The sequence below is a fragment of the Pleurodeles waltl genome, chromosome 9 (genome assembly GCF_031143425.1).
Source record: "Pleurodeles waltl isolate 20211129_DDA chromosome 9, aPleWal1.hap1.20221129, whole genome shotgun sequence".
Lineage (NCBI taxonomy): Eukaryota > Metazoa > Chordata > Amphibia > Caudata > Salamandridae > Pleurodeles > Pleurodeles waltl.
This window is the reverse complement of record NC_090448.1, coordinates 679,267,707-679,339,795: the sequence shown is the minus strand read 5'-3', so window position 1 is coordinate 679,339,795 and position 72,089 is coordinate 679,267,707.

Here is a 72,089-nt window from a genome sequence, read left to right as displayed (position 1 = left end):
TAAAAATATATGTCCTACCTTTTACATACCCAACTCCCTACCCATAGGGCTATCTAGGGCCTACCTTAGGGGTGCCTTATTTGTAGTAAAAAGAGAGTTCAGCCCCTGACAAGTAGTTTAACTTGCCAAGTCAATATGGCAGTAAACTGGCATGCAGACGCTGCAGTCGAGGGCCAGTGACAAGTTTGAAAGGCTACTTCTGTGGGTGGCATAATCAACACTGTAGGCCCACTAGTAGTATTTAATTTACAGGCCCTGGGTATATGGTATACCACTTTACAAGGGACTTCCAGGAAAATTAAATAAGCCAAATAGGTGTAATCAAATGATACCAAGTTTTAGAGGAGAGAGCACAAGCACTATAGCACTGATTAGCAGTGGTAAAGTGGCAAGAGTCCTAAAGCCAACAAAAAAGGGTCCGAAAAATAGGAGGAAAAAGGCAAAAAGTTTGGGGATACAGAAAGGGCCATTTCTAACAGTACCAAATCTAGATACACCCATTTCAAAGGATAAGTTTATGAATTTACCCATTACAGAGTGGAACTGAAGAGATTCTGCTGCTTACAACCTCATCCAGATCTGTTTTCATCCAGATGGAAAATTTCCCTAGCACAAATCATTTCTGTGCAACATAACTCGTGAGTGGCCATGCTTGACTTGGAAATTGTGGCAAAAATTGTGGAACAAGGCATGAATTTTATTACTCTATTTTTTTTTACATTTTGCACTTGCTGAAAAAGTAGTAGGAACTAACACTAACCGTGAGAAAGCATTATAATTAGCACTCATGCTAAAATGGCCACAGCTGGTACTTCAACCATTTTACTACCCAGATCAAGGTCTAAAGGGAGTTTGAAACTCCAAGCATGTGCACATTCTTTTAGCAAGATATGAAATGTGACTAAAAGAGATAAATCCACCATCTTGAGAAACGTCCATTGAATCACTATAGATCTCTATCACATGGCTATGGCCTACGACCAGTACTGCATGCTCTGAACTCAACATAGAAATCACAGAGAGAAGGAGACATTGCTCAGGACTGCAAAAAATGTACCTGAGAAATAGGTAGACAGTACTGGGGATTATAGACCTACTAGGGGATACACTGAGCAGTACAGGTCCTTAGGGTGACTCACCTGTGGCAATTCGGATACACCTTTGACAACACAAAGCTTGGTTATAAACACACTTGTAACAATACAGAACTTACTAGGAGAAACACCTGGGGTAATACAATGACAATACAAAATCTATTCTATGATACCTCTCGAGCAACACAGGTGTCAAGCATGCATTGTTCAGCCAGTGACCAAGATGGCAGCTGCAACATTGTGAGCACTGTGCTGGCCCCATCTACATTCAACACCATCCACATCTCTAAGCCTGCCCAAATGTTATCAGGGGAAGAGGGTGCTCCCTTCAGCCCTTAGCCTTGGTGATCGCCATTCCCAGACCCCCTGATGGCATAATGCAGTTGTGCGGTATGCGAGGAGTGAAGTGGTGCCTAAGGGGAAAGTCAAGAGGCAGAGGCTATGGCAGTGGTTGCTGCCTCTGCCGTACACCGGAGGAGGCTCCTGGTGTGAATGTAAGCAGGGGGGTCGCTGGGACTTGGAGAAAGCCCCCCCCACTCTACAGTGGTGGCAATCTTCAGTGGCGCATGAGCCTGTGGATGGGTGCTGACAGGGCTGGGCCAGGCAGCGGCCATGGTGGGATACTTCTGCCCTTGTCACCTGGCAGGATCCTTTGTCCTTTCCTCTAGCCCAGTGCTGATTACTGAGAGGGATCGGGGCAGGCGGTGGGAGCTAGTGCCATGCTCAACCTCTGAGACTGTACAAATATAGAACCCTGCCCTGTGTTGAGGGCAGGCCGGAGGCTGAGTTAGGAGCCTACCCAGGAAAAGGACTATACACATGGAATGTTATCGCCTGGGCTCTGGGGCTAATATTGCTGACAAGGGCACCAGTACCCCTGCAACAACTGGCCCCTTCATTACATAGGCCCAGATCTGGAAAAGGGGCACCAGCCAGCGAAGCCTTGAGAGGGCCCATCTACACAAGGGACCCCCTGTTGAGTATCTGGCCCCTCAGGGCCAGACGTTAGACCCCTTGTGCCTGTAGCCCGCTGCTTTGTGAGCCAAAATGAGCTCTGGCAATGGCCTGGCTGGGCTACTGCAGGGAACTAAGGAATTGAGAGATGGGTGTCCCTGTCAGTGTAGGTGTTCTTCCATTCCCTCCCAGTGGTCCAGTAGGGGAGGCAAGTGGTGTTGGTGAGTGGCATACGACCCAGAGGTTTGATCAGTCCAATCATACAATGATAAAAGACAAGGCCATACCACTGGCCTGGGGGAAATAGTCAAATTCACTTGTCCAGCAGACAAAAAGGAGGGTGACACAGATGGACCACAACAACCTGATACCGCTGTCAACTCTACATTGTCCATACTCCAAGCCATTCATGAGCCCGATGATCACTTCAGGGCAAAATATGAGAACTCAGCCAGGACTTGTCCCTACTGTGCCAGAACCTTTGCCACACAGTCAAAAGGGTCACAGAGATGGAAGTGAGGCTAGCAGCAGTGAAAGACAAGACACAGACCTCACAAGATGCAGTGGGTGGCCCTCCAGTGTTGAGTGAGCCTACTGAAGGCCCAAACCAAAGATGCTGAGAGGACATCCAGAAGAAATAATACCCACTTCGTGGAGGTTCTGGAGGGCACCAAGGGGCACCAGCTCATTGGCTCCATTCTGGGGTTCCTTGTGACACCCTGTCCCCCAGCTTTGTGGTGGAGTGGGCGCACCGATTCCTCACAGCCAATCCGCACCCAGAGGCACCACCGAGGCCAATGATTGCGAGATTTTCGAACTTTGTTGATAGGGATGCCATTTCTTTAAGATGCCTTCTCGACTGGCGAATTGAAGTGTGATGATGCCAGAGTCATGCATGTCATGACTACACTTTAAAAGTATAACAGCAGCTCCACACGTTTGAGGCGGTCAAGGAAAAGCTCAGAGCCAGGCAGGTCAATGTGATGCTATTAATTGTGTTTGATCAATGACTTTGTGTTTCACCACTGCGCATATTAGTTGCTCTTTGTTCACCAGTAGCCCATTATATGTTTTGTTCAGTTTAGCTGCCTATTGGCTTTAACATGGAGTTAGCCATTACTTTTGATATTCAGTTTAGCTGCCTATTGGCTTTGATATGGCATTAGCCATTACATTTTGTATTCAGCTTAGCTGCCTATTGGCTTTGACATGGCATTAGACATTACATTCTGTGTTCAGCTCAGCTGCCTATTGGCTTTGACACGGCATTAGCCATTACATTCTGTATTCAGTTTAGCTGCCTATTGGCTTTAATGTGGGGTTAGACATTGCAGTTGAGACATTACAGATGTCTGTGTTTTTCCAAGCTATGTTTTTCCACAAGATGAACCAAGCTGTTTTCTTCACACCAGACCTTAGCTGATAAGAGCACGTAGATTTTGTGTTTACCTCGCAATCCAGACTGAGAGCGGAATTGCTCAGGAGAACTGGCCACTCCCCAAGGTTGTTCAGATCTCACACTGAGTTTGCTTTTAAGGATGACTCTGGGCTACAGTGAGTTAGATTTGAATCTGCTTGACTTCAGGCTGGAGCTAGACGTCAGTTGCCAGTCTCCCGTTTGGGTAGAAAATCTCTTTCTCGCAGTTGACCGGAGTCATCAACTTGCAGACCCCAGAAAGATGAAGCTGAATATAGGCCCTACTTGCCCATACGGTGATGAATTTTGACTTTTATGCTTTGATTTGTAGTTATGTTATATATTTGCTGTGTACATTGCAACTGAGAAGTACTGTGATATATTTTGCTTTCATTGCTGTGACTACTTTTGAATGTGTGCTTCCAATCTACTAATTTCGTCTCTCAGGAACTTGTGGGTGGGGAATTAATAACAATAAATGTCTTCTTTGAACTCAAAAGTGCATTCCAGAGAGCTTCTGTAAGCTCCAATAGGAGATAAGTGGGAAAGCAGAACATTCAAATATATGCTTCCCGGCCCACCTCACAGTCATCTATAACTAACGCACCTTCGTCTTTGACACCTCTGAAAATGCCTTAGCCTGGGCGGGGGAACGCCCGAAACTCCATCCAAGGGTGGCAGAGTCACAAGTTACCCCTGGGCTTGGGATACCCCCCTCATACTGGCAGCAGCTGCCATGCCGCAACAGAAAGTATAGGCAACAACATCGATCAGAGGAAGCCAACCCATATCTCCCCAAAGAGAAAAGACCGACTTTGACGATAGTTCCCCTAACCGAAAAGGAGACAAGGAGGTGCCACAGCTGCTGCTAGAGCCACTTTTGCCTGTTGTAACCGCTCTGTTTCCCTGTTTTTCTTTTTCAAGCAAGCTTAGCGAATGCTTCTTAGTAGCAGTTGACTGGGGCTTTGGGAGGACCTCCCCAAGACACTGTTTGTACTGTTAGGTAGTTATGGCCCGGCCACAGTTGAGGGACAGATGCTTCAAGGGGGTAAGTGTAGGGTGGGTTTGGGGTGTTGTTTCTGTCAGCTGCGGACCCTTCAAGATGTTTTTGCTCAGTTAGAGTTGACACTACTATGCAGCGAGGCTTTTCCCAGATCTGTTTTGGTTGCCTTTTGATATTCAGTATCCATGGCACAGGAATGCAGCAGTTGCCCCATTCGGGGAACACACAATAATTACCTGGAACGTGAATGGGCTTAATGATAAGATCAAGCAGGGTGTGGTCTTGGCATATGCCGAGAGGCACCAAATGGCAGCACTCCTGTTCCAGGAGACTCATCTGCTCGGCAGCAATTGTTCCTTTCTGGGGCTGCAGTGCTACTCTAGAGTTTATCATGCAGGCTACACAAGGGGCTCTAAGGGAGAAGCGATCTTCTTGAGGAAGCTAGGGGTGGGTCACACAGTTTGCCCGAGAGACTTGGTTGACGCGCTCAGTTTAGTGGATGTATGAAAGTGGCAGCATGGCACCGAACAACAGTATACGTTCTATTAGTCCTCTCATGGCATCTTCTCCTGCCTGGACTGTTTACTGGTCTCCTTCTCTGAGGGGAACTGCATCGCATGGACTCAGGTTCTTCCTAGGGGCCTTTCAAACCATCCCCTGGTTCTTTTGATGGTGGGGAGCCAGAATGGCGAGCAAGGGTTGGGGAGAGTGAATGACTGGTGGCTCCTAAACGGTGACTTTGCAGAACACATCCAGGAAACAATTGTAGAATATTTTGAGGTAAACAAGAGCACCGTCTTCTCCCCTACTAGGCACTGGGAGGCCTTCAAGACAGTTTTACGAGGAATGACCTTTGCACCCATTAGCAGTAGCAATAGACGTAGGCAGGGGGAGGTGTTGGGACTTGAGAGGACTATTGCTGGGCTTGAGCAAGTGGCCACGGTATACCCATCTCCAGCAGTGCAATTCAATCTTGTGCAGGCCTGCATATCCCTGATGCAAAAGCTTTTAGACACAGACAAATTGTGCTAGCACCACTCGCAGAGGTAGGAATATGAAATGGGGGACTAGGCAGGCAAATTTCTGTACTTGCTGACGGCGGCCGTGAGACCGTATTGTTTAGTGACTGAGTTACAGTCCACAGAGGGTGACATCTTGAGAAAGGTGGATCTCCTAACAAGAGAATTTGCTCTCCATTTTTGCACCCTCTTTGCCCGCTGGGTACCCCTTGACTCGGAGGGTGATAGTCCCATCATACACGACCTGCCTACCCATAGATTCAGTGCAGAGGAGAGTGCTGATCTGGATCAGCCACTCACCTCTGAAGAGATTCAACAAGCAATATCATCCATACCCTTGGGCAAGACCCCTGCCCCCAATGGGTCCCCAATAGAACAATACAAATGTTACTCCTCCTTGTTTACCTCTCATCTCGAGCTGTATATGAGGATACATACGAGTGAAGGGAGTTCCTGCAGGTTATTCAGGAAGCTATCAATATAATGATTCAGAAACCTGGAAGGCCCATCTTCCTTATTACCCTTGAGGTGAAAATCCTTGCCAAGGTCTTAGCCAAACGGTTGGTGGCAGTATTCTGCCCCGCATTCCACCCTGACTAGAATGGCTTCATGTCGGGACGGAGCACTAGACATTGCCTTCAGCAGTTGCACATGGCCCTAGCCCACCTGGAGGAACTCCAGGAGGACATGGCGCTATTACTAGTAGACATAGAATGGGCTTTCGACTGTGCATTGGGCCTTCTTACAGGCATTCCTCCAAAAGATGCACTTTGGCTCAAGGTTTAGGGAAAGGGAATCACTTTTGTATACTGATCTGCAGGCCTGAGTCAGAGTAAATGGAGCTCTATCACAAAAATTCCACAAAGAACAGGTAACAAACAAGGGTGCCCATTTTCTCCTCTGCTGTTCGCTTTTATGATGGATTCCATCATGCAGCTTATTAGGGTAGGTTCCTGATTAAATGGTCCACTGTGGAGGAAAGGAAAGGAGGATCACATCTCCCTAAATGCTGAAGAAATGCTCCTTTTCCTGCGGCGGCCTAGGGAGATGATTCCACAGCATATGAACATTTTAGCAGTCTACGAAGATGGCTCAGGGTGAACTGGTGAAAATCAGCTTTAGTAGCCCTACGAGGGGGCTCAGTACAGCAGGTGGGTGGACCCACCACCTCCATGTTGCCACAGTGTCAGGGCTCAGTTGTTGCTATCAACCCTGGGTTATATGTTTGCCATCATTTAATATAAAGCAAGATCCAGTGAACTATTATCAGGCAACATTTGCAGTACCAAGCTTCTAAAATGAATAAGAATACATTAAAAACATATATACTGTGATTCCTTCGTTTTGTGCTTCTAAACAGTCATATATTCTTAAATACATTGTATATTTATTCAATGCGCAGTAGTGTAGTAACTTGCGCTTTATTTTTCCCTAACTGGGTCCTGTTTTAGTTTTAGTGAAGCACGAGGGACGCAACGAAGTCATTGTTCGCCAGGCCTGCTGGCTATAAAAAGGACCACGCCCCAATGCCTTGTTGGGATTATTCCTGTTTCGCGCAAAGGCCCTTCTGTCACTGGCAACCTTTACTGGAGTCAGGTGGTAGATCACGTATTGGATTCTGCGAACAGGTAGGAGATCCTCGCTTGTAGTTTTAAGCGGTTTTGGTGCAATACTAATGTTTTCCAGTTGCACGTTGGATGAGCTTACAAGTGTTTGGATGCGGGAATTGAAACTCTATCACGTTCAAATTGCCCATTGAATGCGTTTCATGTTTTTGACATTGAAATGGCAATTGGATGTTTCGCATGACTAAAGTAACCATAAAATGCGGTGCTTTAAATAGGCCGGTACTGAGTACCGGCACTTTTTTATTTTGAGGGAGAGAGAGTCTTCACTTCCAAAGAAAAACGCAATACTTATCATTAGAGAGTACGGGCACTTCTCAGAAACAAGCAGTACCTGCACTTCTGTTTTTCCATTTCAAGCACTGATAATGTGAACCGATGCTAGCCCGATTCAGTTAAATAAATACAAGTGAAAAAGTTTGATACAAGCAATTTCAGAGAGAGCATGGATGACTTTTGAAACCTTTGGACTTGAGACCATGGTTCACAGGAAGAATTTTTTTGATTATAACTTCTGATATTCTCAGTTGGCATACTTCTGTAAAGAAATTAAGCTGCAAAGACTTGAGGCTGCTTGAATACCGAAAATAGAACTAGTTCGACACATTGGAACACTATTAGAGACTATTAGAAACATCGCAGATGAATTATCTAAAGACTCTATTTTGCTAATAACTTGAAAAAAGAGGAGAACATTTCATACACGGTCCCATTGAGAATTTTGAATCCAAATCCTTGATTTCTGCTTTTCAGGTAAATTATTCTGAAATCTGATCATATACTTAGCGTTAAGTGATTTATTGGTGATGTGCTGATCAAGGAATAATATTATTGGATCGTCTGATCCAGCCCTACCTACCCGCAGTACTCTCCCTAAATGCCTTCCCATCATCTGGCCACTCTGATCCTTTGTTACAACCAATTCAGAGTCTGAGCTGCCGGAAGGTGGGCCTCTTGAGGGTGCTGCTCACGAGTAACATAGCTGACCCATGACACACAGACAGCTTCTACTACCTAGGCATGACAGTGGCCTTTTCGGATAAGTGCTACTGGGAATTGAAAGCTGCTCCGTTATTGGCCGGTACGAAGAGGGACATGAGCGAGAGGTTGAGATTACCTCTTTCAGTCACAGGCAAAGGTGCCCTTATCAAGATGGTGGCTTTCCCTCATTTCCTGTATGACCTGCAGCACTACCCAAACCCTCTGCCATCCAATTTCTTCACAGACCTGCAGTCGCAGATTACTAACTTCTTGTGGGCTGGCAAAGCTCCCAGAGTCTCCTTTGTCAAATGCAGGTCTTCTCCATATGAGGCGGGCCTGGGGTGGGCGGATGTCCGTCTGTACTATTGGGTGTCTCCGCTCATTGTCATCAATGACTGGTTCCGTGCAGACAAAAATGACTCAGTACACAGGCTAGAATTGGAGCTCCTGGGCCCCACAGTCCCACAGTATACTTGAGATGCTAAATAGCAAAAGGCCTCACTCACTGCCACGTATTTCCCGGGTTCTATTCAGTGCTGGTACTTGGCCCTTCGCCACATGAAATAGTATGGTACACCTACCAGAGCAACCTCTTCTGGCACGGTACGTGACTGTCCAAGCCTGCTAGGCTGGCCGGATTTTGCTGCTGGGACCTCATAGACATAGGGATCATAAAAGAGCCCCTGACAGTATGAATGAAGAGAGGCAGACGCAGAGGAAAAACACCAAGAGCAAAAAGGGAACAACCTGCCAACTCTGTTATTCATCAGTGGTATAACTCATCAATATCCATTCTTCAATTATCTCATTGGAGCTACCACATTTATTTATCATTTATATTTATAAATACATCTTTTTTTCTAAAAAAAGTTATTCGGTTTGATGGGTTATTTAATGTGGTGGTGAGATCATAGAGCTTGAGTCAGGTATTTTCATAGGATTTACTGCTGCCCAGAGAGACTCTTGCACGTGGGGTGTGCCCTAGGACCGGAGTACCTCCACTGCCATTGCTTCCTGCGCTCTCTATACCATGTCATATGGGAATGTCCGGTGATGCAGATCTACTGGCGGAAAGTCAACAATAGATTGTTCATTTAGTCAGCTGTAGCCTAGCGCTAGGTCTCAAAATCATGTCACTGGGGATTATGGATATGCTTGGGGAGACCTGGGCCACACGTGCCCTTATTGCCACTGCCTATTTGGTAGCTAAGAGAGACCTGGCTAAACACTAGAGTGACAAACATGCCCCACCACTGCACAAACAGATAAACGGTATGGATTACTGCGCCACAATGTAAAAACTGATATACAAGGCCAGGGGGGATCTCCCATAAATATGACCACATATCGACTCCCTGGAAACGCAGCGTAGAGCCCCCATGTTGAGCTTTATTACAAAGCGGGGCATGTGCTGGCGGTCCTTCATGGCCCAGCGGGGCTTGTGCTGGCGGTCCTTCATGGCACTGCGGTGCTTGTGCTGGCGGTCCTTCATGGCCCAGCGGGGCTTGTGCTGGCGATCTTTCATGGCCCAGCGGGGCTTGTGCTGGTAGTCCTTCATGGCCCAGCGGTGCTTGTGCTGGCGGTCCTTCATGGCCCAGCGGGGCTTGTCCTGGCGGTGGCCTCCTGGGCAGCTGGGCTGGGGCTGGCGGGGCCCTCCTGGGCAGCTGGGCTGGGGCTGGCGGTGCCCTCCTGGGCAGCTGGGCTGGGGCTGGTGGGGCCCTCCTGGGCAGCTGGGCTGGGGCTGGCGGGGCCCTCCTGGGCAGCTGGGCTGGGGCTGGCAGGGCCCTCCTAGGCAGTGGGACTTGTGCTGGCGGTGGCCTCCTGGGCAGCTGGGCTGGGGCTGGCGCGGCCCTCCTGGGCAGCTGGGCTGGGGCTGGCGGGGCCCTCCTGGGCAGCTGGGCTGGGGGGGCCCTCCTGGGCAGCTGGTCTGGGGCTGGCGGTGGCCTCCTGGGCAGCTGGGCTGGGGCTGGGGCTGGCGGGGCCCTCCTGGGCAGCTGGGCTGGGGCTGGTGGAGCGCTCCTGGGCAGCTGGGCTGGGGCTGGCGGTGGCCTTCTGGCCAGTGGGGATGATGGCGTCTTCTCCGCCGTGCAGCTCTTCCCAGACTTGCCGGGTTTCTTGTGGCCCTTCCCCACCTTGGGAGGTGTAACAGCTGACTCCACACTCCCACCGGGACCCCTGGGAGCAGCTTTGGTGGCTGGAGTCTTTTCCCTCTCCCGCCAGGCACTGGCCAACTTCTGATGCTTCACGGGGGGGACTGGCTCTGCTGTGGCTCCGTGCCACACAGGATGTCCTGGTGGCCGGTGCACTCCACATACCTGTGACTACAGGAACCACTGATCCCGGAGATGTTGTGGCTGAGGTGCTTCTTTGGGACCTATGAGATGGACGAGGTGGGGAAGGTGTGGGAAAAAGGTCAAGGCTGGACAGGAAAATTCTTTTGGACACACTGGGATGGGTAGCTGGAGGGGGTTTGGGAGTGGAGGAAGAGGTGGTGGTAGTAGGAGGTGTACGTTTGGTGACTTTTGGTGCAGGTGCATGCGCTGGAAGCTGTCGTGAGGTGGATGGCTGTTGGGTGGGTGTGTGCCTGCGATTGTGTATCTTCGGAGGGGGCGTCATAGACACACTGGGAGAGGACACAGGGGATGTGTGAATGGTAGTGGGGGTGGTGACTGCACGTGAGCGGGGTGTGCTGGTGGGTGTGCTGGTGAGGGACGTAGTGGCTGTAGAGGTAGTGCATGCAGGTGAGTGTAGACGAGACTGGGAGAGAGGAGGGAGACGACGAGGATGGGGACACAGTGGCGGCAGTGGATGTTGGTGTGTCTGCATGTGTGTGTTGCTTGCGTGAGTGCCTGTGGGATGTGTGGTGCTTATGTTTGCCTGAGCTTCCCTTGTGTGGTGAGGTGTGTGCAGGCTGGTCTAATGGTGTGCTTGGGATAGGCAGAGGTACAGGGGATTGGGTCTGGGTGGAGGAAGTTGGAGGGGGAGGCTAGAGACGGGGACAATGGCTGCCATCAGTGCTGAGGCCAGAGTTTGAAAAGCTCGGTGAAGGGCCACCTGAGCAGAATGAATGCCCTCCAGGAATGCATTAGTTTGTTGCAACTGCCTTTCTACACCCTGGATGGCATTCAAAATGGTAGACTGACCAACAGTGAGTGACCTGACGAGGTCAATGGCCTCCTCACTGAGGACAGAAGGGGTGACTGGGGCAGGGCCTGAGGTGCCTGGGGCGAAGGTGATGCCCACCCTCCTGGGTGAGCGGGCACGGGGCGAAGGCTGAGGGGCTGCTGGGAGGGCGGTGCTGGTAGGGGGGGTGGCGGCTGTACCTGTAGATGCGGGGGGCACAGATGTTGCCGCCACCACAAGGGAGCTCCCATTAGAGGGCGAGTCCGTGTCGCTGGTCTCAGCTCCTGTCCCTGCCGTAGAGCTCCCCTCGCCCTCCATCCCACTGGTGAATTCCGAGTCCGTAGTCTCGCCCTCCAGGGCCATGTGGGATGCAATTCCCTCGTGCTCCGGTGCCACTGCTCCTCCGCCTGATGATGCTAATGCACACAAGAACAGGAAGACCACAGAAAGGGGGGGAGACAGAAGAAAGACATGTTGAGTGCATGGATTACCTCTACCGTTGGCGGACAAGACAGACACAGAGGCCACCTGCACTACGCCGCGCTCTTGGGCTCCACAGTTCAATTCCTGGGAAATGGCCTACAAGGCTATGGACGACATCTGCACACATAGATGACACAGGGGCATGAATAGCTGTACTTGGCACTCTACAGAGGTGGGGTGCCACAGGGCCATGCCTTCCGGAGGGGCCTAGCCTACGGAACTCGCCCTGGCCTAGGGAAACCCACAGCCCTCCTCCCCTACCCAGACAACTCCACTGCGCACAAAGTTAGCTGAATGAGGGTGTACTCACCCCCTTGTGTCTGCTGTGAAGACCTTAAGCGCCCATCCAACTCCGGGTAGGCCACCGCCAGGATCCTGAACATCATGGGGGTCATGGTTCGACGGGCACCCCTCCCACGTTGGGAGGCCATCCCCAGCTGAGCCTCCGCCGTCTTCTTGCTCCAGCGGCGAATGTCCTCCCATCTTTTCCGGCAGTGGGTGCTCCGTCTGTGGTAGACCCCCAGGGTCCGGACGTCCTTGGCGATGGCACGCCAAATATCTTTCTTCTGGTGGGCGCTGACCTACATGAAATGAACAGGGGAAGAAGAGAAGTCATTACCACCTGCACCATCAAAGTGAGTGGCCCCCATCCCTACCCTTGCCATGTGGCACAGGCACTCACCGTCTTTCATGCATGCAGCACTCTGCCCCCTTCCTTCTTACATCCAGCCCTCTCCACACAGGCATAGCCCATACAACATGCTCCCTGTGTACTTACCTGTTTGTCTGGAGGACCGTAGAGTAGCATGTACTGGGGGAGGACCCCATCAACGAGCTTCTCCAACTCCTCCGATGTGAGGGCAGGGGCCCTTTCCCCAGACGCACGAGCCATTGTCTCTTCCAGACTGAGGTCACAGCAGCACTTGCAGTGTAGGTCCTCTCCTGTCGAAGATCAGGTATCAAGTGATTGAAGTGATAGAAAATGGCGGTCACGTCCGCGGCGGTGCGTACCGTCACCGCCAGCGTACATCGTCATTGGCTCCTAGGACCCATAGGGTCCAATGTTAACCAATGCAGCTTTGCGCCGCAATCTTCGACCGCCTACCGCGACGGTGTACAACGCCAGCGCAGTTACCTCACATCCCATTGTCCCACTTCAGAGGTCAGGCAGCCGCCATTTCCGGGGCCCACATGGCTTCATTTTCAACTGCGTCACACATACCTAGGCCTAGACTCAACACACATACAGGCCACCTTTTGTGCATGATTGGTGTTCTGGGTAAACTGTGGGGACGTACCTCTGAGTTGTTTGACTCTGTGCTTGCTGTTGTCCTTCATAGGCACCGTCCGCTGGGACATGTGAGGAGATGGCGGCATCCTCCGGTGTACCGACCATTGGTGGACCTGTCGACAATGGAGGAGCAACATTTGATAATCACCTACAGGCTTGACCATGCCACAATCCAGGAACTGTGTACCCAGTTGGAGCCAGACCTGATGTCAGCAATCCGCCATCCCACAGGAATCCCCCCTCAAGTGCAGGTGCTGTCAGTGCTCCATTTCCTTGCAAGTGGCTCTTTGCAAACAACTGTGGCCATGGTATCAGTGATGTCCCAGCCTATGTTTTCCAACGTATTGTCAAGAGTGTTGTCTGCCCTACTGAAACACATGCGGAGCTACATCGTTTTCCCTCAGGTGGAGGATTTGCCTACAGTGAAAGGTGATTTCTATGCCCTGGGACATATCCCCAACATCATAGGTGCCATAGATGGGACCCATGTGGCTTTGGTCCCCCCCCCACAGGAGTGAACCGGTGTACAGAAACTGGAAGAGTTATCATTCTATGAATGTACAGATGGTATGTTTGACAGACCAGTACCTCTCCCATGTGAATGCCATGTTCCCTGGCTCAGTGCATGATGCCTACATCCTGCGGAATAGCAGCATCCCTTATGTGATGGGTCAACTCCAGAGGCACCGTGTGTGGCTATTAGGTGAGCACCTGGAAACAAGTCAGTGGGAATGGGTGTCTGGGTCTGGGGTTACCCCTCCAGGTTAGTGTGTGTCCAACAGTTGCCCTCACCATTTGCAGGTGACTCTGGTTACCCCAACCTGTCATGGCTACTGACCTTATTGAGGAATCCCAGGACAAGGGTAGAAGAACGCTGCAATGAGGCCCCTGGGCGAACTAGGAGGGTGATTGAGCGGACCTTCGGCCTCCTGAAGGCCAGGTTCAGGTGCCTCCATATGACAGGTGGATCCCTATTCTACTCACCAAAGAAGGTGTGCCAGATCATCGTGGCCTGCTGTATGCTTCGCAACTTGGCTTTGCGACGACAGGTGCCTTTTCTGCAGGCGGATGGTCCAGATAGAGGTGTTATTGCAGCTGTGGAGCCTGTGGACAGTGATGAGGAGGAAGCAGAGGAAGAAGACATGCACAACAGGGACTCAGTGATCCTGCAATATTTCCAGGGAGACAGAGGTAAGAATACAATCCTGCCTACTACAAGTACTTTAACATTACTACCTCTCTACTGTCTGCCGTTTTCACCCAGTGTATGGTCACTGAGTTGTCACTTTCCCTTACGGTTTCACAGATTTGGGTCCCACTATGTGACATCTGCTTAGATTCCTCATGGACTAGAGCTGTGTGACATAGGTATGTTGACATAACTATTTAAAAAAACATTTTGTCACTGTAATTGCTAATACACTATTTCGAAATCACAGACAGACTCCAGATCTTTCTGTGCTTTAGGTGTGTTTATTTAAATGCTCAAAATTGGAGGGGGTAGTGAAATGGTAAGGGGTGATGGCAGAGGAGTGTCCATGGCAGAGTCCAGTTTATTAGTCTCACAGGTGCATTGCACATATGGGCATCGAAAGTGGAGCTGGGGCAGTTTAATTATGGACAGGGTGACAAGGTGGGACAGTAGGATGACAATCAGGGTGGTCTCATTTCTTGGCGGGGATCTTGGCATTGTGCTCTGTCTTGTTCCTGGATCTCAGGGACCGTTTGCGGGGTGGTTCTCCCTCTGCAGGGGGTGGGGTGCTGGTGTGGTGGTCCTGTGGTGGGGCGTCCTGTCCACTAGCGCCGGTGGAGGTGGTGGGCAGTTCATCGTCCATACTAGTGTCAGGGGCCCCTTGTAGTGCCACAGTGTCCCTCCTGGTGTTGAGTATTTCCTTCAGCACCTCTACAATGGTGCCCAGGGTGGAGCTGATGGTTCTGAGTTCCTCCTTGAAGCCCACATACTGTTCCTCCTGCATGCGCTGGGTCTCCTGAAACTTGGCCAGTACCATTGCCATTGTCTCCTGGGAGTGGTGGTAGGCTCCCATGATGGAGGAGAGGGCCTCGTGGAGAGTGGGTTCCCTTGGCCTGTCCGCCCCCTGTCGCACGGCAGCCCTCCCAGTTCCCCTGTGTTCCAGTGCCTCCGTCCCCTGGACCGTGTGCCCACTACCACTGCCCCCAGGTCCCTGTTGTTTAGGTGGTGGGTTATCTTGGGTTCCCTGTAGTGGTGGACACACAGCTGATTGACGTGTCCTGGGGACGGAGGTATGGGCCTGCTGGGTGGGTACTGTGCTGGTGTTTCCAGAGGGGGGAAGGTCTGTGGTGGCCTGTGCCTGTGTGAGGGGAACCGACTGTCCAGAGGTCCCCGATGGTCCGGGCTGGTCATCTAGATCCAGATGGACAGAGGTGCTGTCATCACTGTGGGCCTCTTCTGTTGGGGGTGTGGACATGTGTGGACCCTCCTCTCCGGTGACGTTGGGTAGGGGTCCTGCAGGGGTATAAAAGGATGTTTATTAAATCTGTGTGTGTAATGGTGTGCAATGGGTGGGTGACCGTGTACCCCAGTGCTAGCATTCCTGTGTGGGAGCTTGTGTGATGATGGTTTAGGGGGGTGTATGGGTATGTGCAGTGGGCATGCTTTGGTGATGTGTATCCATGCTTTGTTGCTGCATGCAGGGCTTGGTGTTGGGATGGGTGGTTTGTGATGTTGGGACATTTGTGAGGAGTAGGAGTGCTGGGGGTGAGGGTGAGGGTGGGGTATGTGCTGGCATGCAGGTAGGGTGGGGGATGTAATAGTAAAGCTTTGTCTTACCAGAGTCCATTCCTCCACCTACTCCTGCGAGGCCCTCAGGATGCAGAATCGCCAGGACCTGCTCCTCCCATGTTGTTAGTTGTGGGTGAGGAGGTGGGGGTCCACCCCCAGTCCGCTGAACCGCCTGGTGGTATCTTGAGACCACGGGACGCACCTTCCCCCGTAGGTCGTTCCATCTCTTCCTGATGTCTTCCCCATTTCTTGGGTGCTGTCCCGCTGCGTTGACCCTGTCCACTATTCTTCGCCATAGCTCCATCTTCCTTGCAATGGAGGTGTGCTGCACCTGTGATCCGAATAGCTGTGGCTCTACCCGGACGATTTCCTCCACCATGACCCTGAGTTCCACCTCCGAGAACCTGGGGTGTCTTTGCCGTGCCATGGGGTGGTGTAGGTTATGTGTGGGGTGGATTGTGTGGTGATAAGTGTGGTGATATGTAGTGGTGTGTTGTGTGAGGTGCATGGAAGTTGTGTGGGTGATGGTGTTGTGTGCCTGTGGATGCTGTTGTTCTTGCTGGTGGTGTTTCTCTCTGGCCTTCTCTCTGTAAATTTGTCGTAAGTGGTTTGGGGGTGATGTGGGTGTGTGTTTTATATTGTAATGGGTGTGTGGGAGTGGTGTGTGTATGTGTAGCAGGTGTGTGTATTTCGAATTGTCCAATGTGGTGGTGTTTTGGAGATGTGTGTGTATTTTGAGCGCGGCGGTGTGTACCTCCAATGGAATACCGCGGTTGAAAGACCGCCGTGTGGATTTGTGTGTCGTGATAGTGTGGGCGTATTTCTGTTGGCGTGACGGTGGGGGTTTTGTTTTCGCCAGTTTATCACTGACCTTTGGTGTGGCGGACTTGTGTGGGTGTCTGAATTTTGGCATATTCCGAGATGTGAGTCATAATAGCTGTGGCGGAATTCCGCGGCCGCGGCGGTGTGTTGGCGGTCTTCTGCACGGCGGTAAGCTGCTTTTACCGCCAATGTTGTAATGAGGGCCATAGTGTCATAATCAGAGCCCTGCAACCCCTGCCATACCTGGGACTCTGGAAAAAGTTCCCACATTGACAAAAATCCTGGCTTAAAGTCTTGCAAACCATCTGCAGACACTAGTGATAAAAATAATACCCCCATGACCAATCTTTCTTCATGCCCGCATGTGCTCTAGGCACAACCTCATAGGCCTATTTGTGTGAAATAAGCAATTAGGCTTATAGAGCCAACACCAATTCTGTCACTCAATGCAGCTAAAGCCTTTGATTAAGTTGAAAGGCCATATACAATAGCTGTCCTTTGAGAACTAGGCTTTGGCCATCAAACCTATTCTGGATCAGACCTTCTATAGTACCTTCAAGGTGAGTGCAACTGAATGGGCTCCTGATGGACGCATTCACCCCGGAAATGGAGACAATTCAAATATGCCTTCTCTCACCATTGCTCTTAGGGTTTGGTGTGATCGTGTAATCCTGAATTCCACAAGATAACACAGAATTATGCTAGATGCATCTCGTGCCTGTGCGTCAGAAAAATTACACTGGTGACACTGCTCGTGCTAAAACACTGCGCCTCCAGAAATGGGAAGCAATTGAGGTGGAGTACCGCTGCCTGGTGGTGCTCAAGGAGGGGCAGGAGGAGGTAGCAGATGCTGCCTTGGGCCACCAGCTGTAGGGACACCACCAATGCCATCACCACTACCACAGGCGGCTAAAGTCCCCAGCCTGCCAAGCCACCACCCCCAACCACCACAATCAACTCTGGCATTGTTGACTGGATTGTTAAGGACATGGTTGAACTAAAGTGAGGCCAGCAGGAAATGTAGCACCAGGTGGAGGCTACTCAGACCATATTGTGGCCTATTTGGTGTTTGAGTGGTGGGCCTTGATGTGGAAGGGGAGGGTGGGAATGAAAGCTGGGATATGTTGGGTTCCGGTGAGCGGGTGGGCCTGTTGTGGGAGGAGAGGGTGGGAAGGACAGTTGGCAACAAGGCTTTTTTTAGGGTTTGTTTTGTTGGGTTTGGGTAAGGGGGTGAGGCTGTTGTGGGAGGTGAATTTGGGACTTTTATACATTTAATTTTTGTTGATTTAATTAAATCATTGTTTTTTTTTTACCATGACAATGTCTTTTCATTAGTTAGAGTAGTCCCACACACAGTTAAAGAGGAAGCACTACCAACACAGCGACAACAGAGGCAGTTCTTCTCCGCACCTATCCCCTTGAAAACCAATTGTCCCACTGCGCCCATCGCCTTCCTCTCAGGTTTTTAATATTTCACTATCTGATCTCTCTTTTCATGTGCTGTTAACTACTCTACTTACCTTTCCTTATCCAGTCCGGAACCAACCCCTGCAAGCAGTGCTGTAAAACAGAATGAGTGACCTGACCATACACAACCTTCCCACCCTTGCATGATAAGACTAAACAGCACTCAGCCTCCAGTGTTGGTAGTAACTATTACTTCCCTTGCCCTAGCTTCTGTAACTACAGGTGTCCGATTGGGCCAGTGAACAAAAACAACGATAACTCCTTCCTCAGATATTCTTTTCTTATTTGAGTAGATAAAGCAATGTCTGCAACCTCTCCTATAATCAGTCCAAACCTTAGTGCAGGATTTTCCAAAGGGCTTTCTTAACCCGTTTAGGGAGTCAGACGGCTGGGAGCGGTCCGACGCCACGGTGGGGTTTGCATAGAATGGCTCCCAGATCTTCCGCTTCCACCCCCGACCTCACTCATCAGCAATCTGGCGATGTTGGTGCACACAGCATGCTGACATCATCTAATCTCGTTGGGACCATGCTGGAAGCCATTTGGAGGAGCGGTAGGTGTTTTTCCTCCAGGAGGACTTGGTGGGCAGCCAGAGTGGCTTTGGGGTTAAGGAAAGGGTTTTCTCTTTAGAGTGCATTCCTGCTGCACGATCGCACATGTGGCCAGGATCGTGCAAGGGTTGCTCCACTTTTGGGTGGGTGAATATTTTGGCCCTTTTTGTCCCTCTCTGGGGATATATTATCAGACCCATCCACCTCCTAGGAAGGCAGAAGCCACTAGACAACAGGGATTTTTCAGAAAGCCATTGTTTATTTTGGGGAGCGGCCCCTTGGGCAAGGTTCACTCTCCTTTTGGGGGTCAATATTTTGACTGTTTCTGCCCCCTTTGGGTGCAGAATGGTCATATATTATTAGGCCCATCTGCCCCAGGGGTGGCAGAAGCCACTAGACACCAGGTTTTTTCATGAAGAAAGTTTATTGTTTTTGGGAGTGGACCCTTGGGGAAGGGTCGCTCCCCTTCTGAGGGTGTATGTTTTGGCCATTACTACCCCTCTAGGGGGAGGATTGGCTATATGTTTAGGCTCATCTTTCCCTAGGGATTGTTTCTGTGTGTGTGTGAACTGGAGTTAGGATGACAGTCTGCATGTACTGGAGTTTTGCTTGCTGTGTGTGTACTGGCATTTGGATGGCGGTGTGAGTGGACTAGTGCATGGCTGGCGGTGTGTGTGGACTTGCGCTTGGCTGGCAGTGTGTGTAGGCTGGCGCATCATTTGCATTTGTGATCATAATGTTTTATTTCTCCTTTTTATTCTAGTGCAAAGCTTTTGATTTCCTTTGCTGTGAGTCCTGTTTGCGGTTTCGGCACTGATAGATCTGCAGTTTGTGTTGTTGCATGTGTTTGGTAATAAAATGGTTTTTGTACTGTTTACTCCAAATTAGTATCATTACCATGCTTGAATGAGTTTTTTGTAAATGGTGTAATAGCAGCATATTTCACCTCTGTGTTTTTTGTGTGTGACATCCTCCTTGGATTTGTGCACAATGTGTATTGTGTTGTCTTGTAGTGTAATTTTCTTTTGTTTTTCTTTTCTAGTGGGATACTGTTGTTGCTTGCTGTGTCTGCAGAGTTGGTGCAAGTGATCCTGAGTCTAGCTGTCTGTGGCAAGGGAGTGGTATTGTATTTGAGTATATACGTTTTGGTGCTTTGTGCTGATTGACTTTTCCTTCCAGGTTACTATATGCCAGTAGTTTTACTTTCTGTTTGATAAAGTTAAACTTTGTTTATTACTACTTTTTCACAGTGTTGGTTATTGTTGACTTGTTTGTCAAGTTACTTTTATTAGTAAGAATTATGGCTAGCTGCAGGATTACTGCTCAGCAGGTTGTTGGTATGTTTTTCGAATCTTACTCTGACCATGATTATGAGACTGATCCTGCATCTGAGGCAAAAGAGGAAGTGCAAGATTCTGGCAGTGAATGTTCAGTTGAAGAGGAATCATTTAATGATGAAGCCACTTTCTGTGTGGAGAAGTTCCTCTTTTAGAGGATACTGATGTGCTGATAATGCAGCAAGAGGCATCTGAATTGCAGCCTGGGGCTGAAAGGCTCCCACTGGAAGAGCTGAACTCTTGGTTGCCCTAAACATGGTGCAGCCAGCGTTGCTTGCCTATACAGGTGATGCAAGGTGTAGATTGAACACTGAAAACGTTTTGCCTACAACGGGAACAGATCAAACTAACATCAATGAGAGTCCACTCAAAGGGAACCTCCTTGACCTTGGTTTGATTTGTTCTGGTGCAGGCACTAGGACCAGCCACACAAGTGAGGTACAATTTTTTTCTCTGTGGGAGCATAGAATAGTAGAACATTTGCAGGGCTCCAAAAATCTACTCAATCACTCCTGTTTCATTTTATTAGGTCCAGCTATTTTTAGATTCCACTGGACCCTGGTGGACAAAGAAGAGGTGTTCTGTTCAGTCAGAAACTGAATTAGCAATTAAGATGCCTTTAAATCTTATTCTTGTCACATTTGCTCCGTGTTCAGAGACAGAGGTCAAAAGTCAGTTTGTCTTCTTTCAATGCAAATACTTTGTCTTGTGACTACAGAGTTCCAGGATTTTGTAAGGTGAACTGTAAGACCTATGTGAAATGAAAGGCTGTTGGTGTCAAGTTTTTCCTAACACACAACATTTATATAACTAAGTCAACTTTACAAACATTTCAAAATATATTTCAGTAGCTGTGAAAGACCATTTTTTGTACTTCTGTGTGATGAATTTTTTTTTTTAATAGGATGAAAAAAAAGTCAGAACACTTTACTTGGTGATGTACAAATTATAAATGTTTTCTGTAACCCAATTTTCACAGATTATTGTTAACACACTACATAGTTTTATCAGTAAAGCTGCAAGTTAGTGGGAAGGTTTATGGACATTTCTTGGAAAGTTACTGTCTATAAATGACAGTGCGCTACCAAATCATGCTTTAGTAATATATTTATTTAAAGTGAATGTTTAAACATAAACTGAGAATCACTCCTGCCCTGATGACAAAGCTATTAGTAAACTAAGAGGCAGGTCATGCATGGATCATGTGTACCCTATATGTGGGCTATATTTATTACACATGGAGCAAATGTTTAGTGTATTTAATCAAACAAAACAGGACTTTTTACAGAAGAAATGCTGAACTCACGTATTTGAAGGTGCACTCATATGTGAGAATGAAGAAAAAGGCGACTGTAAAATTCAATATTTGCCTAGGATCATACAATATGAGACCCATTTCCGGGTCAAGTACATTACAGTTAGGTCGAGTAGATTATTCAAGCTACTCGACCTGCAGGTCTAGTAAAATTTTTATGATTTTTCGAGGCTTGATTTGTTATTACCATCTGGATTTTGCTGCATTTGTGCCTTTCAAATGTAAAACAGTGCATCAGAAAGATCACATTTTGAAAAATACCCTCCAAACTACTTGCTAGTACTGGTACCCACAAATTCAGAGATGTAGAAATAACCACTGCTCCTAAACTCGATCTCTTGTGCCCATTTCAGAAATAAATACTTTTTTTGAAACCCATTTTTCACTCTACCTATTTCGCTACTCAGTACTCAATGAAAACCCATTGTACAGTGCTGCTGAGTGTTTGTTCTGGGGACCTTGGGTTCTGGGAGAACCTACAAACCCTATATATCCCCACAACCAGAGGGGTCTAGCAGACCTAATGGTGTAATGATTTTGTCAATCTGCCATTGTGACAAAAAGTTACAGATGAAAATGTCACAACTGCCTGTTTTTTCCTACCGCTTTTCAATATGTCTTTATTTCAACATTTATTTTCCTTGGGAAACCCTTGATGGATTTACACATATGACCCCTTGCTGAATTTGAAGTGTTGTATTTTTTTTCAGAAATGTATAGCTTCTATGAATCACCCATGGATTTTATACTGGTTTCCTCTTCAAACTGGAAGGAGGTTGAGGGCATACAAATTAGGGGAAAATAGGCTACCTCTCAGAAATATGCCAAAACTGTGGTGCAAAATTAGACTTTTTGATTCAGCACTGTATTTTCCTGAAAGCTTGGTGGATGTTGACTTTAGTACAGTAAACCGTTCGTGGATGCTATTTTCGGAAAATCACAAGACACTTATCTTGAGCACTTTATCCCTATCATTTTCCAAAAACTCAAATGTTGCTATATTTTGTCTATTTTCTCGGTCCCTTCCAGGGGAATCCACAAATCCTGGGTATCTTCAGAATCCCCAGGATGTTGGCAAAAAATGATGCAAATTTGGCCTGGATACCTTATCTAAAAAAAAGTTATGGAGGCTTAAGCACGGACTACCCCGAGTAGCCAAAAAAAGGGCTCAGCACTGGGAGTAGCAGGGGGAGGCCTACCAGCGAAAGGGTTAATGCTAGTTCTGGTAAACCAACAGCACTAAAAGGGATGACATCACAGGGAATCCAACAGGACATTGTAAATGACCCTGGTGAGGAGAACTAGTGCATCACATTAAATTGAATGAAAAAACACAGATTAGGTGTAAAATCGAAGACTGAGAGTACCATAATAAAACAATTAGCAACATAGGGGGTGATTCTAACCCTGGCGGTCGGTGATAAAGCTGCGGCCAACCCGCCAACAGGCCGGCGGTCCAAAAAATGGAATTCTGACCCTGGCGGGAACCGCCAACAGAGACCGCCACATTAACACTCCGACCGCCACGGCGGTACAGACAAACAGCGCGGCGGTCACCGCCAACAGGCAGGCGGCAGACAATGTACCGCCCACACTATCATAACTCACCAATCCGCCACCTCTTCCGGGGCGGGAGCACCGCCGATAAAAACACGGCGGAAACAGACCACGAACGGGAAAACGCTCACCGAAACACACCCAACGAGTACGGAGGACAGCATGGAACCCGAATTAAACATCCTACCTGCTCTCGTCTACCTGCTCATCTACCACGAGTACGAACGCCGGCGCAGACGACAACGGTGAGTACTGCACCTACGACACACGGGAGGGGGGAGGAGGAAAGGTTACGGGCACACACATATGCGACCCCCACCCCCCCAAACTATGTACACACCAATGCAGAGCAACAAGTCACAGTGACACCACCCAAACCCCCCTGAAAAATGCAAAGACATAATTAAATTGTGAAGAAAAATTTATGTAATAAATAGGCTCTGACAAATATAGGTCAACTATGCAAACTATTCATACCAAAATAATACTATATACACTGCAATGGATAACCAAGGCAATTAGTTCCGTACATCAAAAGTAAATCGAAGTGTCCGTGGGCCAAAGTGTAACAACACAAAGGCAAAGCCCACACAGGAGACCTGAGTCCTTTGGAGAGAACACTGCAGGGGCATCTGATGACAAAACTACAGGCACCTCAGGGGGAAGGGAAGGGGGGGACACCACAGCCACATGAGTCCACGACGCCAGATCCACGAAGGGGCCACCATGCCCACTGTGCCATCATGGGGAGTGCAAAGCCACAGTCTCACAAGTCTCTACAGTGGGTGGATTGCCCACTGTGCCATCCTGGGGAGTGCAAAGCCACAGTCTCACAAGTCTCTACAGTGGGTGCATTGCCCACTGTGCCATCCTGGGGAGTGCAAAGCCACAGTCTATCAGGTGGATTACAGTCTCCACTGGTCAAGGAGGAGGCATGGTGGGCACAGTGAACCGTTAACATTGCTTGACAGGAAGGGCCCAGCGGAGCGGTGCTTGACAGGAAGGGCCCAACGGAGCGGTGCTTGAGACGGCGGGGCCCAGCGGAGCGGTGCTTGAGATGAAGGGCCCAGCGGAGCGGTGCTTGACAGGAAGGGCCCAGCGGAGCAGTGCTTGACAGGAAGGGCCCAGGGGAGCGGTGCTTGACAGGAAGGGCCCAGCGGAGCGGTGCTTGAGACGGCGGGGCCCAGCGGAGCGGTGCTTGACAGGAAGGGCCCAGCGGAGCGGTGCTTGACAGGAAGGGCCCAGCGGAGCGGTGCTTGAGACGGCAGGGCCCAGCGGAGCGGTGCTTGACAGGAAGGGCCCAGCGGAGCGGTGCTTGAGACGGCGGGGCCCAGCGGAGCGGTGCTTGACAGGAAGGGCCCAGCGGAGCGGTGCTTGACAGGAAGGGCCCAGCGGGGCGGTGCTTGACAGGAAGGGCCCAGCGGAGCGGTGCTTGAGACGGCGGGGCCCAGCGGAGCGGTGCTTGACAGGAAGGGCCCAGCGGAGCGGTGCTTGACAGGAAGGGCCCAGCGGAGCGGTGCTTGAGACGGCGGGGCCCAGCGGAGCAGTGCTTGACAGGAAGGGCCCAGCGGAGCGGTGCTTGACAGGAAGGGCCCAGCGGAGCGATGCTTGACAGGAAGGGCCCAGCGGAGCGGTGCTTGAGACGGCGGGGCCCAGCAGAGCGGTGCTTGACAGGAAGGGCCCAGCGGAGCGGTGCTTGAGATGGCGGGTCCCTGTTCAGCGGTGCCTATCTTCACGGCGGGCCCTGTTCAGCGGTGCTCTTCTGCACGGCGGGCCCTGTTCAGCGGTGCCTATCTTCACGGCGGGGCCCTGTTCGGCGGTGCTCTTCTGCACGGCGGGGCCCTGTTCAGCGGTGCTCTTCTGCACGGCGGGCCCTGTTCAGCGGTGCCTATCTACACGGCGGGGCCCTGTTCAGCGGTGCCTATCTACACGGCGGGGCCCTGTTCAGCGGTGCTCTTCTGCACGGCGGGCCCTGTTCAGCGGTGCCTATCTACACGGCGGGGCCCTGTTCAGCGGTGCTCTTCTGCACGGCGGGCCCTGTTCAGCGGTGCCTATCTACACGGCGGGGCCCTGTTCAGCGGTGCTCTTCTGCACGGCGGGCCCTGTTCAGCGGTGCTCTTCTGCACAGCGGGCCCTGTTCAGCTGCGCCTATCTACACTGCGGGCCCTGTTCAGCGGTGCTCTTCTGCACGGCGGGCCCTGTTCAGCGGCGCCTAGCTACACGGCGGGCCCTGTTCAGCGGTGCTCTTCTGCACGGCGGGCCCTGTTCAGCGGCGCCTATCTACACGGCGGGGCCCTGTTCAGCGGTGCTCTTCTGCACGGCGGGCCATGTTCAGCGGTGCCTATCTACACGGCGGGGCCCTGTTCAGCGGTACTCATCCAGTAAGTCAAGGGAGCCAGACCTGGGTTGGACTCCCTGCTCAGTCCCCCTCCGACCGTGATGTTTCTGGACCCTTCGGTGACGGAGTCCCGGGCCCATGGGTGTCCTCCCTTACAGCTGGGACGTGGCATGTGGGGCCCACCTGCTCCGCGCTCCTGCTGCCTGACTTCTCCGCCCTGCTGCCCTTTCGCTCCTTAGATGTGGCTCTCGGGCCCTTGCCTCCCCTAGATGTTGTGGCAGGTGAAGTGGGCGAACTTTGCTCCTTGGGGGCAGCCGTGTCAGTCCTCTCATGGCGGCCCTTGTGTTTCCTGGTCCTCTTCCCTGGGGGGGGGCTGGATGTGTCCTTGCTGCTGATTGAAGTGTCACTGCTGGCAAAGGGTGGACTCCAGAACCCATGCACAACAGTGACACTCGTAGCTGGGCTGGTGGTGGCTGAGGTGCTCTTGGGACTCTTTGCAGATGGAGGGGGTGGGTCATCGGAGGGAAAGAGGTCAAGATTAGCGAGGAAAAGTTTTTTAGGACCAAGGTAAAGGGTAGGAGAAGTGGTGATGGGAGTGGAGGAAGAGGATGTGGTTGTAGGAGAGTCAGGTGTGCTGTCATTGGGTGAAGGTGCTGGTGCTGTAGGCTTTCGTGAGGTGGATGGCTGTTGGGTGGGTGGCTGCCTGCGTTTGTGTGTCTTGGAAGAGGGGGTGACAGACACAGTGGGAGAGGACACTGGGGATGTGTAAATGGCAGTGGGGGTGGTGACTGCACGCGTGCGGACTGTACTGGAGGGAGTGGTGGTGATGGAAGCACTGGCTGATGTTGGTGTGCATGCAGGTGTGAGTGTAGACGTCACAGGGACGTCCAGCAGTAGGAACAAAGGCCACCCCACACAGAAGGAGCCATAAGCACTACTTCTCCTAGCTCCTGAGGAGGAAAGTGGTGGGGATGATCTGTATCAATCACCCAGCTGTCACACTGCACCAAGGGTGGGCCTTCCAAAGACCACCGAACAAAGGAGAGTGCCCGGACAACTGGAGCAGTGATGTCAGTGAGGGATGGAGCTGAGGCCCCACAAGCTGATGTGACCAGTGGCTCCTGGGTGACGCCATTTTGGACTGTCCCAACATACTGTGCAGGAGGGTTGAGACGGGGTAGAGAGGTGATTTGGCATCCCTGAATTGGTAAGGGGTCCCTGCCTTCTAGACCCTTCCTCTCCCCTTTGTAAGCTCTTGCATAAGGGAAAGACTTTGTCTCGCCAGTGGATTTTCTACCTACTTTGCTGCTGGATCCTGGGACTGCCATTTAGAACTGAAAGGAGGAACCCCAGAGCCCCTACTCAGTACCCAGGACTCTGTCCAGTTGATCCCAGGACCAGTGGACCTCCCTAAGGGCCAGTGGGGCTGGCCCCCTTAAACTGCCTGAAGTTGGGTAAAAGCCATGGACTTTTCTGCGCCCATCAACAAAGAACCAAAAATGAACTGGAGCAGGGTACCAGAAAAAACAGCTTTTTGAGGACTGCATCACTTCAAAGGTGAGTAGGGTTTCTGCATTTGCCCCTGGTGGATAGATCTCACCACCGGGAGTAAAAGGAGCAACGGATCATCCAAATTGGCCCAAAGTGGCCCAACCTATGGCATTATAAAGTTTGGAAATCTCTGATCTTTTTTTCCTTTTCAGAGCTCATGGGGCTCCACTGCCATTTGGACCAGTTCCCTGGGATGGTGCAAAAAAGCTGCCTTCATGACGTTGGGGTAGAGTGTGCATGGGATCCCCCCCATATTCCCATCTTGCCCAGGGATCCCATCCCCCGGGGGGATTTATGACAAAGGGAGCCAGGACCCCATCCCCAGACCTCCAACACCACAAGAATACATTGAAGTGCTTTCACACTTTCTTGACCGAGTCAGGAAGGGCCCAGAACCTCATCCTTAGGCCCCGGGATGCCACTGAAGGCAGCAACAACAACTCGTGTCTGACTCAGGACAGACACACAAAGCTCTGAGCTCTGTTGGCTCCTGTAGTAGGTGGTCATGCTGCCTTGCAGGGAGCCTGTGAGGCCAGCCGGGTATGGGCTCCCCGCCTGTGCTGCCCTCCAGTGACTGGAAGCTCTGGGGTGCCTTGGTGGGACACCCCCCCCCATGAAAAAGCAAATCACGTCACAAGGCCGCATTATCGGTGAAAAACAAAGGTATTGTGTGTTCCTTCTGGAAATGTATATTTGTAAGTTATTGCTTAGTATTTAGTAGTTTCTGTGTATTACATGTACTTCTCTTTTTTTCTAAAGAAAGAGTACTGACTGGACTATCATTTATTGGGCATTGTTATTACTAGCCAACACCACCTCCCTTGAGTAGGCCTTAGACTACTTCACCTTGCTACAATGAGGTGTTTGGTTCAAACTGAGGACTATTGAGGAACTATTGTGCTGGTCACACAACTAATAACACAATTTCCAACATTTCTGATTAATCACTGTAAAAAAACCAACATTGTGCTGTGTGCAGTAAAGCAGACCACAAGTCGATCACTTAGAGTTTGCCATTTGAACCACTACTCTCTGGATTCTACTAACCGACTCATCTCTCAAATCCACAGAGGTAGGCCCCTTTGAGTCCTCTTGTTTCCCATTGATTCTTGGCAATGGTCTTTTTCTGGTCGAATTTATTTTAGATGACAGAGATAAGCCTGTAGTTTTGATAAGAATCCCTTCACCAAATCTGCCTGGGTTAGCTAATTGGTCTTTGTTAGCTATGGGATCTTTGGTTGGCAGTCAGGTTACCCCCTGTCCAAGCAAGGACCCTCACTCTAGTCAGGTTAAAGGAGAATCACCCTAAGTGAAAACACTACAAAATGACACAGGTTTAGAAAAATAGAGAATATTTATCTAACCAAAACAAGACCAAAACTACGAAAATCCAACATACACAAGTTAAGTTATAAATTTAAAAAGCAAGAGTCTTAAATCCTTTAGGAAACAGTGAGAACATTGTTTGCGTACAAAAGTATCTGGGTAGCATCAAAATAACACCGCACGGGCAAATGTGCATCAGAAAAGGCCAACGATGCGTTGTTTTCTCACTCGCAAGGGGGACCGTGCGTTGTTCCTCCTCTGGTCGGGTCGGCGTGCGCCGTTTCTTCTCTTCTGTAAGACAGCGATGCGTCCATCCGGATGGGTACCTCTGGTCCACGCAGGCATTGCGTTTTTTTCCACACCCAGCAATGTTGAGTTGAAAATCCAGTCGCACGGTATCGCAAAACCGCGCTGCATGGGGTGTGCGTCATTATCAAGCATTTACGTGAGGCACTCAATCTATATATATGTGTAAATACAGCAATATCATAGCAATTAAGTAGAAACGTAGTAAAAGAATTCACATTCAAAATCAAAACAGTTCTTAATGTGTAATCCAGTCCGTGTGATTTATTAAGAAAAGTCCTCCAAGAACTTGAATTCCACTAGTTCAAGCACCCAATGTTCCAAGACAACAAGGGGCATATTTATACTCTGTTTGCGCCGAATTTGCGTCGTTTTTTTCTACGCAAATTCGACGCAAAACGAACTCCATATTTATACTTTGGCGTTAGACGCGTCTAGCGCCAAAGTTCATGGAGTTAGCGTCATTTTTTGGCATGAACACCTTCCTTGCGTTAATGAGATGCAAGGTAGGCGTTCCCGTCTTAAAAAATGACTCCCAGGCATGTGCGTGGTATTTATACTCCCGGGCAAAAATGACGCCCGGGAGTGGGCGGGGCAAAAAACCCCGCATTTGCGCCTCTTTTTAACGCCTGGGTCAGGGCAGGCGTTAAGGGACCTGTGGGCTCAGAATGAGCCCAGAGGTGCCCTCCCCTGCCCCCAGGGACACCCCCTGCCACCCTAGCCCACCCCAGGAGGACACCCAAGGATGGAGGGACCCATCCCAGGGAAGAAAAGGTAAGTTGTGGTAAGTATTTTTTTAATTTTTTTTTGTGGCATGGGGGGCCTGATTTGTGCCCCCCTACATGCCACTATGCCCAATGACCATGCCCAGGGGACATAAGTCACCTGGGCATGGCCATTGGGCAAGGGGGCATGACTCCTGTCTTTGCTAAGACAGGAGTCATGTTAATGGCGTCTGGGCGCCCAAAAAAAATGGCGCAAATCAGGTTAAGACAATTTTTTTGCCACAGCCTGACTTGCCCCATTTTGGGACGCCCAAACGCCATTTTTCCCTACGCCGGCGCTGCCTGGTGTACGTCGTTTTTTTTCACGCACACCTGGCAGCGCCGGTCGGCTAACGCCGGCTAACGTCATTCAATAAATACGGCGCCCGCATGGTGCTTCAGAATGGCGTTAGCCGGCGCTAATTTTTTTGGCGCAAAACTGCGTTAGCGCAGTTTTGCGTCAAAAAGTATAAATATGGCCCCAAGTGTTTCGTCATAGGGAAATGGCCCAAACGACTTCTTCAGGGCTTATTGACAACATGAGTGTAACCCCCTTGTGTAGCAAAAAACTGTATATATGTCGTTTCCGTAGTGGACGTTAATCTTGTACCACATAAACCACATCTGGATAAAAATTCAACTGTTTAAAACAAAGATTCCAAGCATTTCTTCGAATGTTTCCAAGTATCCCAGTAATTATCACAACAACAAAAATACTGTGGTTCCCGGCATGTTCTCAAGCCATGCTTCAATCGCTTCAATCGCGTCGTTTTCAGCCTCCGTTAGTGGGCGTTGCGTGTCATTTCTCCGATCTTCCAGCTGTGATGCAGGTGGACCGTTCATTTCAGCTGCGAAGCCGGTGGTGCGTCGTTTATCAGCTGCATCCCGGAAGGTGAGTCAAAAATTTCCCCACTCAGCGGTCTGTGTGTGGACTTTATGTCATTGTCTTCCAGCTTCACCTTTAAAGGGCCCAGGAACTGGATAGGGCACCACTTGGCAGGGCAAGAGTCTTAGCAGAGAGTCCAGGTACTGGCAGGGGAAGTCTTTGATGGCACTGAGACTTCAACAACAGGAGGCAAGCTCAGTTCAAGCCCTTTGAGATTCTTCATAAGCAGGAATGCACAACAAAGTCCAGTATTTGTCCCCTTTCACAGGCAGAAGCAGCGACTGCAGGGTAGCTCCACAAAGCACAGGCAGGGCAGCACTTCTCCTCAGCTCTTCAGCTCTTCTCCTTGGCAGAGGTTACTCTTGATTCCAGAAGTGATCTAATTTTCAGGTGTTTGGGTGCTCTTCTTATACCCCTTTCTGCATTTGAAGTAGGCCTACTTCAAAGGAAAGTTTCTGTTGTTTGTGAGATCCTGCCTTGCCCAGGCCAGGCCCCAGACACACGCCAGGGGGTTGGAGACTGCAATGTGTGAGGGCAGGCACAACCCTTTTAGGTGTAAGTGACTACTGCTCCCCTCACTCCTAGCACACATGGCTCGTCAGGATATGCAGGCTACACCCCAGCTACCTTTGTGTCACTGTCTAGAGAGAGTTACAAACAGCCCAACTGTCAAACTAACCCAGACAGGGAATCCACAAACAGGCAGAGTCACAGAATGGTTTAAGCAACAAAAATACCTACTTTCTAAAAATGGCATTTTCAAACACACAGTTTCAAAACCAACTTCACTAAAAGATGTATTTGTAAATTGTGAGTGGAGAGACCCCAAATTCCATATGTCCATCTACTCCCAAAGGGAATCTGCGCTTTAATAATATCTAAAGGCAGCCCCCATGTTAACCTATGAGAGAGATAGGCCTTGCAACAGTTGTAGGAAAGTACCATCTTTCTTGACATGTTACCCCCAATTTCTGCCTGTTTGTCAGTGTGTTTTGCCTGTCTCACTGGGATCCTGCTAGCCAGGACCCCAGTGCTCATAGTTTGTGACCTATGTGTGTTGTCAGTATGCTTAACTGTGTCACTGAAGTTCTGCTAACCAGAACTCCAGTGCTTATGCTCTCTCTACTTACCAAATTTGTCACTACACTTTAGTGACTTCACATTCAAATTCTGATTGACTCACTGGACCCCCCCTTATAAGTCCCCAGTATATGGTACCTAGGTACCCAGGGCATTGGGGTTCCAGGAGATCCTTATGGGCTGCAGCATTTCTTTTGCCACCCGTAAGGAGCTCATGCCAACCTTTCATCAGGACTGCCACTGCATCCTGAGTGAAATAGTCCACACACTATTTCACAGCCATTTTCACTGCAATAAGGTAACTTATAAGTCACCTATATGTCTAACCTTCATTTACTGAAGGCTAGGTGCAAAGTTACTATGTGTGAGGGCACCCTTGCACTAGCAAAGGTTCCACCACATTGTCCAGGGCCAATTCCCCGAACTTCGTGAGTGCGGGGATACCATTATAAGCGTGCACTACATATATGTCAATACATATATGTAGCTTCACAATGGTATCTCCAAATATGGCCATGTGAGATGTCTAAGATCATGGATTTGTCCCCCCAATCCAAATCTGGTATTGGGGGGGTCAATCCCATGCACCCTGGGGGCTCCACCATGTACCCCTAGTACTACCAAACCAGCTCTCTGAGGTTTCCACTCCAGCCCCAGATGCTGCCCCATCACAGACCGGTTTCTTCCCTCCAGGGGACTGAGCAGCTCAACCCCAAGAAGGCCGAACAATGCATTTCCTTTTGGAGGAGGGTGTTACCCCCCCCCTGTGGAAATAGGTATTACAGGCTTGGGAGGGGTGGCCTTCCCGAGCCTCTGGAAATGCTTTGAAGGGCACAAACGGTGCCCTCCTTGCATAATCCAGTCTACACCAGTTCAGGGACCCCCAGTGCCTGCTCTGGCGCAAAACTGGACAAAGGAAAAGGGAGTGACCACTCCCCTGTCCACTACCACCCCAGGGGCGGTGCCCAGAACTCCTCCAGAGTGTCCCTGGTGTTAGCCATCTTGGATTCCAAGGAGTGGGGACCCTCTGGAGATCTGAGTGGCCAGTGCCAGCAGGTGACATCAGAGACCCCTCCTGATAGGTGCATACCTGGGTAGGAAGCCAATCCCCCTCTAAGGGCTATTTAGGGTCTCTCCTCTGGGTGTTTCCTCAGATTTGGTTTGCAAGATTCCTCCAGGACTCCTCTGCATCCTCTGCTTCAGCTTCTGACTGTCGGATCAACCGCAGACTGCTTGAGGAACCGCAGTAACTGCAACAAAGTATCCAGGACGACTCCGGTGACCTGCAACTTCAACTCCAGCCAGCGTTTGCAACAGTTTCCAAGGGGTGCACACGCTGAGGAACTGCCTGTCTTCACCCTGCATCAGAAGAACCGAAGGAATCTCCCGTGGAGTGACAGAGTCACTTTCCTATTTCAGCAGGCACCCTTCTGTGATGACGACCGGTACTGTGGGACTCCTCTCCTGATGACGAGCATGCTCCCTGGAAAACAGGCGGTGGACCAAATTGACCCAGACTGGCCAAAGATCCAGGTGTCCAAATTTGGTGGAGGTAAGAGTTTGCCTCCCTGTGCTGCAACAGTACCCCTGTGCACTGCGTCTTCCGCAGCTCCTTGGGCTTCTGTGAACTTCTTCCAAGATTCCTTCATGCACAGCGTAGCCCACGTCCCCAACACTCCATCCTGTGGTGCACAGCTCCCTGAGTTGTTCTCCTGCGGCGTGGGACCTTCCAGTGTAGTGCTGCGACGACCGCACTTTGCATCTTCTTTGTCCCTGTGTTCTGGGACTCCCGTGGGTGCAGCTTGGTCTTCTGAGGGCTCTCTGAAGTGCTGAGAGCCCCCTCTGTCTCCTCAGTCCGAGTTGAGACCCCCAGGTTCCTCCTGGGTCCAGACAGCTCTTTTTTGACGCAAACCGCATACTTGCTTGAACCAAGGCTTGTTGGCGGAACCCAACAACGCAAACAGCCTGCATCCAACAACTCTATGTGGGACATCTCCTGCACCAAGCAAGAACCAGCAGCCATCTTCTTTGGTGCTCTTCTGTACTTTTCTTCTGACCGGGGAATCCACTTTTGCACCTTCTTCTAGGTTTGCAGGGGCTCCTGTCCTTCCCAAACTCTTCTTTGATTTCTGGACTTGGTCTTCTCTCTCCACAGGTCTTCAGGTCCAGGAATTCATTGTTTGTTGCTTGCAGTCTTGCTTGTTTCTTACAAAATCCTTTATCACGATTTGTAGTGTGTCCTGAGGAAACTTGCTGTACTTTACTCCTGCTTTCCTGGTCTCTGGGGTGGGGTACTTTACTTACCTTTGGTGTTTTCCTACACTCCCAGCGCCCCTCTACACACTACACTTGCCCTAGGGGGAATTCGACATTCACATTCCATTATTTTAGTATATAGTTTGTGTTGCTCCTAGGCGCATTGCAGGCTATCGTATTTTCTACTGTTTGCACTATTCTATGACTGTTTACTTACCTGATTTTGGTTACTAGTGTATATATTGTGTATAATACTTACCTCTAGAAGGAGTATAGCCTCTAAGATATTTTTGGCCTTGTGTCACTACAATAAAGTACCTTTATTTTTGGTAACACTAAGTATTGTCTTTTAGTGTGTATAAGTACTGTATAACTATAGTGGTACTGCAGGAGCTTTGCATGTCTCCTAGTTCAGCCTAAGCTGCTCTGCTACAGCTACCTCTAGACAGCCTAAGCTGCTAGAACACTGCCTACGTTTCACTAATAAGGGATAACTGGACCTGGTATAAAGTGTAAGTACCTTAGGTACTCACTACAAACCAGACCAGCCTCCTACAACAGTGAAAACCGAATTTGGCAGTATTTCACTGTCAGGACATATAAAACACAGTATATATCCCACCTTAAACATACACTGCACCCTGCCCATGGGGCTACCTAGTGCCTACCTTGGGGGTGTCTTATATGTAAGAAAAGGGAAGGTTTAGGCCTGCCAAGTGGGTACACTTGCCAAGTCAAATTGGCAGTTTAAAACTGCACACAAAGACACTGCAGTGACAGGTCTGAGCCATGTTTGCAGTTGCCCCAGCTCTCTTCAACCCCAGCTATGGTTAGCACTTGACCAGCTTTCTACCTCTACCAGCACCACCAGTATTTTAATGTCCCTGCTGGGTCAAAAATAAGAAAAAACACCTAAAGTTGGTATTTTGATCCCTTATCTGTAGATACTCCAACAACAAATATAAATGGAATGCACTTTTAAATATGTTCTAGGACTGCTTTAACAATCTCTGACTAAAAAATAAAGTAAACAAAGACAGAAAAGACTTGTTACAAATGAATATATACAGTTTTGTCTAAAGGCCTATTTAGTATCACATATGGGCCTTTGCAGACTCTTAAAACAGTCCTTTTAAAAAATATTGGGAAAACATCAAGTTTAGAAATGTTGCTGAAAGTTTGTGATCCAGGTGCCTTGTGTCAGCTAAATAATCATGGTAAGAAAGCATTGAGTGTAATGAATCATATTGGCAAATCAGAAAGCTCATTTACAAGACACCAGACAGACTTTATTGAGATGCCAGTTTCCAATGGCTTTAAATATATCTTGGTTATTGTCCGTTTTCTAAGTGGGCCGAGGTCCAGCCCACTCAGAGATTGGATAGCCTTACAGTTGCTAAACATTTGTTGAGGGAGTTGATATCAGGCTTTGTGTTGCCAACTTCTATTGAAACAGATCGTGGCATGACATTTAAAATGAGGTTTTGCAAATAATTTGTACTGCCTTTCAAATCAGTCTGACGTTCCATTGTACTCGGTAACTTCTATTGAGACAGATGATGGCTTGCACTTTAAAAGTTAGGTTTTGCATTCTCCAACATCTTGCACCACTTAAAGTATTACACATGCTATCACTGATGCTCCACAGCAACTTCATCAAATATGTTTTAGCAGTAATTGTTTTATCCTGTCCAGATTTTCCTTTTCCTACTATCACTTCCCATTGAAAGATGTATCTTTGTGTGTATCATGTATGACTCCTCATTCTTTGTATTTCAAATAAAACTTTATGGAAGGAAAAAAATGAGGTTTTACAAATAGTGTGTACTGACTTTCAAAACAACCAGAGACTCCATTTTAGTTATCACCTTCAATCTTCAGCAGTGATTAAGAGGATCAATGGAACTCTCAAGAACAAACTGGCCAAAGCCTGTGCTTCCACTGGTTTGAAGTGGCTGGTCGCTCTTCACCTTCTTTTCATGAGCATCAGAGGTGCCTCAAACAAAAACACCGGTCTCTCACCTCATGAATTTATCAAGGGAAGAGCAATGAGATTGACGTCTACTCCTTTAGCTGCATCAGTCTCAATAACTGATGACAGTGTGCTAAACTAGTGCACAGTTCTGGAGATTGTGAATTTTTTCTCTCATGAATGTGACAAAAGTAGCAATGAAGGAGGTACTGTGCATTGGACGGAGTCCTGGAGATTGGACAGTGGTCCTTAAACATGTGAGTTAGAATTGTTTGTAACAGTGCTGGTGTGGACCCTTCCAGGCTGGTGGACTTGGTGAGCTTGCGGAGGGGGCCTGTAAAGTGTGGTACTGCAGTAGGTCACCATGCCAAGAAAACCGCAGACCCCTAATACTGAAGTGGGAGCTGGTAGCCAAAAACTCATACTCTTTTGCAGAAACTTTACTTTTTCTCTGTAAAGAGTTAGACCATAATCCCTCAGTGTGGTGATCACTGCCCTGAGATGGGTGAAGTGGCTGTCCAAAGTTGGGGCATGCACCAAAATGTCATCACTTACGTTTAACACACCTGGGAGACCGGGTACCACTTCTTTGGTTTTGTATTGGAAGACTTTGGCAGCACTTTATATGCTGAAGGTCAGTTGTGTATATCTCTGGAGACACGTTGTTATGGAGTGTGAGTCTGGGTGTAACAGTATCTGGTGATAGTTCGACCTCAGGTCCATTTTATAGAACCACTTTGAGCCAGGGAGCTCCCCGATGATGTCATCTATGGCGGGTGTCAGGTGATGTTCTCATTTGATGGGTAGATTAGGCACTCATGTCAATGCAGATCTGCATGGCATCAGGCTTTTTGGGTTATTTAGCCACTACGGTGGGGGAGACCTTGGGGTAGGTCCTGTCCCTTTCTCAATTATACTGGCCTATTTGAGATGCCTTAGTTCTTTTTCCACCTTGGTGGCAGGGTGCCACGGGGTTCATTTGACTTACTGATGTGCAGTTGGATGGGTTTGTCCTTGAGACACCCTATACCGTACCGGAGGGGGGCACATTTTTGTGTGAGTTAATCAGTGTTGCTTGCATGGATGCTGAAAGTGAAATGCACGAGTTTGTGATCCTGGTCAGGTCGCCAACTCATGAGGAAGCCAGCACCTTCCTGGGAAACATAGATTTTGGCTTGGGCCAAGATGTAGGGGTGAATAGTTGCCAAAAACGTGGGCTTTTTGTAGAGTAAAGTGCAGGAGGGGCAGGCAGGTTGTGGTATAGGTCCACGGCCATGAGGTTGATTGAGGCCCCTATGTGGGCTAAAGCGGTGATTGGCTGACCTTGTACTTGGAGGAGGCACGTGGGTGCGCACTGGGGCCTTGCCTGTGTCAGTTCAATGGGTTAGACCACGTGAATGGCTTCTTGTCCATCGTTGTCCATGTCGCTGTCTGCCAGCGCATGGGGGTGTATATTGACAAAGCAGACATTTTATTTTTGCTGGGTCGCAGGCTGCCTCTGGGTGGAGCGACACCCTTTAGCAAAATGATTCAATTTTCGGCATGCACTACATTTCTTACCCCGCTCTGGGCAGTCACCTTGGTGGGGGTGGGGACCCCCACACCACCTGCAGGGTCAGCTTGTCGGCTTGGGTGTGGATATCTCCAGCTTCGTCTTCCGGGTCTCTTCATGGATGGCATTGACGGGCTCCTCTTTGATGGGCATCTGCATTGCCATGGCCATATGGGCTGCCCTAACTGTGGAGAGTTCTTTGGACCGCCCTAGTGAAAGGGTGTCCCTGCTTGACAAGTTGGGCTCCTGCAAAATGTGTTCTCTAAGTTGTACAGATGTGCATCCCTGGATAAACAATGCCCTCACTTTATCCTCCACCTCCTTACTTCATCATCCTCCTCTGTCAGGGTTCAAGTGCTACCGATTTGTCCCATTTCTGCCATACTTGGTGGAGAAGAAAGCGCTCATAGTTTGGGTTTGAAAGGGTTCAAAATGGGCTGCGATGGCATACTTGAGCATTGTGTATGTGTGCATTGAGCCCGCTTCAATCACGGATTTGGAGATCTTATGCACATCAGCCCTACCTAGATGAAGAAGCAGATGACACTTCCTGCCCTCCTGAATGTCCATGGCTTTGAACTATACTCAAGGTGTTCCACCCAGGCTTTTTATTGTGAGGCTTGCATCGGCGGGGTGCTGGTAAATCAGAAGGCTCCATGGCAGGGATGGATGTCATGGTAGGGCAGTGGTAGCTTGCAGGATCTAGCGTAGAGTTTCTCCTACTCCCTTTTACTATTTTTCTTGCCTTTTGCTGGCAAGGCATGGATGGGTTGCGTAGTACTCAAAGGCGGCAGCCAGAGGCGTGGGCAGCAGCAGTTGTTGTGGAGGGTGGCCACTAGGAGGTGCTAAGTGCGATGCAGGGCTGACACCTGGCCATGGAGATGATACAGTGGAAGACCAGATGTGGCACTACGTGACTTTGGCCCTTTCAGGCTGGCAGAAGTGGCTACCAGTGGCACCGCACAGTGGTGGACCCCCAGCAAACTGATGTCTTGCTGGAGCAATCGGCCATGGGTAACTGCTGGAGGGATGTCAGGGCACTCAGGGAGTAGAGGGTATGCCCACTGTGGTGATAAGCAGTTGGCCGCGGTGCTGATCTGAGTTAGGATGGGAGGGACTCCGTCAGTGCTTGAAGCCGGTGACAGCAGTGAGCAGGCTATAGTAGCAATGTTGGGCAGGCATCCTGGGCCCTAGGGGGCTTTCATGAGCTATAGGCTCACTCCTTGGGGCCATGCACAGAGGAGGTGGGCTGCCGCTTGGGGTGAATCAAATGAAAGACATTTTGTTGATAGCATGAACTGAAAGACTTTTGAAAAACAAGATTATTTTGAAATTTTTGTTTTGAAATGAGTAAGAAGAAAATAAGTGATCTATAATTATTTTATATAAGCTATTTTAAATTACCAGCCCCGCAATATGGGAGCCTTCACGGCATTGACTCTGTACCGCTTATTTTTAGATTTTGTAATACAACTCTTAACATTTCCTTGATCTTAAACTCAATTATTGAGTGGACCCCATTATTTAATGAACTGTGTTTACTTTGCTAATTGATGTTTGGGGAGGTGCCTTAATGTGTGGGGATATTGCCTTATGAAATTAAGGCTTAACACCATTTCCAATCCAGTAAACAGTGTTAGAAATGGTTGAGGTAAATTTTGAGGTGTCCAGATTTTGGAGGGTATGGGTTTGCTCCCACACAGGCTTATACCATGAGTCCAGGTGCCTGTCACCTGGGGTATAACACTATACAGTTTCATAAATGGTGACACAGATAATAAATGTTCTCCAACACATAAGTGACCATCACATTATCTTTCCTGCAGACTTGCACATAGCTAATTCAGTGAGACAATCTTGTATGCTATAGCTTATTTCCCAAATGTGCTGGATGCTGTAGATCGCACACATTGCACATTCTCCTTCAAAAGCCAGGAAGTACATTTTCTTAAACTAGAAAAGACAGCATATCATCAATGTCCAGATGCTGAAGCTGGTCCCTGTTTTATTCTTTGCTCTGCATGATTCCCTCCGACTGCCATGTTTCTAATGATCCTCATAACCTAGGCCATGAAGACATCAAAAGACCGGGCAGGGCTCCTTGATGAAGCTGCTCACTACTTCATGCTCTGAATGACTACTGTTGCATCTAACGTCATGCAACTAACAATGTAAGCAAAAAAAGGCAAATTCCATTTCTCACAAATGTAGCAACATGTTGCTAGATATTATATAATGGGCATTTACGTATGTGGGTGCTTTGGTAGTAAGCAATCATATCACCCTGTGCATCCCCTGTCAGTGTCTTTGTTATCCTCTGTTTTCTTTGTTTGTTTTTGTTTGAATATGTGTATTGCATTTTTACTTTTTTCCAAAGTTTACATTCTGATGAGACAAGTAGTTACATTTATCAACACACAGTGTAAGTAATTAACAGCTTACAGCATAGGAGACAAGGACTAACTGTAGCGGAGTATAGTTCGCTGTCAGTTATAGAGTAAGCAGGTCTCAATGCAAGTAACGCCAGGCCTTAGAATGAGAAAATTATCTGTTCCCGTACGAGCAGGCTTGTGGTTGGTGCGTACTAGTGAGTAGTGCAAATAATGTGCAATTACAGAACCAAATTAATCATTGTACCAAAAAACAGCAGTATTAACCAGAAGGTTACCAATAACAAATATATCATTCAGATGGGGCCACAAGTGTACAACTCAAGTTTGCACTCATAAGTGCAGTAACACATATTAGGGGGTATCATAATCACTCCCAGTGTTCAAGTGCTGTGCTACATTTAGGGCCAGATTTATGCTGGCCTTGCGCCGTTCCAACACCACATTGGCGTCATATTTTTGACGCTAATGTAGTATTGGAAGGGGAAAAATGCTGCACCATATTTGCAAAGTGGCGCAGTGCAAGCATTGCAGCACTTTGTAACCCCTTGCACCATACTATGCGTGAGCTAGGCATAATATATGCAAGGGGGCATTCTGGTGCCAGTTGGGCCATAAAAAGGGTGCAAATTAATCTATGAGATTCCTGTGCACCATTTTTATCTGCATTTTTTTAACGCCAGCTAAGGCTGCTTACAATGGGCGTCTGGGTGCTTTGCAGGATTAGCATCATAATTTTTTATGCTACTCCTGCAAAGCGCCAGACTAGCATAAAAAAGATGACGCTAGTCACCCTAACTACCACCACGGTGCAAAGTATTTCGAATACAGCGCTACCATGGTGGCATTACGGGAGCACAAGAAAAGTGCTGCTGCACTAGGTACAGCGCCACTTTTCATAAATCTGCCCCTTAATCTTTTGAGTCCTGGAGTGGTGTGTGTGGGAGAAAGGCGCATTGTGTTGGGTCTCCCCTGTCAGTGTATGCACGGAGGACTTCTCATCCCCCATTGCGGTGCCTCGTAGCGGCTGCTCGTGCAATGGCTCAGGGGGTGACATGTATTTCAGTGTGTAGGTCTGCCATGATGGCGTCCCTGCTAGTTGGTTTTGGATAATTGCGGAGCACCATGTTATCTTCCAGGTGGAGGGTCACGCATTCTGCTGGCGCTCAGACTGTTATGGACTGCAGCCAGGCCTTATAGCATGGCAGGTCAGGTTATTTCCACTTGAGGGTTATGAGCCTTTTGGCTAATAGGAGCCGCAGGTCAAGGAATCGTTGTGACTCTATAATTCTTACCCCTATGGTATAGTCCCAGTACACAAGCCTCCCATATGGATAGGATGTGGATAGATGGCGTATCATTTCTTGCCAGTAGTGTTGTAAGCTGGGACATGCCCAGAGTATGAGTAATAAGTGTGCGTCTAACAAGTGATAGCAGGGTCAATCAGTGTCTTTGCAGTAGAAGTAGCAGTTAGTTTCGGCAGGTGGAAGGGAAGCTCTATGGACTATAAGGAATTGAATCAGCTGAAACCGGGCCTTACGTGGAATGTGAACTGGACTTTCCAGCAGAGAGGACCATTCTTTATCAGTGTAAGGTTGCCCCTGGTCAGTTTACCAGTGACCTCGAAGGGATGTGAGCGATTGCGAGGTGCATGTGGGTAGCGAGTCAGCTAACCAGTGCACCAAAAGTCTACCCCTGCCTAAAACCTATGGAGTGAGATGTACGGGTGATTCCTGAGTCAGATCCCCCCCCCCACACCTGCCCCAGCGCTCCGATAAGGGAGCTGTACAGGAGAAAGCTACAAGGAGGCAGGTTAGTGTCCTCCATCAAGACTTCGTATTGGAGAAGCATCAAATCTTTTAAAAGGTCTCCTAACGTGTGAATACCCACAGTGTGCCAGGTTGTTAACTCTGCCGTAGAGGTGACCTCATGTCCACGTGGCATTCCGAATAGTGCCATTGCTGGGGCATAAGGAGTTATCGTCCTTGTGAGGCTTATGCAGCGGCAAAAGCAATGGCGTGCTACATGCAGTAGCAAGGGTTGGGGCAGTGATGGTCTGGTGCATGGGTGGAATAGTTGTAGGATACATGGGAGGTTCCAAGTGGGTGACTCTGTGGCTGTTCAGTTAACGGGCAACAAACCACCGTGACACCCATTGTAATTGGGATGCCAGGTAACAATGCTCACAATTGGGTACTGCAAGCCTGCCTTTGTCGGCCTGTAAAGCTGGGGTAACTCCACTCAACCGCAGCAGGCATTCCAGATGAAACCTACTTTTGTTTGCTCAAATACTCAGAAGAACTAGGTTGGTAAAGTAATGGAGAAGGCATGGGAGTGTGACTATCTTAAGCAGTGCCATGCATCCCACCACTGATAAGGGTAGTATCATCTGGGTTCTGAGCGATGGGCAGCCTACGTCAGCTTACCCCCGAACAGATCCGAGGGTGAATGATAGACTCGGATACCCAGATATCTGAATGTATTGGGCTGCCAGGCACGAGAGGCACCAACAAGGACCAGGCTAGGGTTGGGTGTAGTAGGGGGCCAGTGGAAAGAGATATGACTTGGACCAGTTAACCCGCCAAACCGGAGAAGGATGCATAAGCATCAAGGATGTGGTCTATTCTGTTAGGGAGCAAGGAAAGATCCCTAAGGTAGATGAGCAGGTCATCTGCTTACAGGCACACAGAGTGGGTACCATCTCTTAGGGGTATACACCAGTCATGTCCCTGCGCATGTAAAGCAGCTGCTAGCGCCCCACAGCCAGAGCGAAAAGGAGGGGGGAGCCCTGCCAAGAGCCTTTAACTATTGCAATTGGGTCAGATATGACTCTGGCAGATGGTAGAGTATACAGTAGTTTCACTAACGTAAGGAAAGAGGGTCCAAACCCAAACTTTGTAAGTGCCATAACCAATAAGGGCCATTCAAGTGAATACAGGGCTGTGTAGTGAAGCACCTATTCATTGTGTATCTCATGTCACGTGTAAAGTAGGAAGCCTGTGGCTGACCACAGTGCCGCAATGGGGTATTAGGGTTGATCATGCCTTATCAACCATGCAGGTAGGGATCCTGTCTTATCAGCTGTGGTGTGTTTGTTGGCAGAATGGCCCGCGTAGTTCAAGCAGCGCAATCTTTCAAGAAGCATGGAATGGTCGCTTTTAGACCTGTCAGCTCTTGGCATGGTTTCCCCTGTCTTTTTGCTTCTGGCCTCCTGTTTTTGATCCTGTGCTGAATTTTGTTTTTGCTGGTTTTAGGACTGCTGACCAGTGCGAAAGTGCAAGTGTTTCCTGTCTAAATTATATTGGTAATTGGTTTATCCATGATTGCCATATTTGATTTACTAGTAAGTCCCTAGTAAAGTGCACTATGTGTGCCCAGGGTCTGTAAATCTAATGCAAGTAGTGGGCCTGCAGCACTGATTGTTGTACTCACACGAGTAGCCCTTAAACATGTCTCAGACCTGCCACTGCAGTGTCTGTGTGTGCAGTTCTAAACTGCCATTTTGACCTGACGAGGGCACCCACTCGTCAGGCCCCAAACCTTCTCTTTTACTACATGCAAGTCACCCCCTAAAGTAGACCTAAGACAGCCCCATGGGCTGGCTGCAGTGTATTTAAAAGGCAGGACATGTACTAGTGTGCTTTAAATGTCCTGTTAGTGAAATACTTCTAAACAAGCTTTTCACTATTGCAGGGTCTATCTCTCCCATAGGGTAACATGGGGATTGCATTGAAATATTTTTCAAGTGTAATTTCCCAGTGTGAGCAGATGGATATGTGGAGTTTGGGGTCTCTGAACTCACAATTTAGAAATACATCTTATGGTGAAGTTGGTTTTTGAATTGTGAGTTTGAAAATGCCACTTTTAGAAACTGGGCCTTTTCTTGCTTAACCATGCTATGCCTCTGCCTGCCTGCTGAATAAATGTGTGGGTCAGGATGACAGCTGGACTGTTTGTGCATTCACTCTAGACAGTCACACAAAACAAGCTGAGGTGTGCTATGCATATGCTGATTAGTCTTTCTGAGACAGAGTGCTCTGAGCAGCTGACACTTGCACCTGAACAGGATTGTACCTATCCTCAAACGAAGCAGTCTCCAACCCCCTGGAGATTGCCTGTGGCCAGGGCAGGGACAGGGCAGGATCTTGTGCACTACAAAGACTTCTCTTTGAGGTTAGCCTTCGTCAGAGACAGAAATGGGTATAAGTACTGGACCTCTGACACCACATAATCCTTCTGTACTGAGGAAATTCTGCCAAGAAGAGCTGGATGCTGTAGGAGGGACTGCCAGTATGCCTGTTGCTTTGTGCTGGGTTGCTGCTTTCTTAGGAATGAAAGGAGTGGACTTGGCTTTCTACATCCTGCTTCCAAGGGCTTGTCTCCTATTAAGAAGTCTGAGGGACTTCAAAGACATCACCTACCAGGGCCTGGGCTCTCTTGCTGAGAGCCCTTACTGGCCAAGTGGGGCCAAATCCAGTTTCTGGGCCCTCAGTAGTGATTTCTGGAAAACAAAGACTTTCAAAACAACTTCAGAGACACCGCAAAGTTGATGCCGTGCATCTTGACCTGCTGGATTTATTGACCCCACCTTGTCATAAAGAACTGAAGCCAGACCGCCAACGCTGCATCACCTTCCCTGCATATGCAAGGAGCCAACACGCCACCTCCCCTACCTAGCAGTAAGGAACCAGAGCCTCAACGCCCCAGTTGCAGTAAGGAACTGTTGCCGCATAGGCTCCAGTGACGCCTCACCTCCCTGACTCTGTGCAACCTCTGCTTCCTCATCATTTTCCAAGGTACTGTATCTGGTGTCTGTACAATTCCGTGGCCAGCTGTGCTCCCTTGCGGGTTGCGCCAGACTTTTGGAAGCAACTCTGTCAAGCCGTTGGGCTAGCCCCAGTTTGAGCTATTGTGTTTCTAAGCGCGAAACTACATTTCATCTTTGAAAATTTGTATCTTTACTAGTGTATGTTGGATTTTTGTCATTTTAGTCTTGTTTTCCTCAGATAAATATTAGTCTTGTTTTCCTTAGATAAATATTGGCTATTTTTCTAAACTGATGTGGAGTACTTTTGTGGTGTTTTCACTGTGTTACTGTGTGTACAAATATTTTACACATTGCCTCTGTCACGATTTGCGTTTCCCTTACTGCCTCTGTTGGGTGTAGGTGAAGTACGGCTTCGGATCTTGTACGTCATGTTCTGGCCGAGATAACGACAACCCCTTCCAGTAGCCACGGTGCTGCTGGTAAGATGAAAGCCGAAGCAGTCCGTGCCCTCCTGAAAGAGCTGCAGAGGAAAAACCACCAGGGAAAAAACTTCCAGAAAGGTGCTCCAGAATATCAGAAAAGGCACAGGAGAACTCAGGACTCCAAGAAATGGAACATCAGGTAGCTGCAAGGAAAACCAAGCAGAAAGCAATCCACAGCAGGAACAAACAGGAGCGAGGGACACCAAACCAGAGTGTTGCAATGCAAAGAAGAAAGAAACTGAAGCCACTTATATACCAGTAAAACAGGAAGTGAACAAACAGGAAAAGGAAAAACGCCATATTAAGTTGGGAAAAGTATCATAGGACAAAATAGAAGATACACCATCTTGGAAAGGTACTAGTAAATGCAGTGCATGCTAGCATAGACAAGCATTCTGGAACCAAGAAAGCATGACCCCCATGACCAAAAGAGCGGACAACCAAAAGCCAAGAAAACAGAAAAGGATTATATAGGCATCAAGGGTGCCACCCGCGACTCAAAGGCAGAGCACACTGCACCGCAGCAGCATCCACGGCCCGGCCCGGGGAAAAAGAGATTGCAGCTGGAACGGACAAATAATTGATATTTACTGTAGGAAAGGTCCGGGGATGATATCCATACGTACAAAAAAAGGAGTGGCCTTCACTGCATTATGCACCGTATTGTTATATGAAAACTCTGCCAAAGATAGATATTGGGACCAATCACTTTGAGTTGCATTACAAAAACAAAAGAGATACTGCTCAAGTCCCTGATTTAAACTTTCTGTCTCTCCGTTCGTTTGAGGATGGAACCCAGAGGATAAGGCTTCCTCAGTATGCAATCATTTTCAAAATTGTTTCCAAAAACGTGAAACATACTGAGGGTCTCGGTCTGAAATGATGATGATGACGAGGGAGAGAGCGGAGAAGAAAAATCTCCTGTAAAATCTGTGGCCTTACTCTTGAGCAGTAGGTAATTTTTTTAAAAGCTGTAAACTGGGCCATCATTAAAAAAGAATCTACAGTAACCATGATCACGGTATTCCCTACAGAGGGTGGTGGGGAACATAAAAAATCAGTAGATATTGTATGCCATGGGAATGGTACAACAGGCAAAGATTTTAATAATCCTGCAGGTTTGGTACTAGGTATCTTAGCTTGTGCACACAGTGGGCACGAAGAAACATAGGTGTTAATATATTTTACAACTGTAGGCCACCAAAAAGATCAAAGAATTAATTCTTGAGTTGCCTTGACTACACGATGACCCGCAACAGGTGAACCGTGACACATCTGTAATGCTTCTATTTGCACTTTTTTGGAAGGAAGGAATAATGCTTTTTCATGATGATAATATCCCTTGATTTTCCTCAATTGAGGATTTAATGTCTCCCATTCTTCTTTAGTAAGTACAGCGTATTCAGATAACACTTGATCCATTAAGGATTGTACCACTCCAATGATCCAATGGGGTTCTATAATGTGCTGTGCAGGAATGGTCACACCCTCTGGATAGTGACTGGATAAAGCATCTGCTACGGTATTCTGTGATCCAGGGATGTAAGTAATGAAAATATCTTATTGACTGAAAAAGAAAGCCCATCTTGCCTGTTGACTGTTCTGACATAGAACATTCCGAAGGCATACTAGATTCCGATGATCAGTTCTGACTTCAAAAGGTTCTTTGGTTCCCCTTAGGAGGTGTCTCCATTCAGTACAGGCCACCTTTAAAGCAAGTATTTCTTGCTCCAATACAGAGTAGTTCCTTTCATAATCTACCAGAATATAAAATAGAAAACTCAGTGTTCTAATCCATCTTCATCATGTCTTTGTAGGAGAACAGCCCTTATCAGTCTATCAGATGCATCAGTTCCAAATATAAATGTTTTCATAGTATCGGGATGACGTAAAATTGGAGCTGTGTAAAAGTTTGTTTTAGATCCTGAAAGGCTGTCTCAGCAGATTCAGTCCAACAGAATACATTCCGAAGATTTTTTTTCTTTAAAGTGGCTGTGAGAAAACTTGTTTCCTGAGCAAAGTCTTTAAGAATTGCCAATAAAAATTGGCGAATCCTATGAAACATTGCGTCTCTTTTATCGTGGAAGGAGATGGTCAATCCATGATGGCTTGATCCTTTCCAGGATCCAGGGCGATACCAGTCCTGTTAAGATGATAACCCAGATACTCCACTTCAGTCTTGCAAACTCACACTTTTCAGGTTTGCAAAATAACTGATGCTTTCGGAGTCTTTCAAGGACTTTGAATTACATGTGACGTATGTTGTTTGGATTGAAAGGAAAACACTCAGATGTCATCTAGATAAATGACATCTATTTGATTTAAAAGATCTGAAAATACAGAATGCAGTAATCTTTGAAATATAGAAGGAGCGTTCTTTAGGCCAAAAGGCAACACTCGATATTCAAAATGCCCTAAGGGGGGGAGGTCCTAAAAGCGGTCTTCCACTCATCTCCTTTGTTTATTCGGAGGAGGTGATAAGCACCCAGTAAATCCAACTTTGTGAACCTCTGTGTTTCTTTGACTGCTTCCAATATATTTCCTTTATAAGGGGTAAAGGATAATTGTCTTTTATAGTTATCTTATTGAGACTGTCGAAAGTCTATGAAGGGACGTAAATCTTTTGTCTTCTTTGCTACAAAGAAAAGAGAAGCCCCTACAGGTGAAGAAGACCATATGATCAACCACTCCTTAGGTTCTCATCTAGATATTCTCTAAGTGCTTCCTTTTCAGGTTCAGAAAGAGAATACAGTCTCCCAAAAGGAACAACCGTTCCTGGTTCGAGTGGAATGGCACACTCATATTCTCGATGTGGTGGTAAAACACGCCTTGCAGGCTTTTGGAAGACATCTAGATATGCAGTATATTGTTTTTGGACTCCTTGAATGAAATTCATAGAACAACCTGCCTCTTTGTTTTCAAATGGTATAGTTCTGGGAGACCAATACGTATCTGAAGAATAACAGTTATGTTCACAAAGCTGAGTAGATAAAGAAATGGTTTTGGTTATCCAATTAATGTAAGGATTATGTCATGTCAGCCAAGGTATGTCTAATATGATTGCATGATTAAGAGAAGCAATCAGATCAAAAGTAAGATATTCCTGGTGTTTCCCAAACTTCAAACACAAAGGAGTAGTTTCTGTTACAGGTCCTGATGAAAGAAGTGTACCATCTGCAGTATGAACCTTTTCAGGTATTTCTTTGGGTACATCAGTTATCTTATTTTCCTTGGCCCATTCCTTATCAAGATAGGTACCACTGGCACCACAATCTAATAAGGCAAGTATTCTTTCTTCTCTTCCATCCATTAATTGTAACAACATGGGCAATAGAAAAAGAGATGATGTGTAGGAAGCTGACTCTATATACCATCTCAAAGTGATAGATAGTGTGCACAGAGTCCAGGGGTTCCCCAAAAGGCTTGACAGAGGCAATAATAGATAATACTAATGCTCTATTTGTGGTAGTGTGGTCGAGCAGTTAGGCTTATCAGAGGGTAGTGTTAAGCATTTGTTGTACACACACAGGCAATAAATGAGAACACACACTCAATGACTTAACTCCAGGCCAATAGGTTTTTATATAGAAAAATATTATTTTCTTAATTTATTTTAGAACCACAAGATTCAAATTGCAGGTATTTACATTAACTGTAAGGTACTTTGCATAGGTATATATAGGACTTTGAATCAAAACAGTAATGTACACAGTTTGGCATAAAATGGCAACAAGCTATTTTAAAAGTGGACAGTACAAAATTCAACAGTTCCTGGGGGAGGTAGGTACAAGTTGATTAATACGCTAAGTAAAGCACTTACAAGTTCAGTCTCAGGGGCATAGGCAGCCCACCGTTGGGGGTTCAAGTCAACCCCAAACACCCAGCCCCAGCGACACAGGACCGGTCAGGTGCAGAGGTCAAAGAGGGGCCAAAATAACATAGGCGCCTATGGAGACAGGGCGCTGCTCCAGTTCTAGTCTGCTGGCAGGTAAGTACCTGCGTCCTGCGGGAGAAGACCAGGGGTGTTTAGTAGAGCACTGGGGTGGTCCCAAGTAGGCACACAAAGCACACTCTCAGTGGCACAGGAGCGGCCAGGTGCAGGGGGCAAACAAGGCATCAGGTTTGCATTTGAAATCAATGGAGGGACCCGGGAGTCACTTAGGCGTTGCAGGCAGGGCGCAGGGGGACCTCTTGGGCCAGCCACCGACTGGGCAAGGATGAGGGCCGTCTGCTGGTCACTGCTGCACTGGTGGTTGGTTCTTCACAACCCTGGGGGATGTGGGTGCAGTGCTTTTTCCAGGCGTCGGGTTTCTTATATCTGGGCATTCGTGGTCAGGGGGTTCATTGGGATTCCCTCAGCAGGCGTCGTCGTGGGGGTGCAGAGAGGTTAGTCTAGGGTGGACACGTCATCAGTCACCTGGGGATCCTCTCTGGGTCATTGGTTTCTCTGGACATGGGCCAGGGGCGTCGGGTGCAGAGTGCTGGGCACTCACTCCTTTGGAGTGAGGTGAGAGTCCCTTTCAATATGGTTTCTTCTTGCTTGGTTGGACAGGTCCGCTGCCCATGGGAGTTCTTGATCCTTTGTAGTTGCAGGGCAGTCCTCTGAGTCCGCAGAGGTCACTGGGATTTCAGGGTGCGTCACTGGTGCTGGTTCTTTGAACTTGGAGACAGGCCGGTAGGGCTGGGGCCAAAGCAGTTGTCGCCTTCCTTCTTGTCAGCGGAGTTTTTCAGCTAGGCAGTCCTTCTTCTTTGTAGGCATTCAAGGAATCTGATTTCCTGGGTTCAGGGTCTTCCCTAAATACTACATTTAGGGGTTTATTAGGGCCGGAGGGCAGCAGCAAGTGGTTACTGTCCCTAAGGGTGGCTACACCCCCCTTGTGCCTCCTCCCTTTGGGGAGGGGGGCACATCCTATTCCTATTGGACTAAATCCTCCAAAACAAGATGGAGGATTTTCTAAGGAGGGCATCACATCAGCTCTGGTCACCTTAGGGGTGGACCTGGCTGAGGGGGTGACTCCACCTTGTTTTTCTCATTATCTACCTGGACTTGCCACCAAACGTGGGGGCTGTATCCGGGGGGGCAGGTATCTCCACTAGCTGGAGTGCCCTGGGATGTTGATACACCAGGCTTGAGCCTTTGAGGCTCACCGCCAGGTCTTACAGTTCCTGCAGGGGAGGTGTGAAGCACCTCCACCCAGGACAGGCTTTGTTCCTGGTCACAGAGTGCACAAAGGCACTCACCCCATGTGGACAGAAACTGATCTGGAAGTGGCAGGCTGTCAGAGACTGGTCAGCCTAGCACTAGCAGTTGGGCTGGCATGCAGGGGGCATCTCTAAGATGCCATCTGTGTACATTTTTCAATAAATCCCACACTGGCACCAGTGTGGATTTATTGTGCTGAGAAGTTTGATTCCAAATTTCCCAGTATTCAGTGTAGCCATTATGGAACTGTGGAGTTCGTGTTTGACAAACTCCCAGACATATACTCTATATGGCTAACCTGTACTTACAATGTCTAAGAATTGGCTTAGACACTGTAGTGGCATAGTGCTCATGCAGCTATGCCCTCACCTGTGGTATAGTGTACCCTGACTTAGGGCTGTAAGGCCTGCTAGAGGGGTGACTTATCTATGCCACAGGCAGTGGGTTGTGGGTGTGGCACTCTCAGGGGAGTGCCATGTCGACTTAGTCTTTTTCTCCGCCCCAGCACACACAAGCTGTGAGGCAGTGTGCATGTGCTGAGTGAGGGGTCCCCAGGATGGCATAATACATGCTGCAGCCCTGAGAGACCTTCCCTGGCCACAGGGCCCTTGGTACCAGGGGTACCTTTTACAAGGGACTTATCTGTGTGCCAAGGCTGTGCCAATTGTGGAGACAAAGGTACAGTTTTAGGGAAAGATCACTGGTGCTGGGGCCTGGTTAGCAGGGTCCCAGCACACTTTCAATCAAAGCTGGAGCTTTCAGAACTGGTGCAGAGCACATAGCTTCCTTTAGAGTGTCAAAGGCCTTTTGACAGTCTAAGGTCCAGTTAACCTTCTTGGGCATCGTTTTGGAGGTGAGTTATGTAAGGGGAATCACTATGGATCCATATCCCTTCACAGACCACCTGTAGTATCCAGTCAAGTGAAGGAATGCCCTGGCTTGAGTCTGGGTTTTTGGAGCTTCCTAGTCCAGAATTGTCTGGATCTTGGGTTGTAATGGCTGCACTTGGCCTCCACCTAACAGGTATCCCAAGTAAACCACTGTACCCTGCCCTATCTGACATTTGGATGCCTTGATGAAGAGGCCTGCTCCTTGCAGGGCCTGCAAAACCTTCTTCAGGTAGACCAGGTGATCCTGCCAGTTGGAGCTAAAGGCAGCAATAGCATCTAGATATGCTGCACTAAAGGACTCCAAGCCAGCAAGGACTTGATTCACCAACCTTTGGAAGGTGGCAGGGGCATTCTTTAAGCCAAAGGGCATAACAGTAAACTGATAATGCCTGTCAGGTGTGGAGAATGCTGTTTTCTCTTTTGCTCCAGGTGCCATTTTAATTTTCCAGTACCCTGATGTTAAGTCAACGGTACTTAAGAATTTGGCTGCACCTAATTTATCAATCAGTTCATCTGCTCTTGGTATGGGGTGAGCATCTGTCTTGGTCACAGAGTTGAGCCCTTTGTAGCCACACAAAACCTCATCTCTCTCATTCTATCCTTGGTGTGAGGTTTGGGGACCAAGACCACTGGGCTAGACCAGGGACTATCAGAGTGCCCTATCACTCTGAACTCCAGCATCTTGTGGACTTCCACTTTGATGCTTTCTTTGACTTGGTCAGACTGTCTGAATATTTTGTTTTTGACAGATAAACTGTCTCCTGTGCCCACATCATGGGCCGACCGATGTGTCTGTCCAGGGGTCAAGGACTAGAGCTCAGCAAACTGCTGTAGGACTTGCCTGCAGTCAGCTTGCTGTTGGGCAGAGAGGGTATCTCAATAGACAACTCTACCTACTGATCCATCCTTGGGGTCAGTTGAGAGGAGGTCAGGGAGGGCTTCACACTCTGCTTCCTGATCCTCATCAGTAACCATCAACATGGTTATGTCTGCCCTGTCATTGTAAAGATTAATGCGGTTAACATGGATCACCCTCTTTGGTGTCCTGCTAGTGCCCAGGCCCACTAGATAAGTGACCTCACTCTTCTTTTCTAGCACTGGGTAAGGCCCACTCCATCTGTCCTGGAGTGCCCTGGGAGCCACAGGCTCCAGAAACCAGGCTTTCTGCCCTGGTTGGAATTCAACCATTGCAGCCTTTTGGTCATACCGCAACTTCTGGAGTTGTTGGCTGGCCTCTAGGTTTTTGCTTGCCTTTTTCATGTACTCTGTAATCCTTGAGCGTAGGTCAAGCACATAGTCCACCTCATCTTGTTTAGGCTCATGGAGAGGTCTCTCCCAGCCTTCTTTTACAAGTGCCAGTGGTCCCCTTACAGGATGGCCAAACAGAAGCTCAAAGGGGGAAAACCCTACTCCCTTCTGTGGCACCACTCTGTAGGCGAAAAGCAGGCATGGCAGGAGGACATCCCATCTCCTTTTGAGTTTTTCAGGGAGCCCCATGATCATGCCCTTCAATGTCTTGTTAAATCTTTCCACAAGACCATTGGTTCATGGATGACAAGATGTGGTGAATTTATAAGTCACCCCACACTCATTCCACAAGTGTTTAAGGTAAGCTGACATGAAGTTGAATCCTCTGTCAGAAACCACCTCCTTAGGGAAACCCATCCTGGTAAAGATACCAATTTGGGCCTTGGCTACTGCAGGGGCAGTAGTTGACCTAAGTTGAATTTCTTCAGGGTACCTGGTAGCATGATCCACTACTACCACCAGTATATATTGGTTCCCTGAGGCTGCGGAGGGTTCAAGTGGACCCACAATGTCCACACCAACCCTTTTAAAGGGACCCCCCACCACTGGAAGTGGAATGAGGGGTCCTTTGGATGCCCAGCTGTCTTGCCACTTGCTTGACAGGTGACATAGGAGCTGCAAAACTCCCTTACCTTCGTGGGACATATTGGGCCAATAGAAATGGTTAACTAATCTTTATAAAGTCTTGGTTTGTCCCAGATGCCCAGTTAGGGGAATGTCATGGGCAAAGGTGAGGATGAACTCTCTAAACTCTTGAGGCACTACTACTCTCCTAGTGGCACCAGGTTTGGGGTCTCTTGCCTCAGTGTAAAGGAGTCCATCCTCCCAATGGACCCTGTGGGATCCACTGACACTTCTTTATTCCTGCTCATCTGCTTGCTGTCTCAGGCCTTCAAGAGTGGGACAAGTCTTTTGTCCCTGGCACAGCTGTTTCCTTGAGGGTCCACCTGGGCCCAAGAGCCCTACCTGGTAAGGCTCCAGCTCCATGGATTTAGTTCCCTCGGGATAGGACATCTTCCTGGGAAGAGTGGTCCTGTTTCTGTTGCCGTACAGAGGCTGGTCCCCCAGTCCTCTTACCTTTTCTCTTTGAAGGTTGGGCCATTATTCCAGGCTCCAACGCTTCTTTTTCACCCTGTGCTCTGCTCTGTGCTCTCGTCTTAACACACACCAGTTCAAGGATACCCAGCATGGCTGCATGAGTCTTGAGACCTCAGCCCATGTTGAGGATTCCAGATCATTCCCTAGCAAACACTCTACTGCAATTGCAGAAGAGACCACTAACTGTTTCAGGCCAGTAACCCCTCTCCATTCTAAAGTCACCATTGCCACAGATGGACTTTAGTTTAATTGTCAGCACTGGTGACTGGCTATGTCTGTCCAGCTAGATACTGTCCTGGGGAAACCAGTTTGTCTGTCACCATGGTGACACTGTCACCTGTATTCATCAGGGCTTCTACCTTGTTCCCATTTATCAAGAGCTGCTGCCTGTATTTTTGCATGTTAGGCGGCCACCCCACCCTCGGAGACTAAAATTGCTTCAGTGTGAACCCTGATTTGCTCTGGGCACACTGTTGATCCCACCTGGAGACTGGCTATTCCAGTGCTACCTGGAGTAGTAGCTGTGGGACTTTTCATGGGACAGGCCATGTCTCCAGTTTGGTGTCCATGCTGTCTACAGTTGTGACACCAGGCCTTCTTGGGATCAAAGTTTTTACCCTTGTACCCATTTGTGGACTGTGAAGAGGCTCGAGTCCACCCTCCTGAGCAGGTTTTTGGGGCCCTTGAGAAGACTCTTTATTTTTGTCCTTGAATGTCTCACCACCCTTCCCCTGGGAGGCTTTGTGACCCCTTTCTTTTGGTCACTCCCTGTGGAAGTCTTGGTCACCCTTGTCTTGACCCAGTGGTCTGCCTTCTTTCACAATACTTAGGGAGAAATTGGACCTAGGTCTACCAAATGCTGATGCAATCTATCATTGAACCAATTACTTAACAGATGTTCTTTCATAAATAAGATTACACAAATTAATCTGGACATAAAATGACTGAAAGTAAGTTTGTGCTTATAATGAGTGAAGTTGACAGTGAATTTATTAGAGAATATAATGAATAGTGAAAATTGGAAATTGGGAAAGAAGCAAGAGAGGCTGAATTAATGTACATATTTGGTGCTGTAATACCTCTTACTGGTGTGGCTCTGAATTATGTGAAAAAGAAAGTTGTCTACCTTGGTGGATTGTTTAGCTATTAACCCTTCAGGTGCAATAACTTGTATTAATGAAGAACTAATGGCTTTGCTTTCTGTGGTAATGCAAACATTGTTTTGTGAAAAAAGTGTTGAGTCTGTTGTGTACTGAAGGTCCAACAGTGCTGCACATTCGTAACTGACAATAACAAGCTAATTAATAATTATATCATTAATATTACTAATATTTTGCATGAGGCAAAGATTCCTAAGGAGCATGGCTTTGGGTGACTATCGGTTCATGGTTTAATGAGTTAAGAAAGAGATTAACAAGGATTAATAAATGGTTTGGTAGTGCAAGTGGAAGTATAATTTGGGAAATATTAACCCCAGTAACTATTATTCTTATTTGTATAATCATTCTTGTACTTAAATTGTTTGATAGGATCTGTTTTAAGGAGGGTTTACTTTGGGTCCATGGAAAGGAAATGTTGGCAACAAGAAACAGGAAGAGAGATAAAATTAAGCTGCAGTACATCAAAGATCAAGCCTATGAAGACATCAAGAATCTGGAAGAATTGAGGCACAAGAAGATATTGATGATGATAGCTGTGTTATAAATTGCTTTAGTTAGAATAGTGTGAATGTTGATGCGTTGTGCATCATCAGAAGAGGGAGGTTGTTAAAGCACACTTCTGATTACCAAGCAGTAAATGTAAGAAAATGGGTCATTAGTTGTGTGGCCTGCACAAGCAATGGGTCCACATTTGTCCTTCACTAGGACCCAAACACCCCATTGTAGCTCTTGACTCAATGGAGGTGGTATGGGTTAGTAATCTCCATTCACAGATATGCATTAATAACACTTAATAAATGATTGTCCAGTCTGTGCCTTTTCTTTTGAAAAAGAAAAAAGTGCATTTATTGCACACATACTACTCAATACTATGCAGTAATTTACAAATATTACATAAGCACATGGAGAAGTTTCTTGGTGACATTGCGTAGACATTCTTGCCCCTCCTAAAGGGAGGTCTAGGTCACAAATCACATGGCAAAACTGTTACCTGTATTAAAATGGACTTAACATTGGCAATAAAATGTGTATACTTTGAACATGAACGTTGGTCAGTGTCACTTCTTCATTAAAGCATTCACAAGGGAAAGGGTGCTTGGTGAACTCAGCATACAGTTTGGTATGATTAACGCAATTCAAATGTCACATCTATAATTACAACCAATGTAATTATAGACTTTCATCCCTAGAGAGTGTTTGCAGTGTACACTTTTAATAACCTTCAGCATAATTACTGCCATGTGAACACATTCTATAAAATATATCACTTTTATAATCAAATAAATATGCAAATACTACCTTTCACCCCTAGAGTGTGTCTGGCAACATGAAAATTCACATTGATCCACTTCAGGGCACAAAGACTGCAGTCATAATCTTTGTCCCTAGTGGGGGCAGCACTCCCAACTGAAGAGCAAAACCTCAAACCTGCGGGGTGCTTGTAAATCCATTGAAATGCGGGGGAGGGGGTTATCACTTTAGAGTCCTACTTAGCTTAGGATTGGGGACTCTGGGATTGTTTTGTGGGGAGACTGCACTACTCCTGCAGTTCCTCCCACACGTTGGGTCCTGTTGGTGGTGGGAGATGATACTGATAAGTGGTTTTCTGCTTCTGAAGTTGCACTGAGGGCTCACCAGATTCCTGAAGAGACCTGGTGCATGGTATATGCAAACACATGCCTAATGTGGGGAGAGCCGCCCTTCTGACAGAGGTTGGGAAGCACACCAAGTACACCCCCATGAACACCATCTTACTTGCCAAATTTGGGCAGGCCCCTGAGAAGTATCACTAAAGATTCAGGGACAGCCAGAAGTCCCCCTACCAGTCCCGGGTAGATTTAATTGATTACTCCAGGAAGGCACTGAATGACTGGGTGAGGGAGGCAAAGTTAATGATTATGTTGGGTTGTCCAATTTAATGTGAGAGCACATGCTCAGAATCTGTTTTACAAAGTTGCACCAGCACCTAGTTGACAATAAGCTGACTGAGCCTAGAAGCTTGCTGAGGAGGTGGAACTCTGGGCTAGCACCATAGTGTCCAAAAAGGTATCTGGGGGGACACCCACAAAGGTGGTCAGAGTCCCCAACAAAAGAAAGAGGGGGGAAACTTAAAAGTAAGGAGTTCTCAAACAACCCCCAAAATAATTCCCAAGGAGTAGTGGTAACCAGTCCCAATCTGATCCTAAGAAGAAGTGGGTTCTTTGATCACAAGAGAGGGGGATTTGTAACCCCAATGTACTGAATTCTACAGGTATGGGCATCCCAAAGACAAATCCAAATGTCCCAAGAGGGAAGCGGTCCCAGTTAGCTTTGGGGGACATACAGTGGTGACCCTAGTTTCCCTGGGGATGAAGAAATTGTGCAAAATCCTACATGTCTCCAAATACTTCAGTATAGGCATTTGGTCACCATTAACGGCCAATGGGTGGAGGCTCTGTGAGACACGGGAGCCAGCATGACAACTGTCAAGTGTCAGCTGGTGTCTGCAGAGCAGGTCGTACCGAACACGTTCCACCAAGTCATAGTTGCTGACAATCACAAGAGCCATCTAGCTCTAGCTCTGGTTCCTTTTGAGTGTGGGGGAGCAGTGCTTAATTTGTAAATAAAAATGTGCCAGTGCTCAAAACTTTCCTCTGAAACTCATGGCTGCTGCATTTAATTATGCAAGCACAGAATACTGAGGCAGCGTAATCTAAAGTCATCTTCTTTAATCCGTTTACAGCCACTCCCTGTCCATTCAGCTCAATCTTGCAACTTTCTGTTTTCTCCCTTTGTGCGCTTCTGCATTTTTCTCTTCCTCAATCTTTCCCAAATGCATCTGCCTGATGCAGAAAAATAAGTGCCAGCCCCCAAAAATAAATGCTGGAGTCCCCACCAGAAACCACCAGCTCAAATTATGCACCGGGGGGGGGGAGTCTCAGGTTCTCTGAAATTTGCTGTGAGCCCTGCCATGCCTGTTTACTGTATGTTACTCAGTGACCTAGAGCACACTGCCTGGAAGGAGGTTGAGCTCAGGTCTCACTTGGAGATAATTGAATTGCCTGGGTGAGCCTCTATGTGCAGGCAGTCCATGGCTGCCCAGGAAGTGAATCAAGGGCATCTGGAGCCTGGAACAATGGCCCAGACAGCTGCCAAGGAGGGGGGGCAAGAGGCATGGGAAACTGATCACTGCAGTTCCTGCAGAGGAGGTTGACGGGGTCCCTGAGGAGGTCCCAGGGCTGACCAGGGAGGATATTGCCACCCTAGGTGACCTACCTGAGCTTGCCAGCTGGCAGGTTGAGGGTGGGTCCACCAGGGATGACTTCTGCCAAGTAAGTGTCCACTCTTGGGGGCTTGAGGTGACAGGCCTCAGCCCATGCAGCAGGTGAAGCCCCTGGGGATCACCTAATCTACTGTGAGAATGATCTCTTTTATAGCAAGACTAAGGCTGCTAGTACTGAGGCAGCCCATGTGCTGGTGGTCCACCAATGTTACGGGATCTTCCTACTAGGTTTGGCTCATGACATACCCCTGGTAGGACATTTAGGACATGACAAGACAAGATCTTCGTCAGGCTTGTCTCCCACTTGTTTTGGTGCCAAATTAAGACAGCTTCAAATGCATTCTTCAGGTCTTATCTCACCTGCCAGGCCAGTGGGAAATCAGGTAAAAAACACAAAGCTTCCCTGATCCCATTACCAGTCATTGACACTCACTCTGAAAGGGTGGGCATCAACATTATTGGACCTTTGGACCCAAAGACAGCCTTAAGAAACAGGTTGGTCCTGGTCTTAGTGGACCATAGGCAATCTCTCTGAGGTCAGTAACTGCACCCATGGTGGCTAGAGCTCTGAGGGGGATCTTTACCCATGTGGGATTCCCAAAAGACGTAGCATCTGACAGAGCCACTAACTTCAGGTCTGTATATATGAAGTCTATGTGGGATAAGTGTGGTGTAACCTACATGTTCACCACACCCTATCACCCCCAAGAGAGATTCAACAAGACCTTGAAGGGGATGATTATGGGTCTACCTGAACCCATGAGGTGTAAGTGGGATGTGCTCTAGCCATGCCTTCTCTTCCCCTACAGGGATGTGCCACAAAAAGGACAGGGGGTTAGTCCCTTTAAACTCCTCTACGACCACCCTGTTAGGGAACCTCTGAGCCTTGTTAAGGCGGGATAGGAGAAAGCTCCCAAGAATCCCCCCCAGGATCTCAACAGCTACATGCTAGCCCCCGACAACCAGATGCATCGTTTCTGGGAAAATGTGAAAAGCAATCTTGAGGCCTCCGAAGTAGTAATAAAGCTCTGGTATAACCAGAAATTCACTCTGGTGGAATTTCAACCGGGCCAGAAAGTATGGGTCATAAAACTAGTAGAATCATGGGCTATCCAGGACCCATGGACTGGCCCCTAGGAAATCAAGGAACGTAGGGAGGAGACCACCTACCTGGTGGATTCCAGACCCCTAGAAACACCCTAAGGGTGCTCCATGTGAGCGACTCAAGCCACACTTTGAGAGGTCCGAAGCAAGCATGTTCCTTGTGACATATGAGGGAGTGGAAGAGGTGAGTGGACCTCTCCTTGACCTCCTCTCTGCAAAGGAACATAATAGATCATTGGAGGGTGTCTACCTCTCTACCACCCTGATCCCAGAGCATCAAGGTAACCTTTACCAGTTGCTGGAACACTCCCTCCCTGTTCTCACTCACACCTGGACTCACACATGTGTGCATCCTTGATGTTGACAATGGAGATAGTCCCCCTGTAAAGAACAACATTGACAGGTTGTCAGACAGGGTGAGAGCCAGCATCAAGGAGGATGTCTCCAAGATGGTAACCTTAGGGGTAATTGAGTCCTCTAATAGTCCCTAGTCCAGCCCTGTGGTGTTGGTACCAAGAGCTGCCCCACTGGACACTACACCAGAACTCTGGTTCTGTGTGGACTACAGAGGACCCGACTCAGTCACCAGGACTGACCCTGGCAAATTCCTGAGTACCTTTGATTTGACATAAGTGTACATCGCAGATCGCCCTGACTCAGGGAGCTAAAGAGAGCTCAGCATTTTCACCGCCAGAGGGCCACTTCCAGTTTCGGGGTATGCTCTTTGGATTGAAAAATGCCCCTGTTACCTTCCAACGGTTTTTTAACATGCTCCTGGCTGGTATGGAGGCTTTCTGTACTTCCTGTCTAGATGACATTGCTCTCTATAGTTCCAGGTGGGAAGAACACCTGCACTACCTCTGCAAGGTGCTTTAGGCCATGCAACAAGCAGGTCTGACCATTAAGGCCAATAAGTGCCAGATTGGGTAGGGCTCCCTGGAGTAATTGAGGCACCTAGTCAATTCTCAGAGTAGCGGCATGCTGTTGGTGATGGTGATGCGGTGTCCTTGATACTCGTAGCAGCGGTGATGCTGTAGTGATGTGTGGAAGGCAAAGGTGATGCACTGGTTCCAAGTGACGCAATAAGAGCAATTCTTTGCAGGACCAGCCACTAAATCCCACTTCCAAGGGTCCAGGACTGGGTTGGCACCGCTTGTCAAGGCAGGACTCACAGTTGGCAGAGCCCACAGGCTGTAGCAGGATTGCTGGAAGTCTTTTGTGTTCCTGAGACTTCAGAAAACAGGAGGCAAGCCAAAAAGCCCTTGGCGTCACTCTGGGCTCAAGGGATGCTAATCCAGTCCTTCTCATCCAGGCAGGGGAACAGCAGGTAGCAGGGCAGCTTAGCAAGGCAAAGGTCGAGCAAGGCAGGGATCTATCATAGTAGCAGTCAGTTAAGCTGCACAGCAGTACTTCTTCCTGGCAGGGTCTTCACAGGTCCAGAAGTGTACTCAAGGTCTGGTGTCATGGGTCTAGTACTTATACCCAGTTGTGCCTTTGAAGTGGGGGAGACTTCAAAGAAAGCTTTCAAGTGCACAGAGGTCCACCCTTCCAGCCCTGACTCCAGACTCATTTCACGGGAGTAATTAGTCCTTTGTGTGTGTGCAGACATAGCCTATTCAGGTGTAAATGTGAGGCTGGGCCCAGCCCTCCCCTCCCATTCCCCCAGGAGATGCATGCAATAACACCCTGGTTCCCTTTGTGTGTGGCTGTCTGTAGGGAAAAGAAAAAGCCCAGCTGTCGCCTAGCTCATTCTGACCAGAGACAGATAGAAGGCACAAGATGGCTAAAGCAGTAAATGCTAACGAGGGATAATTATTATTAATTTAGGGTATGATATTAGATATTGTTACATTTCATTCTACATTGTTGTTTGCTGAGCCTATGTATATTTTTGCTCAACCTATGCTTCCTGTTTGATTTTACTGTGCATTTTGCTGTAAGAGGGCTCATTTTTTAGATTGGCCACAGAAGGGTTCCCGTTTCTTAGTGAGCAGACCTTTGCCAGTCTGTCTCGTACTAAGACTGCTACTTCAGGCATGTAAGATTATTTGACTGATTAATCATATTTGGCCTTCTGTAATGATCTGAACCTTTGAATAAACCTTTATGGTTTCTAACATATTCTACTCAAAAAGTCTTATTTGTCTGACTGTGTTACTTGGTTTATTGCCAAACCTAATCTATTCTGGGGTACTTTTCCTCATACCTTCTTGAGGACAACACCCCTCGAATCTGCATAGTCACATTATCTTAGTTGACCTAATAAGATAGCACCAACTCTAGCTCAAAGACAAGTGGAATGCCAGATAGTGAGAAAGGGTGAGTTGGAAGAGCAATGAGGCAAGAACAGTGATTATATAGTTGTGGGATTTCTATGTGTTCACTATTGAGATGACTGAACCCTGGAAGGGGTAATAAGTCAGGCAGCAAGGTAACTCACACACTTGTGCTCCTGTGCTGGTGTAGGTTTCAGGGATGGGGGAGCGCTTTACATGCATAGGTGTACTGGCATAGACTTAAAAGATTCTGGTACGGTGATGTTTTCTCCTGTTGTTGTGTGAGGTCTCAGCAACATTTGACACAATCTCACATGGGATTCCCTTCAACACTATAAAACTCCAAGTAGCCAGTGGAAGCAGAATTCATTCCTGCTGCATTGCTACAAGCTAGCCAAAATCAACAACTCCAAATCCACCTCTGTCCCCTTGCTGTCAGAGGTACCAAAGAAGTAATCTGCTTATCCTGTCCTCTTCAATTAGGCATAAAGATTTCGAGAGCCCGTGGGATACCTCTTGCACAGTGCACCAATGCTCTGATGACAGTCAACAATACACTAAAGTGTTAACAGCATGAGTCATCTCACACCTAAAGGAATGCATACCAGCAACAGAGCGATGAACACCACAGCTGAAATTAAAAACCCCACTGTAAGGACCGCAATCCTTGTTAGGGTGAACCACAAAGGCCACTTAATTAACCTGTGCTCAAACCACTGGTAGCTTGGAACAAAAGCAAGCAGGCTTAACTTACAGGCACTGCGTAAAATATTTATGCAGCACACAAACAAAAATGAAGTGAAAACACAACACAAGAAGAATCCCAAACCAATTTCAAAACATAGAGAAAAGTTTAAATAAAATGACATCAAAACAAATTAAATCTAATCAGTAGAGCTGGAGTTACGAATAGTGAAATCCAGAACCTAAAAATTGAAAGCACCAACCACTGGTATCTTGCTGCTCAAGACCAGGTCAAAGTCAAAAGTTAAGGCCAACTACAATGGAGAACGGGTCAGATACAAGGGGTGGGCTGGACCCTGCCTTAGCTTACCTCCGGGCTTAGAAAAATGTCTTACGTCTTGGAGACAGTAGAGTTCAGCATGGCAGGGCAACAGGCTGTGTCCGAGGAGGAGCCATTGACACCGGGTAGTTGCTGGACAAAGTCGTGTTGCATCCGTCAACTATGGCAGGAAAATGCTCAGAGCGGGAAAATCTGTATTTAAAGGCTCAAGAGGTTGCTTTCTTTGATGGGGGGGTCGTCGTCATCCAGCCAGATGAAGAGTTTTACTTTCAAACTTTAACAACTTTTTGGAAGTCAAAAATCCTCAGCGGGATGAAGCTGCATACTTTAGCAGAGGAGGGCTCCACAAGATTGGATACCTTCACCAGGAGGTCACAATGAACAGGATTTGAATATAGAAGAACGTAACGAGAGCTACCGTGAAGTCAGGCTGACCATTGATGCACCTTTAGTGGCTTGGTTGGCAGGTAGGTACTCCTGTTGGTTCTCCAGGAAGATTTTTATAAAAAAATGTTCTAAGTCCCAACTTTTGGAGAAGTACCACCAACACCACTATCAAGAGTGCAGGATTTTGGGAAACCACTTGAGGTTTTAGGACTCATTCCAGCAGAGACCAGCAGCAGGGTCCAAGGTCTCAGGAGCTTGTTATGTCCCTTGAACACATACACAAGGCCATTCAACTAGTCCTTGGAATCACTTTTGGTGGTCCTGGGTTCAAAGAGGTGGTCATCTCCCCTTCAATCAGCAAGGCATTCCTTCAAGCAGCAAGGCTCTCCTTAATGTAGCAGGGCAGTCCTTCTGAATCTTCCACAGGTCCAGGAGTGGACTAAAGAATTGTTCTGAGGGTCCATTATGTATACCTGGTGCCATACTTTTTGTGTGGTGGAGCATCTTGTCCTACCCCCTGTCCTATCTAATTTTGGAAAGTTATTTGCTTCTCCTGGCAAGGCTCCAAGAAGTCTGTGGTGTCAAAAGATTAGGGTCAAGTTACTTTGTGTGTGCTGGAGGCAATCCCTTTGAAATGTAAGTGGGGAATGGAACAGCTCCGCCCATAGCCATCCTGGAATGATGTTTCATCCTGCTCACACTTAAGGTCAGATGTACGAAGCATTTTACCAGTCCGAAACGGCCCATTGGGTCATTTACGACCAGTAAAATGTATGTTGCCATGTACAAAAGGCAAAATGTGACTCTGTAACTTGTTACTGAATCATATTTTGCTTTTGTGATTTGGTATTAGAAAGGGACATGTTTAGGGCTTCCCTTTCTAATATCAAATAGCACTTGTACGTATGAATGTTTTACAACCGGAATGCGGTTGCAAAACATTCATATTTTACCAACTCCACAGAAGAGGCTTTAACCCTTTTGTGAATGTTGGTGAGCACATTGTTTAAGAGCAGGCAGTGGTCACACGGACCACTGCCTACTCTTAAAGAATGAAAAGAAAACTTTTCATTTTTCTTCTTGTGATGCATGCCTTTTTCCTTTAAGGAAAACAGGCTGCATTACAAAAAAAATGCTTTATTGAAAAAGCAATCACAAACATTATAATTGGCTGTACTAACCTCCCTATAAGTCCCTAGTATATGGTAGGGCATGTAGTGTTTTTGGCATTTTAAAAGCAGGCCTGCCTTGCTGGTTGCTTTTAAGTTAAAGTTAACCACAAATTCAACGCTGGAATTAAAAGTACCTCCAAAGTCCTAAGCTACCTTATTTTTATATATAGGTCACCCCTAAGGGATGCCCTAAGTGCCCCAGGGCTGTGTGCAGTGTAACTAAAAGCAGGGCCTTTATAAAAGATGTTTTATAAGCCCTGGTGAGGGAAAAGTAGGCAAATGTGTGTTCCCTTTTGTAGTAAATGGGCTCCACAGGCTAACATGGAGAGATTTTTAAATAATACAGTCTTATTTTTCATAGGAAGGAGCTAAATATAGCACATTTGGTACCAAATTTAATTTTGTAATAAATCCAACAACTTGCCACTGTTGAATATAATTTCACTTTGACAGGAAAAGAGTTTTAGAACTCTCGCTAAAAGTTACCAACTTCAGCCCTGTAGTGCCCTTCTCTGATTGGTCAGCCTCTGGAAGCCTGAGCAAGGTTGCTTTGATGAGGTGTGAAGTGGCCTTGGCTAAAACAAAGGAAGTATCTGGTGGGAGGATATCTGCCTCAGCAGATGGTAGAACAGGATGGGGGGAGAGCAGCCAAACTGGACTTCAAAGGAGGGAAGGAAATTTGGGACAGCAACTTGACCTCTCCAAATTCCTGCAGCTGCAGACAGCCAGGTCCCACCTGATTAGATTAGGAGAGGGATGGATTGTGGTGTGTTAAGGGAAACTTAGCCACACCAGTGGGTGGATTCAGCCAGATCTAAACTCTAAGACTGAATTTTTGCCATCTTGGATTTTGGAGCAATGTTGGTTCATGGGATTGATTTTTGCCACACTTCCCAGGAAGTGGTCACTCAAGAGGGTGGTGGCCTGTACGTGATTGGACTGGAGCCCCCCCTGCTTGCCACCCCAGGAGCAAGGATAAATATGGCAGAGCTGTCCCCACACTACAGATTCCTACTGGGAAAAGGCAAAAAGAAGGAGGACTGCACTGCTGGAACCCCTAGCTTGCACCGGGACCCTGCACTCAGAAGGTCTGCACCAGCTGCCCACTTTGGGCTTCATCACAAATTCAAGAAGTGCCTCCCTGTAAGCTACAGGTAGAAAGGAGCTGACCAGAGTCCCCTTCATCAAGGCTTGCAGACATAGCCCAGATGGCCTGTGGTCATTTAAGGATTTCGACCAGGTACATTCTGGGAGTTGAGATCCTCACCCCCAAGGGACAACTCAGAGCTTCTGTAACCTTGGGGTGAGTTGTGGACACATGAACGACCTCAAAAGTAATTCTGGAAGAAGATCCAGACATTTGGAGAAGTTTTGAGCAACTCTGGAAAAAAAGCTCCATAAGTGGACCGACCCGACGTCATGAGTCAAGCCGGCCAACGTTGACCGCGACCCAGCCTGACTTGCAGGTTCCTCCTGCTGAAAAGCTCCAGAACCCCAGACTTCCAGGATTTGACCATGGGCTCATGGAAAGGCAATCTGACAAAGTTGCATCAAAATCTGCTTGCTGAGGAGGGCTATATTACGTCGGGGAAGAAAATCTCCGAAAAAGTTTGTTAGTCCGAAGGTAAACATTTGACTGAGGCCTCCCACGTAGTGTATCTGAGTGAGCTCCAGCGAGGTCAGCTTCAACTTTTTAGTTGGTTCCGGATGAAGGATTCTGTCGCAGGTCGAACAGTATGAAGACCACTGAGGCGTTATTTAGGTAGTGGTAAGTGGTTTATTGTTAATGATACGGGGGGGTGGAGAATGTTGACCAAAATCACAAGTGGTATCGTCTTTCTTAGTCACTTTGTTCTTCTTTCGTCTCTTTTCCCAGGTTCGTGATGGTATGTTCTTGCTTTTTATTTTACAGGTAACCCAGCTGCCTCGCTCGCTCGTCGGAGTCCAGGGTGGTGCCGGAAATAGAAGGGAGAACGCTAAGGTAAGTATTGGGTTTTTAATAGGGTTCTTCCTTTTTTCCTTAGCTTTGGACTGGGAGGTGGTACACACAAAAGGAGGGGGTTGGTGCCAGTGAGGAGTGCTTAAGGGACTAGTGTGCACACTTCTATTCTTTAGTGTAGGATTAAGTGACACTGGTGAGTTACTTATAGTGCCCTTCCTGCTACCTCCCTTTCCAACCCTCCTCTATGACCCCTCCCCAGTCCCTTCTCCCCAATTTCCCTTCTTCCTGTCCAAAAGGACCGTACCTTGTTAAGCCACGACCCTCCAGGGCCGTGGCTGGCTTGGTAGTGTTCCTCCTGCTGGTCTCCTGTTTCCAGGTTCTGGAGCTCTTCTCCTCTCTCTCCTTCCTCCAGTTCCTCGTCTGCTTCTTGCCTGGTCCTCTGTTCCTCCTCGCTCTGCTCTTGCCTCGGTCTCTCCGTGTTTCCGTCTCTCTCCGCTTTCCTCTTGCTCTCCGCGTCTCTCTCCCTCTCCAGCGCGTCTCCTTTATGTTCCTCTCCAGCCCGGGAAACACACGTCGTTTCCCGGGCAACGCCGTCCTGCCTGCCGCTCTCGGGCCGCGTCTCCCCGGCAACGGGAAGACGCGGAAATGACGTATCGGCCGCGGCCGATACGTTATTTGCTGTGTTCGTAGCCGGGATCGCCCGGCTACAGATTCCCTCCTGAAAAACATTCTAAATCTGAATGTAGAAAACTTGACCGAGGCCTCCTGCGCAGCGCATCCGAAGAGGGCTCTAGCGAGGTCGGCCCCCACTTGTGATTTCATCCTGGTAGAAGAAAAATCTTCAAGAAAATGATTACGTGTGAAAGTAAAACTTTAACAGAGGCCTCCTGCTCAGTGTAGCCAGGCAGGACTCCATCGTGGTTGGCCTCAACTTTTGATTTTGCCCTGGTTGAGTGTTACCAGATGTCCAGAGGGGCGCTTTTGATTTCTTAGCATTAGAAAACATTTAATCTTTAAAAAATCATATCTCCGGTTCCTTTTATTGGATTATTGTAATCTTAATTTCATTTTAAAGATAAAAACATAATCTATGTTTATAAATTGGTGTTGGGTTTTTATTGTGTTTTGTGTTTTACTTATTTACTGTTTTGTCGTTAATAAATGCTTTATCCACCTGTCTCCTAAGTTAAGCGTAACTGCTCGTGGCCAAGCTACCAAAGGTTGAGCAAGGATTAATTTACTAAGACCTTGACTGGACATAGTAGGGGTTTGTGGTCTATTACTAAGTGTAGGTACCTACCTGCCCTTACCAATAATCCACTTTCCAACAGGTCACAAATTGTGACCTGCCTCATGAATATTAAAAAGGCAGGACCTTTGCTACCCATTTGGGAATCACAAACAGTGTCTGAGACATTGTAGTGCATCGCAGTTTGCGGTTTCTTAAGGCCGAATCGCTGTCTAGGAGAAATTCCCAAATCCCAATTGCAGAGCCATTCAAAGTCAAGTGACCCAGAACTCTGGTAGCAGGTACAAAATGGTTAAGAAAATGCCCCTTTTTAAAAAGTGGACTTTTCAGAATTGTGAATTAAAGTTCATCTTTACCATTAAAGAATATTTTAAATTACAATGCATTTGAGTCTAAACATGACATCTCTACCTGCTCCCAATCCAAAGTTAACACCTATTAAATGTAATAAGGTACTCAGTGTTAGTAAATGGATGGTCATAGAGTACTGAAAAATGAATTTAGGAGTTGTTCACTACCAGGATATGTAAAACTTAAATCCATGTGCCCTGCTTTTTTTATGCAGTGCACCCTGCCCTATCTGCCTATACAGCCTCACTTAGGAGTGACTTATATGTATAAAAAAGGAAGGTTTAGGTCTGGCAAAAGCTTTATTTTGGTAACTTGAAATAGCAGTTTAAAACTGCACTTCAGGCCGCAGTGGCAGGCTTGCAATATGTTTTAAAAGGCTACTTCAGTGTGTGGCACAATGAGTGCTGCAGGTTCACTAGTAGCATTTAATTCACAGACCCTGGTGTGAGAAAGTGCCTCTTTGATTAGCCCCCACTTTTTGTCTGGTATTTGATGTGGTTTCAACGGTGTTAGTGCCCAGGGCTCCTGCTAACCAGATTCCCTGAGCCAGATCTATTTCCCAAAACTGTTGTAATGCATTGCCACAATTAGCAACACCATTAGCTGCCACTATACGTTCCAAGGAAATGGTACATAGATGCCCAGGGCATGGGTTACTAAGGGTAAGCCCCTGAGGGCAGCAGCAGATTTTCGTCCATCTTGCATGGTAGGGAAGTAGCCAATCAGGGATAGGGAAGTGACCTCTGCCCACAGAAAGTGGTCACATAGTGGATGCAGCCACCCTAAGGTAGATGACCGTTAGTTCACAACCAGGAACTCCCCTTATGGCCCAGTAAATGCAGTATTTAGTGGGCACCCCTAGACTTGCAGTTCAGATTCTAAGGAAACAAGAAGGCCAGCAACAAAGAAGCCCCAGGGCTCGAGAACAGAAGTCCTACTGCACAAAGAAAAAAGTGCCAAATTAATGCGAGGATGCATTTTGCATTAAAGAATAGCACAAACTGCAAGCCCTACATTTCGCCTAACGCATATTTCCGAGCAATTTTGGGTGGAATGTCACATAATTTCCTTTGTGAAAATGATGTAATTTTCACCACACCCTAGTCTCAGTATCTTTACATTGCTCCTCCCTACCCTCCATCCAAGCACGATTTGTTCAAGACAACCTGTTTAATAGAGCTGGTGTCTCAACACAACTCTTCGAGACGTCCTAAAAAACTCTTACACTCTATCTGGTGGTGCATCTTCTACTCATGGTGGGGACCTCCTCTGGGAATGTACGAGGCTGATGGAAAGGGAAATCAATCTGGCACTGACAAAGTGGTAGGTACCAGACTACTCAACCAGGTAAATAACATTTAGCACTCGCTCTACACCAGCTAAAATAATTGCAGCAGCTATAGAACTAGTATAGTTCATTTTATATGAACACTTCAAAATTCATGAAGTAACAAACACTACAGAAAAATATGCCCTGGATTTGCAACTCCTCTCCTCCTGAGTTTCATCATTCGCCAGCTTCTGTTTAATCTGAAAGATCAACTCCAAACGCCCAGGAGACACCAGACCGACCAACACAAGAAATCCTGTTATTCTATTCTAATTAAGATATCTGAATCATCTATTACGTAAGCCCAGATTTACTGTTTGTTTATACTAGTGCTTGGACACCTCATTGTAACGCTTCGCAGCACAAAGAACAGCGCTAATCAGCTTTTGCACACAATATTATTTTGTGCCAAAAGTTGATTCGAACACTTTGCCAACACCACCTTCCATTACGAAGTGCCGGCACTCCTCTAATTTATGAAAAGAGAGCATAACAGGCAGTGCTTAATTTGGAAATAAAAACGTGCCGGTGCCCAAAGCCCTCCTCTTAAACACGCAGCTCCTGCATTTAAATGTGGGAACACGGAATACTGAGGCTGCGTAATCCTGAAGCCGCCTAGGGCCTCTTCAATCCATGTAAAGACAATTCCTGCCCCTTCAGCTCACTCTTTTAGCTTTCTGCTTTCTCCCTTTGTGACACTTTTTCGTTTTTCTCTTCCTCCGTCTTTCCCATATGTGCCTTTTACTCGCAGATAATGCTTGAGGAGAGAATAAGCTTCGGCCCTCAAAAATACGTGCCGGTGGTCAGCACCGGACACAACAAGCACAAATTAAGCACTGATAACAGGAATGGATCAGATCAAACACCTGTAAGTGCATACACAAAGCCAGATCTATTAAAATAGCGCGAAGAGGCTTTGCAAGACACGATAAAATAGGATGACCAGACGTCACGGATTTCCCCGGACAGTCCCGGTTTTATAGGACTGTCCCGGTGTCCCGGCGCTTCTCTTAATTTTAAGCAAATGTCCCGGTTTTTGGGACAAAGGTCAAATTATTACATAAAGGTCAGATTATCTAGGGAAGCATACATTCAAGGTATGCTCTCCTTTAACAGACTCCTACAGAGCATGCAATAATTAAAATATTTTATCTGTTACTGTGAGGCAACACAGTCCCCTGTCTGCACCTAGCAGAGAGACAGAGTGGGGGGGCAGAGAGAGGTAGGTGGGGGCGGGTTGGGGATGCAGGGTGGGAGGTCAAGCCATAGCTAATTTTATATGTATAGTCTTGTAAATGTGTGTGTGTGTGTATATATATATATATATATATATATATACACACACACACACACACACACGTGTGTAGGCACATTCACAAAGCTACGCAAATAAAAGGACATGCCAGATATAAAAGTGAGTGTAAAATCGTTAGTCCTTCTTTTATGTCTGACCTGTCCCGGTTTTTGCTCCTCAAAATCTGGTCACCCTATAAAGGAAGCCAGGTGCAAACAACACGCTTGGGCGGGTGTCCTGGCATTCAGATATACATGGGAGGGTTGGCGTTAAATGCACATCTCATGCAAGGCACCACTGGGTCAGCATTGCCCTGCATCAAATTACTAATGTCGCGCTAAAGCATCTTTTTTAGCGCAAGCGTGGCTGATGACAACATTGGCACAAGATTGTTGTTGAATCTGTCCCTTCATAATTGTTTCTCATTCGCGCTAACCTATACTGCTGATTTTAATGCAGCGCGGTTGATTTTTATGGGTGCTATGCTGAATGAATGTTTGTACATTTGTGCCCCAACACTTAAATGTACATTACTTATTGCGCCCTTTAAATCACCCTGTTCCTAGTGTAAAAACTGACCATCTGAACTTACAAAAAGCTATTGGGCACTTGAATTAGTCTGACTGACACACTAAACAAAATTATTTAACCAAGTTTTGCAAAGCAAATAGGTCTGGCCTTTTGTTAGGGGGAAGAGTTTGGTAATATGTGGAGGACTTTAAATGTATTGAATACATACAGCTGTCCTAGAAAGAAAATGCCATAATGAAGCAACATCTTGGACTATAGCCATATGAAAGGTGGAATAAGGAACTTTTCTCGAGCAGACCGCATTAACCGAGTTAAGTAGTACAGTCCATGAAGAGCGTTCTACAAATGAGTCAGAAGATGATTGTATTGCGTTGTAAGTGGTGAATTTAAATGGTATGCAAAGCAAAATATTGCCTGGGGGTTCGTTTTCACAACAGGCAAACATTTTTGACTTCAAGAAAGTCTATGCGTGTACATATTTTCACTGTGTTATAAAAAAACCTGTACATTACATTTGTTGTCATGATAGTATAGTACCACAACAAGATGATATACTGAGTGCTGAAACTTTTCGAACACTCATCCCCAGTCACAGATCTGTGTTAAATCCATCGTTCTTTTGCTCACCATACCACCCCTTTTTGGACCCAGTCATATGCAAATCACCCTTGACCCTGTTCCCCATGGAAATAGTCCACCCCAAACTGCCAGGTCAGGTCCTCCCTGGACCAGGAACAAGCATTCTATGACTGGTTTCATGTATCACCCCTCATCAGCCAGGCTAGCTTGAATCCAGTGGCACAGTAAGCAAGGGACCAACGCCTGGGAATACCCTTGCCACTTATGGCTGGGTTCACACTGAGTGGCATAGTGAGCAAGAGAACAATGGATTAAACCCATATTTGTAACTAGGTGTGAGTGTTAGAAAAGTTTCAGCACTCCATCCATCATCCTTTATGTTGCTAAATTCGGTCTAAGTGGCCAAGATATGCCCAGATGTGCAAATTAAATACATCAAAGAGCATATATGTGCTTTTGTCTGTTAAAAGGACTAGATAGGCAACATCACCAAAACCTAATGGTAACTCAAATGGAGCAATGTATGCATTCATGAAACATCGTTTTCTTGATGGCAGCACATCAAACAATAGCAACAAAGAAAAATCCATGAGAAGCCATTGGCTGTAGCAGAATGTCAAAAAGACCACTCTCTCTTTGTACACTCTATTTTACTTTTGTGAAGCATTCATAAACATGAGGTCTTTCTGACTACTAACGCAGCCTTTAGCCAGACCCGAATCTGCCATGACAAGGACTACTTGAGCTCTCTGCATTAGTGAATCTGTGACAGTGTTTGGAGGTCTGTGTTGGAAACAATAGGATTGAGATTGAAACACTGGACAAGACAATGGATGAGTATAAGAAAAAAGTCCAGAATTAGTATAGTATCTCCTTGGTCCCTATCCAACCCTTGGATTTTAGTTTTTTGGTACTGAACCCCAAACTACAAATTGGTGTTCCCCAGATAGTCCCTTTTGGTGAATGCTTAGAGGGCATAATACCATTGATTTAGCTACACTTAGTCTCGTGGGTTAACCTACCATGGCCCCTTTGGACCCAACTGGTATTGTTTAGGGTGCATATGCCCACCAAAGTGGACTGTCCATGGGACTTGAGATCAAAAATGACTTGAAGAGGTTCAGGACGATTGGGACTCCTTACTGTTTGTTTATTTCTTTTTTATACATACAATGCTTGAAATCGTTAGCATAATCGTTCATGAGCATTGATATTTGGGGAATAGTCAAAAGGCTTCCTGGACATTACTTGCATACCATAATTGGGATCACTCATAACAGTTTGAAAACATTTGCTTTTCAGCAATTATTACCCTTGTTTCAAGACGGTGGTGCATTCAGGGTAGGAACCACCCTAAACTCTGTTGCTCAGGATTGATGACTGATTCAGCCTGGTTGACTGGGCTGTGAAAATGTAGAAATGCGCTGGAACATGATCTGCAGTGGCAATATGCCCTAC